The 72,089-nt window shown below is 42.5% G+C and overlaps 2 protein-coding genes across 2 annotated transcripts; both read left to right on the plus strand.

Moving 5' to 3' along the window:
• Positions 1-10,810: 10,810 nt before the first annotated feature.
• On the plus strand, positions 10,811-49,303 carry LOC135524530 (synaptic vesicle glycoprotein 2B-like). The gene is made up of 13 exons (XM_064952136.1): positions 10,811-10,998; positions 28,159-28,907; positions 36,395-36,575; positions 37,234-37,385; positions 38,559-38,692; positions 39,002-39,091; positions 39,211-39,324; positions 39,432-39,520; positions 45,130-45,294; positions 45,566-45,699; positions 46,023-46,223; positions 46,561-46,720; positions 47,153-49,303. Exons 2-13 carry the CDS (start codon positions 28,445-28,447, stop codon positions 47,334-47,336), a joined length of 2,067 nt encoding a protein of 688 aa, XP_064808208.1. The 5' UTR covers positions 10,811-10,998; positions 28,159-28,444; the 3' UTR covers positions 47,337-49,303.
• Positions 49,304-56,547: 7,244 nt separating this feature from the next.
• LOC135525027 (mesoderm posterior protein 2-like) lies at positions 56,548-57,636 on the plus strand. The gene is made up of 2 exons (XM_064952803.1): positions 56,548-57,342; positions 57,583-57,636. The coding sequence occupies exons 1-2, from the start codon at positions 56,548-56,550 to the stop codon at positions 57,634-57,636; spliced, it is 849 nt and encodes a 282-aa protein (XP_064808875.1).
• The last annotated feature ends 14,453 nt before the right edge of the window (positions 57,637-72,089 follow it).

A 72,089-nucleotide genomic window follows, 5' to 3' on the forward strand; every position in this document is an offset into this window, starting at 1 on the left:
ATTGGTGAAGTATGAAATATTCTGCTAACATAAGAGCCAACTGGTGGAGGGCCTGCGTGCCATACCTTTCTTGATGTGAAAACATTAAACCACTGCTGGATCTACGCAAATCAAATTTGGTGGAAGCTGAGTTTAGTGTTGCCCACTAGTTTTTGCAGTTTGACATTTTCGGCTCTGGCTCCAATGAGGACAAATGGACCCCACTTGATATCCTGCAACTATTCTCTGGGCTTTTCTCTGCTATGCTGACTGTGCTTACCGCACTGAAACATGTATTGACTTTTGGTGCGTCCACAGCTACATCCAAGAACTCGTTTTTCACTTTGACAAACGTAATCAGTCAGCACAGAAGGAGTATGCTACACCTGAGGAAAGCTCAACTAATACAATTGGCATTTGAGGGGGATCTTAAAACGAACAATGGAATGATCGATTAATCGGGAAGTTCTACAGAGCTTCAAGGAGGCTGCAACTCTTCTGTAAAGGTAAGAAACAATCTAGCTGGTTGTTTTTTAAATCAAAATCTTGGTGTTTTCAGCAAAAACATAGGGTATGGAATGGTAAAAGGACTTCATTAGACAGCCTTGGTTTTCAACAGCATTGCTTTAGTGTGTGTCAATGGTGCTGGTAGAGCGCAGCGGAGATGTCACGCCAACCTGTTCCTTCTTGTGTAAAAGCACTCAATGGTCTAGGCATTTTACCTTTTCTGTTTATTTTGGTATAGCATGATATACAGTTGAAGTCGGAAGTTTACATATACTTACGTTGGAGTAATTGAAACTAGTTTTCAACCACTCCACAAATTTCTTGTTAAACAAACTATAGTTTTGGGAAGTTGGCTTGGACATCTACTTTGTGCATGACACAAGTCATTTTTCCAACAATTGTTTACAGACAGATTATTTTACTTATAATTCACTGTATTACAATTCCACTGGGTCAGACGTTTACATACACTATGTTGACTGTGCATTTAAACAGCTTGGAAAATTCCAGAAAATTATCTCATGGCTTTAGAAGCTTCTGATAGGCCAATAGACATGATGTGAGTCAATTGGAGATGTACCTGTACCTTTCAAGGCCCACCTTCAAACTTAGTGCCTCTTTGCTTGACATCGTGGGAAAATCAAAAGAAATCAGCCAAGACCTCAGAAAAAAAATTGGAGGCCTCCATAAGTCTGGTTCATCCTTGGGAGCAATTTCCAAATGGCTGAAGATACCACGTTCATCTGTACAAACTATAGTACGCAAGTATAAACGCCATGGGACCACGCAGCCGTCATTACCGCTCAGGAAGGAGACACATTCTGACTCCTAGAGAATAACATACTTTGGTGCGAAAAGTGCAAATCAATCCCAGAACAACAGCGAAATACCTTGTGAAGATGCTGGAGGCAACATGTACAAAAGTATATATATCCACAGTAAAACGAGTCCTATATCGACATACCTGAAAGGCCGCTCAGCAAGGAAGATGCCACTGCTCCAAAACTGCCATAAAAAAACAGACTACGGTTTGCAACTGCACATGGGGACAAAGATTGTACTTTTTGGAGAAATGTCCTCTGGTCTGATGAAAGAAAAATAGAACTGTTTGGTCATAATGACCATCGTTATGTTTGGCGGAAAATGGGGGAGGCTTGCAACCCGAAGAACACCATTCCAACCGTGAAGCTCGGGGGTGGCAGCATCATGTTGTGGGGGTGCTTTGGTGCACTTCACAAAATAGATGGCATCATGAGGCAGTAAAATTATGTGGATATATTGAAGCAACATCTCAAGACATCAGTCAGGAAGTTAAAGCTTGGTCACAAATGGGTCTTCCAAATGGATAATGACCCCAGGCATACTTCCAAAGTTGTGGCAAAATGGCTTAAAACGTCTTAAGGCTAGGGATGTGGTATTTTCACATCCGGATGAATAGCGTGCCCAAAGTAAACTGCCTGCTACTCAGGCCCAGAAGCTAGGATATGCATATTATTAGTGGATAGTATTATTGGATAGTAAACACACTAAATTTTCTAAAACATTTTGAAGGATGTCTTTGAGTATAACAGAACTTATTTGGCAGGCAAAACCCAGAGGACAAACCATCCAGGAATTTTATTTTGGAGGTCACTCTCTTTTCAATGAGTTTTCATTGGGAATCTAGAATTCTAAGGCAGTTGCTTGCAGTTTCTATCGCTTCCACTGGATGTCAACAGTCTTTAGAAATTGCTTGATGTTTTTCCTTTGTGTAATGAAGAAGTAGGGCTGTCCAGAATGAAGATCGAGTGAAGTGTTTGATAGAGGCAAGTGACCTATCCGGTATTGAACACAGTTTATCCCGTCTTAAATTTGTATTGATTATTTACGTAAAAAAATACCCAAAGTTGTATTATAAAAGTTGTTTGAAATGTTTGGACAAAGATTACAGGTATGATATTTTGTAGTCATGTTTTTGCCAGTTGGAACCGGTATTTATCTGGATCAAAAGCGCCAAATAAATGGACATGTTGTATATATAACAACAGAATTAATCGAACAAAAGGACCATTTGTGATGTTTATGGGACATATTGGAGTGCCATCAGAAGAAGCTCTTCAAAGTTAAGGCATGAATTATATCTTTATTTCAGAGTTTTGTGTCACGCCTGGCAGTTTGAATTATGATTGTCTGTCTTTGTTTGATGGGGTGCTGTCCTCAGATAATAGCATGGTTTACTTTCACCGTAAAGCCTTTTTGAAATTTGACACGTTGGCTGGATTAACAAGAAGTGTAGCTTTAACTTGGTATATTGCATGTGTGATTTCATGAAAGTTTAATATTTATAGTAATTTAATTTGAATTTGGCGCTCTGCCATTTCACCGAATGTTGTCAAATCGATCCCGCCAAAGGGATTTGATCCATAAGAAGTTTTTAAGGACAACAAAGTCAAGGTATTGGAGTGACCATCACAAATCCCTGACTTCAATCCTACAGAGCAATTGTGGCAAGGAGGCCTACAAACCTGACTCAGGTACACCAGCTCTGTCAGGAGGAATGAGACAAAATTCACCCAACGTATTGTGGGAAGCTTGAGGAAGGCTACCCACAATGTATGACCCAAGTTAAACAATTAAAGGAAATGCTAACAAATACTAATTGAGTGTATGTAAACTTCTGACCCACTAGGAATGTGATGAAATAAATAAAAGCTGAAATAAATCATTCTCTCTACCATTATTCTGACATTTCACATTCTTACAATAAAGTAGTGATCCTAACTGACCTAAAACAGGGAATTTTTACTATGATTAAATGTCAGAAATTGTGAAAAACTGAGTTTAAATACTGTATATTTGATTAAGGTGTATGTAAACTTCCGACTTCAAATGTAAGCAGAATTCAATATAACGTAGCAATCCGTATTATCAGCATATTCAACAGCATTTAAAAAATATAAAATATATTTCCTTCAATAATGTTATTTTGTGATCAAGCCATCAATGTTTTGTGATTATTTGTGTCGTAAAAAGGTTAGCTAATGGGTTACAATTAGCATGTTTGACATTTCAGTGGAAATACTACTACTATCAGCTTTTTGATAAGTGGTTTAGCAAAGAAATACATCCTGTATTATCGACATATGGTCCCCAGTTATTGGCCACCTTACTATTTTGGTCAATTACAAGATATATCAGTTTCATTTTGTTCAAAAAGAGACACCGACTTCGTAAGCGAAGTGTTTACTAGATAGTTGACTAGCCGTCCAGTAAAATATATATATTTTTTAAACGGACCTGACAACTTTTCAATTCGTAGCCCGGTCCGATGTGAGGGGAAAATGTGCTAATTTCAATGCAAATGACGCCCCTGCATATAGCTACATATCAGTATGTTTCACCATAGAAATAGATAACTATAATAGACTTTCTTGGTAGCCTACTGGTTTTCGTGGTTATAAATGGAACTGTACGAATTGGAAATGTGTTTATGGTAGGCTGGCATTGCTTAATTGATTATGTGGGTTGAATTTGATCCACAGAAGTGTATCGTGTCGTATTACAACTCATGATTTCCATGTTTGAAGCGACCTATAGGTCTATGTATTTGACAGGACAGCTGTGGATGGCTGCATCTCACTGTAGTAGGCTGTAGGGTATGTTTTGTTTATTTGGATCTCCATTCACTTTTTGTTTACCATGTTTGTTGACTATTAATGTAAAATATAAATTGTGTCATGCCTTTATTGATCTGATATTGTGTTTTCTAGGCCTACTTGGTACCTCTGTTTTGTTCTGTTTACATTCATTCCTTTGCATTCGCAGTTGTCGGTATTCTAAGCCAAACTGCTATTCAGTGTTTTTGTTTGCATGCATGAACAAATAGGCTACTACTTTCAACATTTAAATTGCATTATTTTGGTAAGACAGCAGTGTGTATGGCTGCATTCACATAGGGTAATTAATCTATTACAAACAGTCTATCTTGTAGCCTGTATTCATTACCATAATGGCCTTGCTTTTGTGTGTAGGGCGCTGTCCATTGTGCTGATACAGCGCAGCGGAGAAAGGCTACAGATTCCTTGGCAATCTGTCACTTCTATCACTTCAAAAGCATTTTGCTAAACCCACAATAATATCTGCTAACATGTGTATGTGACCAATAAAATTTGATTTTGATGTGATATATAAATTCTTTAGCATGGGGGTGGTGGTGGTGGTGATGGTGGTGGTGGTGGTGCTGGTATGTGATGTGGAATGCCCGTCCACGCTGCATACAATATGAAGGATGACTGCTGCTAGCTGTACTCTGCAATAATGTATGACAGACGCCAGCCTAACCCTGCAGCAGCCAGTGTGTAATGTCACGTTGATATTGATACATTATTTAGCTGTGAACTGCATGCAATCAGAGACCCTGGGTTTCTGGAGTTGGTGATACAACAAATACAGTATATAATATAAATGCATTTTTTGTTGAAAATATAAGTTCTTAATTTGATTCTATTTGTTCCCATAGAGAGTGTACTTTTCCTGTAGGATACCTGGCTCTACCTGCCATACAGGTACATACAACCCTTGTTACAGTATGAGCAATCAGTCAAGAGTTAGATGCAGGCTGGCAGTGGGTCTATGGTCTGATCCAGCCAGTGGATAGTGCTGACTGGGCAGGATTCTGGTTGTGAATGGGTGTTACAGGGATATATATGGAGGGGGTCTGCTCTGCACTCCTCCACTCATGGGGAAAGGCCTCCACTATCTGATTAGCATTCAGCTAGTGCCCAGACTGCATCAAGAAACTCCGCTGCTCTAATACTCCACACTCCTTCCTCCCTCCCTTTCACCTCTCTCGCTCTCTCTGCATCATTCTGCTGGACCGGGAGGACCCTCCAATACAAAGTGAATGCCGTGCAGGGGTCTTCCAATCTCAGGGATGAAGGTAAACAAAATTCCATATTCTCTTGCTTTTACAAAAAATAAACAGCACTCAACTTGGCTGAACTCAGAGATTATTGTAGTTTTTTTTAAAGTAAATCAATACTTGTTGGGCTCACTGGGTGTACAGTAAGTTCTGCATGATGATTTTACAGAGGTTCCTCATTACATGACTGCTGTGGGAATATCAGTGTACTTATGGAAAACATACTGCAGCATAATCCGATGTCTTTGAAGCATTCCCTCTTGACTCATTACTCTATTATCACTACTGATTACAATTCTGACTCCGTAGAAAGATCAATCGATAAATTGATACATGAACAGGTTTTCATATACAATTGTAATTTATTGTTGGTTTTTACTGTAAGGCAGACTTTATAATGTTGCATAAAGACCACGCTGTTGCAGTTGGTCAGGAGATTTGCTTGCCCAGTCCCAGGGTGGGGATTCACCTGTAGCTTATTGCAACTTTGATTTGCTAATATTCTCCATTTGTGTTCTAATTCTATTTGTGAATATTCAGATTTTTATCTTTCAGTCTGGAAGAACTCTGGGTTTTGTTGTGGTGTTGGTTGTGCTCTGATGCAGTAGGGTTGGGGTTGCAGCATCACTGCATTTCATGAATCTTGATCACATTGTTTATTTGAATTCCCTTCGTAACATTAACATCCCATGATTGTGAAAATGGTTAGATTAAAACGGAGTGAAATGTCTTCATGTTTCTCGAAACATAATGAGATGGGCTACCTGAAAGGATAAAGAGTATTGAGAGAACTGATATAGCCTTGAGACAGGTACTGATGTTTCTGATTCAAGCCTTCATTTCCTCAGTGCATCCAGCAATATCCCAGTTATTCAAAGGAAAATGTATGAGAACACATTATTCCATCCACAGTCCACTATCCTAACAAAGGCTGTGGATTGATGGGTATCACTTGGATGTACAAAACTAATACAAATAGACAATCTATTGATTCTCAAGCCGTTTGTTTTGCTGGAGTTAATTGGGAGGTGAGTTATCCACTTATCCCAAACGATTCATGAAAACAAACATTGTTTGTTGCACGTAATATCTGAGCAGGGGAACACAACCCTTCTGGGCATAACGTGGAGCGGCAGGGCATTAAAGCATCTAACGACCCACTTAGCTTTTCTACAAGTGGTCTGAGGCAGTTGGTAAATATCGAAAGGCTTCAAGTGCAATTTTAGTAACAATGGTTTTAGGAAACAGATTTAACGATGCACCTACAAAGGTTCTAAAGATGAGCTTAGCCTTAAGATGCTTTTGTGAAACCGGCCCAGATATTTAGCCAATTATTGGGCAAAACATAGGAATTGGGCTGCCTGTGTAAACGCAGCCTCGGTACCAGGAAATTAATCATAGAAATTAGGTCTGAGGGCTAAGATGGGAACACAGAGGCCATTGACACTACAGGGGAGCTAACGGAAATATGCAGTCCAGCATTATCATCGTTTTCATTCAGCTCACACACACCCAAACATAATTATAGGGATTACCAATCAACAGGTCAAGAGCTGTTGGAGCTGGTGTTACATCCCTACATCCCATTTGTGATGAAGGGCTATGCTCTCAGGATATTTGAATATACCAGATATATAACAGTTCATATATCAGAGTAATCCTTTAACAAGATCATAGTGATATGGGCACCATTCAAAATATATATTTTAAGTGGTTTTGATATGGTATGGATAGGAGCGTTTCATGTTTATCCTAACATGTTCCAGCAGTACACGTTTATATCATACTAGGAGTATTTGACAAGCATAACATAATACAGTATTAGAAAGAGCTGTCATTGTACTTTATCAAATATGGCTTATTCATTACTTACATAATATAGTTATTGAAGGGAAATGACCACAGGTGGCCCTTGGTGTCCCTACTAACATACTGTGTAGCCAGGGCAGCGCTAGTGCAGTGGGTGTCGTCATTCATTCACCTGCCCTAGTGCCTTTCAGCTGTGTAAAGAGCAGGAGAATAGACACTCCGCCCCCACACCTCGTCACCTGGCCTCTCTCATGGGCATCGTTGTCAGGCAGGTAGCGCTCTCTGTTCCCTTTTAGTGCTTTTAAGTATCTCCCTCTTTTCCCTGGGCTAGATCAATGGGAGGCAGACATTACAAGGCCTGATCATTATTTATGTGGCGTTCAGAAGGGGTTATAAACCAGAGAAATAAATAAATATATAAAGTTAGGTAAGGTAATTGTGTATCTAGGATATCTACAGTTGGTCTGATTGGGGGGAGTCATTGTTTATTTCTGGATAATAATTAGGAATGAACTTGTGTTATTTACTGGTAAATGCTCATTGGGTGTTAATTACCCTGTTTTGAGGGGTTGATGCCAAATGGGCCTGTCTTGTCTGGTCACTGCCATCTGTTTGTAGATAATTACCTGTTGGGAGGGAGGTAAAGTGGTAGTAAACATACATTATCCCTGTTTAACGGCGCTTGATCCAGGAGAGATGATAGCCTCCGCAAAAGAATAGAGAGAGATGCTCATCTGGGTCCACGCTGATTTATGAGAGAGAAAGGGAGGGAGAGATGGAGTGAGGGAAAGGGAGAGTCAGAGGGAGGGGGGACTCACTGGATGCCCCACTGGATTGTAATGATGATTTGTGTCAGGGCCTGTAGAGTGGCAGGCAGCATAGTATGAAGGATAGACAGCTCAATGATTAATGTTGGGGCCCTGCTGCACCAATCTGTTCAGAGGGATTTGATGATGCTGGTGTGGGTTTAAACACCCGCCCCATTCCTCCAGGACCCACCCCCTACAGGCTGATATATATATTTGCTCTCTCTCTCGCTCTCTCTCTCTCTTGCTCTCTCTCGCTCTCTCGCTCTCCCTCGCTCTCTCTCTCTCTCCCTCCCTCCCTACCTACCAGTGAACCAGTCACTGATACCATCTCTCAAGCAATGTAGCATTTTGTCATCTGCATATAAACGAATTCTATGGCAGAATATTTTGAGGCGGCAAGCATAGTGATCCCTATGAGGTTTAATGAAATGCAGCCACACTGATATAATCCAAGTGGTTATGCATACAAAGGATGATGGATGACCACTGGAGAAATTTAAACCAGCCAGGAATTATGAATTGAACTCAACTCATTCAAACCACTGAAAATAATAAAATGTGATTTATACCCCTAGTGTATACCCAGCATAATCCCTATATCTACCTCAGAGAGCCTCCTGCCTGAAAAGCAAACAGATACACGGGGTCAGTTGGAATCAAAGCTTATTGATCCTGTGTTGACGACTACAACAACTGGGCGTGTCGGTTTGCTCTCAGGGTGGAGAGTAAATTGCCCCGGATGGCGTAGTTATTTTAAGTCAGACCGGTAAGTATGAGGTTGGTGAATGGATAAATGTTAAATATTTTTTTATGTACTATACTGTAGTAAAGTAATTGTCAATAATGAAGACAGATTGTCTATTAAATATATTTAGTGGATGGTTCTTCCTCCTGACTGACTATCTGTTGGAATTAATCCTCTCTCGAGCAGAATTATATGGCAAGGGGATTAGGGATCTTTCCCCCCTATGCTGTGTTGGCCATCTACTCTCCATAATGATGTCCTAGTAGACAGCAGCAGGACAAACCAACTGGACCTCTCCAGGGGTGGGCCCTCCTGCCTGCCTGTATGCCTGGCTGCCTGGCTGCCTGGCTACAGGGAGGGGCTTAGGGGGAATCACCCACATCACAGCTGTGCAGTTAGGACAGAACTCCATTTTAGGAAGCGTGTACAGTACATACATCATCGTAGACCGTTATTATTATTATTATTATACAAGGGATGGGTGTGGAATGCTGATATTTAAATTATTGATGACCAATCTGAGGATAGTCTGAGGATAGGAAGTACCAAAAGTTTTCTTCCCGTTCTGTGCTTTTCATGGCTCATCAGAGACAGAGAATGTAATTCTTTCTATTTGGTTATTCCTGCAAATGTTCAGTTGAATGTCACTGGTAATAGGAGAAATTAACTGTGTTTTAGACAGACTGGCTATTTCATCTGACAGATGCCATTTCCAGTCAAACTATTTTTATTGAACGTTATGTACATTATGTAGTTGGAATTTGTCAGACAACTTGACATCCTGAATGACAATCTTATGGACTCACCAAATTATTAAGTGAAGACAACTTTCTGAATCTTAGAAGACAATTACCTTTATTCAGTACAGTATAGGTCTTCTGGCAGAGTAAACAGCAGCCACAGCATCTGTCTGTGAAAGTCAAGGACCAGGCCAAGCCTTTTAATGAGCACAGTGGGTACTGCTCCATATGGACTGCCCTTGGTGCTTTACACTCCCCCCCCCCCCACACACACACACACACACACACACACACACACACTCATCCACAGTTAGGCAGACAGAAAGGTGAGAATAGAGGGCCTGCTGATCTGGATCAGGTAGACAGCCCTGGACAGAAATCTGTGGGCCAGTGTGGCTGTTAATCTAATCCTGACAGCGAGCTTTTATTCCAGTATAATAGCTGGTTATTTATCACTGTACAATTCTACCCAAGGAACTCTCACATCAATTAAGATGAATGAGAAATATGACAGGGTAGCTTCAATTCCCTGCCACGCTAAAATATGTTTTTTTTAAGCACTATTGTAAAACATTCAAGGTGTGGAAGCCTACAGTTGTATTTGACAGTATGCTGCCAGCCGCATCCTCCTGTGTGTAACATCACTCCATCTTAGAGAGGAGCCAGAGCAGCATACTGTAGACGGCCTGCAGTAATTCACCTGTCCTGTGTGACACTGCTGAACTCCTCCTGAAAACCCATCTGAAAGTGTCACAAGACAAACAGCAGCTCTGAGCTGAGCTGCCTCTCCTCCCACTGTCTATTGTAGGAGTACAGCAAGATCATCCATTTCCACTTTAACCTAAGCCAACACGAGGCAGCAGATAAGCTGTTAAGAGTATTGGGCCAGTAACCAAAAGGTTGCTGGTTCGTATACCTGGGGGGAAATGAACACGACAGTTAACCCCCCAACAACACCGGCTCCCCAGGTGCCGATGACATGGACATTGATTAAGGCAGCCCCCCGCACATCTTTGATTCAGAAGAGCTGCGTTAAGTGCGGAAGACACATTTTGGTTGAATGCAGTCAGTTGTGCAACTGACTAGGTATCACCAGCCACCCATCTGCCAGCCTCAATCCCTCCTCCACATCTCTGCTCTCCTCTCATTTTCAATCTCCCTCCATCACACACACACACGCACGCACACACACACAATTCAGCGCAGTAGTGTGTCTCTCCTTCCTGCCGGGGAAGAGGTGTGAGCTTGTTGTTGCAGAGAGGTTGGGTGGACTCTACCATTGTGAGTGTGATGGGGTGGGCGTGATCAGGGATAGGGAGCTCCTCCTTTGATGAGTGGGGCGGATAGCTGGCGCAGACCCTAATCTGTTCCTGAGTTGTACACTGAAGCTAGAGGAGGGTATCCTCTGTTACTTTACTACCATAGGCCCCAGTCCTGGATTTGCACCTCTTTTAAGGGATGTTTTGGTCTTTATCTAAAGGAGGAATTACTGTTTTGATGCCAACACTGGTAAGATGACACCTTTTGGTTTGTTTGTTGATGTTTTTATTTCAAATGCATTATTTTCTCTTGATTTTAGATTAGATTCTGATAGAATATTTGCTGGTGTTTTTAACCTGGAAAAAAGGCTGGAGGCAAAGGCTGAGGATGCGATCTCAAAAAGCCCTGCACTTTTCAGCACTTTTTTCACATCTTAAAACAGAAATCATTGCAGGGTAGTTTTGGGAAAACCTTACAGATAAGCAAATGCAGTAAACACTGTCTTCAATTAAATGAGGAGGACACTAAGGAAGGAACTCCAATTTCAGCAAGATAGATCATGGGTGATATTGCACAATCAATAGATATATTTCAGATACACTTTTCCCTGAAGTCATTAATGTAGCATTGCCAATGAAAATGTATTTGATACTTACATTTTTGTATTATTCATTTATTTAACCAGGAAACCACTGTTAGGGTAAGAAATCATGACCAGAATAGCAAGGATGTGAAAACAAATGCAAAAAAAAAAGTTTAAATCATAGAAAATTTGATTTCACATGCTTCGTTAACAACAGGTTTAGACTAACAGTGAAATGCACATTTTGACATTTTATGTTTGTTTCCAATATACTGTAATATCGTGAAGATACTCATGAAAGCGATTGCCACAGATTCCAGCGCTATTCATTTCTACTGTAGTGTGCAGTAAAAGTTGCTACGGATGAGAGAATGTTGTTTAAATTATGAATATACCAAGAGTTTGTTGCTGTGCTATACGATTTTTATTTGGATCCTCTGTTGAAGAAGCAGCAGCTATTCTTCCTGGGGTCCACACAAAACAGAACACTAATGGACAGGAACAGCATAGTACATAGATCACAGAGTTGATGTGATGCTGCAGCTAAATTAGTGTCGGTTCTATTGCTCTACTTAGCTGGGCTTTGCTGAGGGTGTGTGTGTGTGAGGGGACAGGCTGCTTCCTGCAGTGGAAAGGAACATATGCATTATTTATCAATAATAATCTTGCCTATGCAAGCAGAAGCAAAGCACGGCGGTGCATTACTGTCTTTAGATCACATAACCAGAGCTGGCCTGTTAGCACGTTATTCTCCTACTAAGAAGACAACAGCCAGAACAAGCCCACTTACACTCTCTCTTAACCTGCTGTCACATGCAAAGTGTGGACAGATGGGAGGGTGGAATGGGACTCCCATAAGCACCCTCCATACCAGGACACAGAGGCCAGTGGGCCCAGAGAGGTCCCTGGGTATTTCAGTCACGTTTTATCTGTATTCCACATTCATCTTAACCACGATCAGGAAGAAGATCGTATGTGTATAAGAGCTAAATCAAATGCTCCAGAGCAAAATATCCAACATTTAGAAGTTGACAGGATAACTTAGACGATTAGATCTCTGAGATGTCTGGTGTGCTTTGAGATAGGGCTGGTATGGTGTGCACCAATACAGTGTTGCCGGTAAAATGTGTGTTTAATCAAAAAAGACAGGTTGAGGGGAGACTCGATATTAAACAACGGGACGAAACATCAATGCTTTGCTGCAACAGGTTCTGTAGCTAACTTAGATGCCCAAGGGAAAATAACACAAACGACGACAATAACAATCTCGACAATCTGACAGTTTGTCCCTGTTGAAAGGTCGAGAGAATGTTGTTTTCAATCCTGCATGTCTGATGATCTATACAGGGACAATATGTAGCTTCTAAAAAGTGAAAACACCAGGACTATGTTAAAACCAGGTAGCAATACTTCATGCGTGAAGTAAAACCCCAAAACAAATCTAACTAAATAGATTCATTCAAAATATTTAAAGGTAATTTAATTTGATGTTCATTTGGAGAAATGTTATAAAACAAATACATGAATCAAATGCCAAATACTTACTCAATGCTCTTTGTACGTACCAGGGACATTATGTGGTCAGTTCAATTGACTGTGGGTTGAGAGCCAGGACCAGTGGTTTGGTTTTATACTGGGCCCTCCACTATCGAGTGAGGAAATTGACTGACCGGCCTTTTCTCAATTAGATTTGCTCAACTCCTGCATCCTCACTCCTCCAACCTCTCTCGCCTCCTTTTAAAAAAGGTCAAAGGTAATCGAGGAGAGGTGGCGAGGAATATGAATGGAGATGAAAATGCTCTTGTTTGAAATAAGCTCCTTTTCCACTCGCTCGTCATCGGGCAAATGATGTTTACAAGAGTGGATATCAAAAGAACCTTTAGTACCACATCGTTTTTAAATGTCTGCATGCTCTTCTCCTGCGACAATACAACAGCTGATTCAAAGGGTGTTTGGCAGATATCAAAACTCTTCTGCGGTAAGGTACACTTGTGCTTCTTCGCCAAAAGGAGGCTATAGAAGGGAGGACCGTTTGCCTGTTAACGAATTGGCACTCCTCGACCACTCTGCCACTTATCGGTTTCTGGGTCACAGAGAGAGGAAGGAAGATGGACTTTTGCCCAAACGAGAAAAAGCCATAGAATATGCTAATGCTTGTACACATACAAAATAATTGCCTGCAATCTACGCAGATCATTGCATTTGTGGCAAGAAAATATGAATTTTAAATAAAAAAGACAACTTCAGTAATGTTACATTCATGATACTATACATTAGAAGCTCTATCCGGTGAATCATCAAGACTCTTCAAACATGGTTGAACGTATTCCTTCTAATGCTAACTGCTTAAGAGTCTATTGATGCTATTTAGCTGTACAGCTGAGGGCTTTGGGGGCTGAAAATAATGTGGTACAGACTGTCCCTGAATATGAATCTTTAATATGCTGCACTTTAAAGCATCTCTCTCTTTCTCTCCCCCATTCTCTCTCTTTCCCTTGTTCTCTCTTCCTTTTCATGACCCTCCTTCTCTCCGTGGCCTCTTTGAACACCTTCATGTGTGTTTTGAAGCTTTGTTCTTTTATTTTATCTGCTGACGCCATTCATAATGTTGAATTTTACCGCTACAGAACGTCCCTGGACATTACATAATTACAACAAAATGGTCTTCCAGAACAATACCAGTAATGAAAATAGCATAGCAATGTCCTTCCTGAGACCCATCTCAGAGAAAGCCTCTCTTTCTGGCTCTAGGATGGACGGTTGTAGGAGGCAGTAAATAGAATGTGCAGTCAGACGCCAGTGGATTCTTTAATATTTAACCATGAGTTACAGCAGCATAGAGGCACTTCTCCTAACGACACAGAAGATCCTCCACTTCATCTTAAACCCACGGTTCGGCTATCATCACTGAACCTCTTCCAGTGGACCCTTTGTTCTCCCCTCAGGTCACAAAGGCTGTTCAGACCCATGCCATCATATTTCATTTAACACATGTCAAGCAGCTTTGGGCTTCCCAACTGATTCCCTGACTTTGTCATTGTGACCAGTCCTTTTGAAGTGAGTGATAGCTGCCCAGGGATATTGGTCATAGGAGACATGTCCTCTGTGTGCCTGAACATTGGACCCTGTTGGTGCACACAGTGAGTAGTCGCTCCCCACAGCCACTGTAGTGAGAATACACAGTGTCAGTCATTGGGAGCTCGTCAATAACATCATGATGAGTTCTAGTCCGAGGTTATTTTCTCAGTTCTGTCTTTGGTGATCAGTAAAGCTACAATAGATGGTATGGCTACCTCATGATGACACACTGCCAGCAAAGGAGGTACCATTGGCGATATTATGTCATTAGCAATCTTCAATTGCTACCTGGGCATGACGATCATTGATGACCAATGGTTTACTCCTAACAATATATCCAATCTCCTGTGCTGAATCATTGGTCACACAGCAATGTCATTAGGACACTTGTTGAATGACACTGATGAGACTGGCCGGAAATGAACAGTGGGTTCAATTAACAAGAGGCTATGAGAATGATCCAGTAAATTCCATTTTATCCGTAGAACGGGCCCCATAGCAATCTGGAATCTCTCTGTCCATTGGTAGTATTCTTAAAGAACTGAGGGCCAGAAAGTGAATCAATAACAAATTATTGAAACTAATGTGTGCTCTGTTCTATGTGCCTTGAAGCATAACGGTACACACTGGAGGGCCGAGTAATAGACATCAGCCTCCCCCTCTCTGTTTAATGGACCTCTCACTTTTATTTCTCCCTTTTTATTTGCGGGGTAGACGACAGCATGAGACCAGCACACTGCCACCCCTCAGCCTGGTCCCTGACTGGCACACCAGGCCTTATAACATATATTTTATTCCCCCACCCAGGGATGGCTTGGTTTATATCTCACACCCAAAATTGGGATGTATCAGAACATATCTATCTTATTTGTATGTGAGATGTTGATGAAATACATCGCAATGGAGAGGTAGTGATAGTGGTGAAGATAAACAATAATACTGCCAGAGCAGAACCATGAAATTAGCCTATGTGTCAGCACTTTCATTTGCTGAGACTACAATGTCTTGCTCGGTTTCTTGAGCAGATGTAAAATGATTAGGTTTTGGCTTCAGTTCTGTTTTGGACTAAACTATGAGTCATTGCCTTTATGCGCAAAAAGCTCCAGCAAACTTTAATGACGTAACAACACCAAACACTAGGTACAGTATTCTTCCCTTTATAACAAGATTCACTCAAGCATCAGATCTGAATCTGATACACCAGATGCTTAAAAGAAACCTCTTTTGTTTTAGCACTAATTGAGATAGAAATACAGACATATGTAGCTCTAACGGAGATATACAAATACAAGCAATGGAATCCTCACATCACATCAATTAGTGGGAAGAGGGGATGAGATGGGATGACAGGACAGCACATTTATTTAAACATTTTCTTTTTTTACCCCTTTTTCGTGATATCCAGATGGTAGTTACAGTCTTGTCCCATCACTGCAACTCCCGTACGGACTCAGGAGAGGCAAAGGTCTCTCCTAAGTCAGCATGCATGTGCCCGGCCGCCACATGGCATTGCTAGAGCAAGATGGGACAAGGACATCCCAGCCGGCCAAACCCTCCCCTAACCCGGACGACGTTGGGACAATTTTGCGCCGCCTCATGTGTCACCCGGTTGCAGCCGGCTACGAACCCAGATCTGTAGTGATGCGTCTCGTACTGCGATGCAGTGCCTTAGACCGCTGCGACACTCAGGAGGCCAGTTACAAACACTGATGTGAAGAGAACTCTTTTAAATGAGCAAGGCAGCATCATTAGCTATGTTTCCATTAACTTGTCCAGTGATTTTTCTGTCAACATTTAGAAAGTTTGCATAGAAAATAGATGCAACAATTACCTGCTAGGGTGCGTTTCCATGGAACTTTGAAAACAGCTTGACGTAATGACGTCACACCTAAAAACTATATATCTCAAAAACCTATTTGAATGAAAATATTGTGGTTGAAGGGTTGCCATTACCCATTTAGGCAAATTGCGCATTAATATATTGGCGGCAGCTTGTATGCTCTCCCACCTATCTGTATCATGTCTCAGGTAGCCCGTGAAAGCCAACATGGATAGAATGAAATAATTGACTAATATTTGCATATTGTAATAATTCTCATGTGCCAACGTATCGCCTCGGTTGATGACATGGTGAAACGTGCACTCATGTAGATCTGAAGTAATTAGATGGTGAAATGTGCACTCCTGTAGATCTGAAGTAATTAGATGGTGAAATGTGCACTCCTGTAGATCTGAAGTAATTAGATGGTGAAACGTGCACTCCTGTAGATCTGAAGTAATTAGATGGTGAAACGTGCACTCCTGTAGATCTGAAGTAATTAGATGGTGAAACGTGCACTCCTGTAGATCTGAAGTAATTAGATGGTGAAACGTGCACTCCTGTAGATCTGAAGTAATTAGATGGTGAAACTTGCCAACCAACCAGAAAAGTAAGATGAAGAAGTTCAGGTATTCTTGAAAGTAAAGACAATCCATTTCCTTCAAAGAAACATAATTTTTATAGTTGAAAATTGATTTTGCAAGACGTAGGCATTTACAATTCATTTTGGGGTGGAGCTTTATAGTTATGCGGTGACATCACGTGCCCGTAGGCTACCTTCATTATTATTTGCCAATCATAATTTATTTGAAAAAAAGTTTCCATCATCATTTGTCTTAATAAAGAAAGTTCTTCTACAGATTTTTCTACAGAAGAAAAATCCACCCATGTCGAACAGATAGAAATGTGGTCGATCTTTAGAAAATGTATCCTATATCTGCTGTTTCCATTACACATGTCGCAATGATTTTTTTTGCGACGTTGCGTTTGTCGAATAAACCTGGGTCAATGGAAACCTGCCTAGTAACAGTTTAGCAAGATGTTTTAAATCAACTTCCGAAGCATTCTATAAAGTACTGTATTTTTCCAACCAAACAAACCTCATAGTCCTATAGTGTCCTCTATATTATTCTAATGGCCTTGGAGATATACATTGATACATGATAGAGAAAGCCATAGATGGAGTCAAAGCCAGGTGGAGTCAAAGCCAAATAGATGGAGTCAAAGCCAGGTAGACAGACTCAAAGCCAAGTAGATGGAGTCGAAACCAGATAGACGGAGTCACAGACGCCATAGATAGCTTTTATGGTTCTGGATAGAGTACCTACCCAACTGAAAGGCACAAGCTAGTGTTATGAAACTCCCAGCTGGGCATGGCGTCAGCAAAGAGAGAACCACGGCAGGATGGGCAAGGCGGGGCAGTAACCTGAAACACTCTGGATCATGGGAGAAGTGTTGTCCTCTGACTAGAGAGAGCGAGAGCGAGGATGGTCACATGAGACAGAGTTTATGTTGTTTGTTTTCAGACCGAGACAATGAAAACTGGTGAAAATTGACAACCTGGTTTGAGATGAGTTACGAATGGCCTCATATGCCACTTTTCAGGGTAAATTTCACATTTCCCAGACTACAACAACTAATGTCGAGATTAGATCCAGTCAAGGAATAGAGATGTCAACGTGCTCTAATAAAACCAGCCTACTCGTGTGTAGAAAGACACCAATGAAAGGGAGGGATTGTTTTTTCATTCAGCCAGACATTAATTTCCTTCTCATACGCAGCAATAAAAGCCGTGTCTCCTCCTGCCATTTTTCACTCCTGACTTTATCAGTTCAGTGTTGACATCGAAGCATGGAGTGCTGCATCTTTTATGTTTGGCCCTGTGTTTCTGCTGCTGGAACAATAATCTAAAGCTTTCGGAGCAGCGCTGGACATAATTACATTTCTGCAGTCTTCAGCAAGATTCAATTGCGGGGCAGCCGATCTCAATGTCTGATTTCTCTCTGTCCCTTTCACACACGCTTTCTCTCTCTTTCTCTCTCCCTCTCTCTCTCTGCATTAGCGTAAGGGTGGGTTAGAGAGAGAAAGAGCTGGACACAGATCGGGGGGGGGGGGTCAGTCCAGTCACTGAGAATAAGTGGGCTGGCTGAGGTTTAATCTCAATGCGGGGGATTACAGATTGTGCGCTGTGTTAGTTCCAGCCAACCACCAGTCTCATTGGTCAACATGTATATTCCATCCGGCCATGCCAATAATTACCGTGACACACACCCTATAAAGACTTCTTACTTTGTTAAATATGGAGATTTTGGGTAAGCGTTGCATGCCTGCCAATTAGTGAAAGTTGTTACACATACAAACTGAGAATTATATCTATACCTGTTCAGATATCATCAATATGTCATGTATGGCATTTGGCTTCCCATGGTTCATGTTGGCTGACTAACCTTTTCCTCAAACCTTGATGTGGCCTGATTAGTCAGGGGGCAGACACAGAGGTTGTTAGAGAAGGTTGCTACTGTATTATTAAGGTTGCCACAATCATGTGTGCAGACCTGATGCAGCACCCAAGTGCTCTCTGCTGTGCTGTGGCTGTAGCTCCACACTGGTTCTCATGTGCCTTTCTACTTGATTATCTGCATTACGCCCATTTCTGGTCCTTTGATCCCTGAGGCAGTAATGATGTACTACTGCCCAGGAAAAAACCTCATCACACTTATAGTTGATTTGAACATGTTGCGATGAAATGCTAATATCGGTCCCATAATTTGAATGGGATTTGTGCCACACATGCTAAAATGTTAGCATTAGCAAACGGTGCCAGCCACTGCCAGGGAAACTAAACCAAAGCATGGATTGCTGTAATACCTTGTACATAGACAGCTTACAGGGTAAGGAGACCAATGTGTCACTTTGTAATTTGGGTGAACTTTCCCTTAAAGAACAACACCAGGAACATAAAATATAAAATTGAGGATCAGGTCACCCCTGTCCATGTCATTTTATTCATGGTGTCATCTAAAAGGAAAAACTGATCCTAGATCACATTCCTACGCAGACACTTGATAGATATGCTGCTCCTTACATAAAGTCAGGAGAAACCATAGAATCCTGACCATGGAAACAGAGACCATTTGTATGTACCAGGTTGACACAGATTCATGCCTGCAAACCGCCTGCAGTTTCCCTCAGATGTAGCCAACGTGGGCAGCAGGTACCAAGGGAGTGGCCGTCCGTAGCCTAGATAGGGAGTTTTGCTTGCTCTCTGGGGTTTTAGGCTGGGTTTCTGTATAAGCACTTTGTGATCACTGCTGATGTAAAAAGGGCTTTATAAATACTTTTGATTGCAATAGATTTGTTATATGTTTGGAGGAGTCATCCCCTTAGACATGCAGAGAAAGGTCAAACCTCATGGATGCAAATGTATATGATGCAGGCTGAAATCATCAATTCATCTCATAACGTGATTTAATAATGAGAGGGCAGAACAAATAGTATATTATGAATATACCAGCATATCAGAATCACTGCTCATCCACTGGACAAGCCCTGGTTGAATCAACATTGTTTCCACGTCATTTCAAGGAAATTACATTGAATCAACGTAGAATAGACGTTGATTTGACGTCTGTGCCCAGTGGGCAGGGCATAACCTGGTGAGTCAGCTATTATAGCATTATAGTGTTATAATGTTATAGACCCCAAACAAAATGTAGCTCTTGCCACAGAGTCTATTTATGCAATAAGGGTGTGGTATATGGCCAATATACCATGGCTAAGGGCAGTTCTTATGCACGACACAACGTAGCACGTAGCACGGCTGTCAGCCAATCAGCATTCAGGGCTTGAACCACCCAGTTTATAATGGTATAATTCTCTGGCATCTGGAGTGGAAGTTGTGACTCGTGCCTATCCTGTGCCAGAATGTCTCGCTCAGGATGTCTATACCTGGTGTTGTCGTGGTGGTGCTCAGTGTCAGGAAACAGAGACTGTCCTCTCTGGTGAGACTACACTGGGAGGGAGGCTGGCACAAACTCAGCTCACAGACAATAAAATGGTGGTGCAAGGAAAGCATCACTGTACTGTGGTGGTAATCAGCTCCAGGTCGGTTCTAGTAAACTACCTACACACCACTGTCTGGTGTAGAAATACTGGAGTTTACTTGATCTGTTTGTTTGTGTCAGATTCATCCAATGTTCATGTGTTAAATATTTTTTTTAAATTCTGAAGAGGAAGAAATATAGAATGAGTGTACAAAACATTAGGAACACCTTCCTAATATTGAGTTGCACCTCCTTTTGCCCTCAGAACAGCCTCAATTCGTCAGGGCATGGATTCTACAAGGTGTCAAACGTATTCCACAGGGATGCTGGCCCATGTTGACTCCATTGTTTCCCACAGTTGTATCAAGTTGGCTGGATGTCCTTTGGGTAGTGGACCATTTTTGATACACACAGAAACTGTCGAGTGTGAAAAACCCAACAGCGTTGCAGTTCTTGACACACTCAAACCGATACGCCTGACACCTACAACCACTGAAACATTTTGTCTCGCCCATTCACCCTCTGAATGGCACACATGCACAATCCATGTCTCAATTGTCTCAAGGCTTAACAAGTGACATCAATAAGGATCATAGCTTTCACCTGGTCAGTCTGTCATTGAAAGTGTTCCAAATGTTTTGTACACGCAGTGAATGAGCAGTCTGTATGTAGCCTAGGGAGTGTCTGCCTCAATCACTTAAAACGATATCAATACTTAAACCTCATATTCACTCTGCCATTCTGCCTCTGGAAAATGTAGATGAGCATAAACAAAAATATACATGTAGATGGATATTCCAATATGATTTAAGGGAGCTCCTTATTTCCCTTTCCATTGTCTATAAAATACACAAGCACCGTTCTTGTTTTGTTGTCATTACTGAAGCAGAAACAGACAGCCAATACCACAATACACAGTAATCATCCTCAAGTAATGGCCCTTCATTTACCAAGCTCACTTCAGACATCCACCATGATATCCTTCACCATAGAATGGCCTTTTCACTCAATGTCTGGAAGGAGGCTTAGTGTGCATGAAATGGTGTCTGTGTAAAGAAACTGTTGTTTCTCATGTCATGCTCCACTCAAAATAATGTGCTTTAGATGTTTTCATAGCAAATGGTAGAGAGATCAGTTTGATATATATCCTTTTAAACTAAATACCACAGCACTGGATGGGCTCAGCTGATTATCACATAACCTTTATTTGCAATTTATGACACAGTCTGAGTAACATCATGAAAGAGCACTTGATCGCACCACAAAATATGATTTCCCTACCAACACATTCAAAGGGCTATAGATTCTAAATCATCCACTCCATGCTGTCACTTCACACTGTGGATAAAAGCCTACCTCCCCTGATACCTGCTGGTGATTTGGCAGGGAAAACTGCAAACTATCATATAAAACTGAAATGTTTAGTGAACTATAAACGCAAATGTTCTTAGACACACTCTAGTAACCTCAGCTCTATAATAGCGTAGAAGATTTTGTTATAGTGTCTGTATGCCTCAAAGCAAACTCCATTCAGGGGTCAATTCCTGGGCAGTTGAAAGCACATATTATATTGGACTGGCACAAGTAACACAGTAAAATATGCCACTCTGTGCTTTAATAATCACCTACTATTCTGCATTTTGTTGATATTTCTAATGTTGCTGCTTCCCACATAAAGTCAAATATTGTTCAGACATTGGTGAGAAGGAATCGCTGTTTGGAAAGCACATCTCTCGGCTACCTGCAAAGTGTTCTACCTTGCTCAAGGATGATTCGATTCCCATAGACAGCCTCCTGTGTCAAGCATCCTGTGTCACTTTATGACACTATCGTTATTGACAGTCTATTGCTTATTCAATGAGTTGTTCAAATCTTTGATTCCCTGCTGCTGGTTCCCTCCAGAGGTCTGTGCCCTCTCCTGGTGTTAGACTGCCTTCCGTTCATCATGTCATCACAAGAGAACAGAATAATTCATTCAAACGTAATGTAGCTATGTAGTAAGATTCCTGCAAGCCTGAAATTTAAGCTGTCTTTACATGGTGCTCCCTGCATAATATAAATGAAATAGACTAAAACATATTATTTTAAACCAAAACAAGAAACTGCCGTTATCTACAGCAGTGTTTCCCCCAACAGCACACATTGTTGTTGTAGCCCCAGACAAGCACACCTGATTCAACTTGTCAACTAATCATCAAGTCCTCAATGATTTGAATCAGGTGTTTTGTCAGCGGCTAAAACAAAAAAGTGTGCTGTTGAGGTTACTGGAGGACCGGAGTTGGGAAACGCTGACTCGTACACACCTCAAACTCAACCCTGGACATCGAAGCCAGTTCCATTAAATTGAAAAAGTCTCTGATCCACCTCTACGCAGACGACACCATTCTGTATACTTCTGGCCCTTCTTTGGACACTGTGTTAACAACCCTCCTGGCAAGCTTCAATGCCATACAACTCTCCTTCCGTGACCTCCAACTGCTCTTAAATACAAGTAAAACTAAATGCATGCTCTTCAACCGATCGCTACCTGCACCTGCCCGCCTGTCCAACATCACTACTCTGGACAGCTCTGACTTAGAATACGTGGACAACTACAAATACTTAGGTGTCTGGTTAGACTGTAAACTCTCCTTCCAGACCCATATCAAACATCTCCAATCCAAAGTTAAATCTAGAATTGGCTTCCTATTTCGCAACAAAGCATCCTTCACTCATGCTGCCAAACATACCCTTGTAAAACTGACCATCCTACCAATCCTTGACTTTGGCGATGTCATTTACAAAATAGCCTCCAATACCCTACTCAACAAATTGGATGCAGTCTATCACAGTGCAATCCGTTTTGTCACCAAAGCCCCATATACTACCCACCATTGCGACCTGTATGCTCTCGTTGGCTGGCCCCCACTTCATACTCGTCGCCAAACCTACTGGCTCCATATCATCTACAAGAACCTGCTAGGTAAAGTCCCCCCTTATCTCAGCTCGCTGGTCACCATAGCATCTCCCACCTGTAGCACACGCTCCAGCAGGTATATCTCTCTAGTCACCCCCAAAACCAATTCTTTCTTTGGCCGCCTCTTTTTCCAGTTCTCTGCTGCCAATGACTGGAACGAACTACAAAAATCTCTGAAACTGGAAACACATCTCCCTCACTAGCTTTAAGCACCAACTGCCAGAGCAGCTCACAGATTACTGCACCTGTACATAGCCCACCTATAATTTAGCCCAAACAACTATCTCTTTCCCTACTGTATTTAATTAATTTATTTATTTTTCTCCTTTGCACCCCATTATTTTTATTTCTACTTTGCACATTCTTCCATTGCAAATCTACCATTCCAGTGTTTAACTTGCTATATTGTATTTACTTTGTCACCATGGCCTTTTTTTGCCTTTACCTCCCTTATCTCACCTCATTTGCTCACATCGTATATAGACTTGTTTATACTGTATTATTGACTGTATGTTTGTTTTACTCCATGTGTAACTGTGTCGTTGTATGTGTCGAACTGCTTTGCTTTATCTTGGCCAGGTCGCAATTGTAAATGAGAACTTGTTCTCAACTTGCCTACCTGGTTAAATAAAGGTGAAATAAAATAAATAAATAAAAATGTTTTCAGGGACTGATTTAGACCTGGGACACCAGGTGTGTGCAATTAATAATCAGGTAGAACAGCAGGCTCCGAACCTCATAGGGTAAGAGTTAAGTAACCCTGTCCTACACGGTTCTCACATGCCATACATTTGTGTTTGATCAAATGTTTTACTGGCCTGTCCTGCAGTCTTTATCCGACAGTGAATTCAACCATTTACACCTCATTGTATTGTACTCTGCTACCAGTACTTTTCGAACAGAGCATGGGTTAGCTACTGATCTTTTTCCCTCTCTCTGTCCAATACCTGTTCTGTCTCAGAAAGGAACTGCTCATCTCTCTGGGATCTCAGAATACAGGGTATCAGGTAGAGTTGGCAACCGTGCTGAAAGTGATTCCCTCCCTGAGCCAAGTCCATATGGGCATCGTGACCTTCACTTGTCTTAGTCAACAAACAAGGAAGTGGCACTAGAGTAGGTTCAGCAGTATAGAGGCAGGGCCAAGACTTTCAGTATGCATTTTCACACTTTATGAAGAGAAATAGAAGAAGGGAAATATATATCCTACATCAGTGTTATTCAAATCCAGGTCTCAAGCTGCTGCTGGCTTCATGGTCTTGCCACTGCAATATTAAACAAAATACACTACACGACCAAAAGTATGTGGAAAAAGCTCTCTAATTCATAGACAGAGGTTTGGATGCAAGAGATCAAAATTATAGTTTTAACTATGCTTTGAGGCTATACAGTGTTTGTTTACATTTACATTGTTTACAAACCTTGGAGTAAACCAATCTTATTTTGGGTTCTGATGGGTACAACAGTTAAATTAACTCATGAGGCATTTAAGAATAAATGGGTATATATAATTAATTTATGAGTCCAAAAATGTATGTAGCAACTAAGGATTCCAGATTCAAACTAAACACAGATGGACAAACAATATCATTCCAACAGCTATGGAATTGGGCAGGGGGAACAGCTGCTGCAAAATGTATTATAAATTGATTTTACTCAGACAACCCTTTTCAAACTAGTGGGAACAATGCCTTGGGGAGCTCTCGTCCCATGCATTACTAATGATACTATACCACATGGCATAAGCAGTCTTCTTTTCCTGAACCCCTATTCTATGCATGCAGTATGATTGTATCATACAGGACAACCCTCCAATCTGTCACAGATATTGCTTTGTGCCTCTTTGCTCTCTGTTCTCATCCAATTTGCCATTCATTTCCTCTTTGTAGAGAGAAGGGCCTTGGTGCATGAGTGCTGTTGCTGTATTGCTGAAGGCAGCCAGGCTGGGTGGGTGGGTGGGTGGGTGGGTGGGTGGGTGGCTGGGTGGGTGGCTGGCTGGGTGGGTGTGTGGGTAGGTGGGTGGCTGGGTGTGTGGGTGTGTGGGTGTGTGGGTGGGTGGGTGGGTGTGTGGCTGGGTGGGTGTGGGTGTGGGTGGCTGGGTGGCTGGGTGTGTGGGTGGCTGGGTGGGTGGGTGGGTGGGTGTGTGGGTGGCTGGCTGGGTGGGTGGGTGGGTGGCTGGGTGGCTGGATGGCTGGCTGGGTGTGTGGGTGGCTGGGTGGGTGGGTGTGAAGGAGGATGGGAAGTGTTGATTAGATGTCAGAGAGGAAGACATGCACTATATACATATATATACAAAAGTGTGACCCCTTAAAATTAGTGGATTTGGCTATTTCAGCCACACCTGTTGCTGACAGGTGTATAAAATCGAGCACACAGCTATGCACTCTCCATAGACAAACCTTGGCAGTAGAATGGCCTTACTGAAGAGCTGTTATTGTGAAGTGGAAACGTCTAAGAGCAAAAACAGCTCAGCTGTGAAGTGGTAGGCCACACAAGTTCACAGAATGTGACCGCCGAGTGCTGTAGCGCTTAAAAATCATCTGTCCTCGTTTGCAACACTCACTACCGAGTTCCAAACTGCCTCTGGAAGCAACGTCAGGACAAGCACTGTTCATCGGGAGCTTCATAACATGGGTTTCCATGGCCGAGCAGATACACACAAGCCTAAGATCATAATGCACAATGCGAAGCATCTGTTGGAGTTGTGTAAAGCTCGGCGCCATTGGACTCAGTTGAAACGCATTCTCTGGAGTGACGAATCATGCTTCACCATCTGGTAGTCCGACAGACGAATCTGGGTTTGGTGGGTGACAGGAGAACACTACCTGACCCAATGCATAGTGCCATCTGTAAAGTTTGGTGGAGAGGAATAATGGTCTGGGGCTGTTTGTCATGGCTCAGGCTAGTCCCCTTAGTTCCAGTGAATGGAAATATTAACACTTCAGCATCCAATAACATTCTAGATGATTCTGCTCTTCAAACATTGAGGAAAAAGTTTGGGGAAGGCCCTTTCCTGTTTCAGCATGACAATGCCCCCATGCACAAAGCAAGGTCCATTCAGAAATGGTTTGTCGAGATCGTTGTGGAAGAACTTGACTGGCCTGCACAGAGCCCTTACCTCTACCCCATCAAACACATTTGGGATGAATTGGAACGCCGACTGCGAGCCAGGCCTAATCGCCCAACATCAGTGCCCGACTAATGCTCTTGTGGCTGAATGGAAGCAAGTCCCCGCAGCAATGTTCCACATCTAGTGGAAAGCCTTCCCAGAAGAGTATAGGCTGTTATAGCAGCAAAGGGGGGACCAACTCCATATTAATTCCCATGATTTTGGAATGAGATGGTTGACCAGCAAGTGTCCACATACATTTGGTCATGTAGTGTAGATCCAGGGAATCATCATCACACACGCACAAACACACACACGCAGTTCCTGGCTTGGCCTCCTGGGACTCCTTATCCGTTTAATGAATCCAAGAAGATGCCCATGTACCTTCCGGTGTCCCTCATTACACCATGATTAAAATGGAGAAACAAATTAATCCTATTCTCATTGACTACCACTAAAAAATAGGCTATTAAATACTCAAAGGTTGGCTGATATAGAATATTTAGTGGGGTAGATTCACAAAACTTCTAAAAGATTCAAAAAGTAGAGATAATTCTCAGTGAGTCACATTTGCCTCATTCCTACCAGATGAATGATTTGACTCTGATGCCCATGTGGCAACACTTCCTCGACAGCAGCCATAGTGTCATCTCAGTGTAGTGACATGGTGGGAACAAGTGATAGAGAGGAGGGGGAAGTTGGAGTGGAGGCATCCTATCCAGAGAGCCAGTTGAGACTACTGACAGCCAGCCAGCGTCGCCCAGGGCGAGACGAATCTCATTTGTAGCATTACCAGGCTCTTTGGTGTGTGAGAGGGCTGAAGAAAAGGCCTGCTTGTGACTGTGACAGTGTGGCTTCACTCCCTCACTTCTCTCTGGCTATAGAGATTTAAAGAGCACTGTTATGGGGTGGATTAGTGGGGGAGATTTGTTACGGTTCCGCAGATCTCAATATCAGAATGAATGTTCAGAGGTTTAACAAGAATCTAGATTCCAATCTGCACCATATGAGACTTTAGAATAATTTACAATTATAAAACAGGTTGTTTGGATCCAGGATGCTGATTGGTTGATAGCAGGGAGAAATAGCACCACAATCCTCGCATTCTCCGGGTAATGCATGTTAACAGTTCCATTAGAATTATCAATGCGCATCCACTGTCCCACAACCCAGCCAGTTAATGTATTAACTGTACAGAGAAATTGTGATATATATAATTACACAATTATAAGGCTCATCAGGTATGGGGTGCCTGATTATTGTTGTCTTTGTTGTGTTTAAGTGTTAGCTGAATGGTCTGAGAGGTTATTACATTATACATCTAGTCTACGACCTGAGGTAACTTATTGTTAGTAAATACATGTATAAGTAGGAATTCTCACATATTGAAATTGATCATGTTAAGGCAATATTTGATCATGCCAGTGAACAAATTAACCCCCTGAGGCATATTCGTTCAATTTGAAACAGTATTGAGTGCATTAGAACAGCAGAAATGGTTTCATTATAAGCCTTTTGTGTGGAAACAAATTAGATTGAAAACTAAAGTGCAGGATAACTGTTTTATTTATTCTGTTTTAAGAGAGAAGAGGAGGCAGATATCAGGGCTGTCGCTGAGACCCAATAGATAGATACAGTCAATAGGCCATATGCAGTAGATCCCAATAATATACAGTATGTCTGAGTTCTAGTGTCAGCTCCCAGTCAAATCTATTCAAAATGAAGAAACATTCCCATGTTTTCGGAGTAAATCAACAGAGTATTGATTTTGTTATCAATCATAAGAAATATGGATGGCATAACTGAATAAACTTCCTCTTTCAGGTTCAGCATGAGGCCTTGTGAAGAACTGAACAGTCAAAGGTAGTTATTCGAAAACAATCATTATTGTTCCAGTCCAAGTATTGTTCAAAAGATTACTTGAACAACACCCTCCTCAGATTAGCAGAACAGGAACAAGAAACAGCTACAGCATAGCACCTGGAATACCAGAACACATACGGAGCAGAACACTGGACCAAGGTGTCCAGAATTATGCCAATCTAGTCAGAATTACCTGAAGGATCTTACTGCAACAGTGCTGACTTGGCTGTAACGTCTCAGCGATAGCATGGCTGACCCTTACCAGAACAATGTGTACCACCAAGGAGGAGGTGACCCCTACGGCACCTACGGAGAGGGAGGAGACCAGGAGGGCTACGGTTACCAGGGCGAGTCCTACCCTCAGGAGGAGGATGCAGCCAGCGATGCCACGGAGGGCCATGATGACGAGGACCAGATGTACGAGGGGGAGTACCAGGGGATCCCCCACCCTGACGAGGTGAAGGCGGCCCAGAGGGCAGCGAGGGCCAGGGCCAGGCAGGCTCAGGCAGGGGCCACAGAGCTGGAGGAGCTGGCTGAGCAGTATGAGGACATCATGGAGGACTGTGGGCATGGACGGTTCCAGTGGACCCTGTTTATAGTGCTGGGCCTAGCCCTCATGGCTGACGGGGTGGAGTGCTTTGTGGTGGGGTTCGTGCTGCCCAGCGCAGAGAAGGACATGTGCTTATCCAATGGAGAGAAAGGCATGCTAGGTGAGTCATGGCTAAATGCCAACACTTGTTGGAAGACATACAACCCATATTACGTAAAACTTGTCTTGTATAATGTCTTGGTCAATTCATTCTGGGAAAAGGGAATAAGAGGCTGAATTAAGATGCTGAATTAAGAGTCTGAATTGTAATGGGAAAATAATAATGTTATATCTTCAAAAAGCCTTACTTAAAGTTCTGATACCAAAGGAAAGAATTTATCAGAGGACACAATTCAGTCCCTGCACGACATTCTGTGGATATCAGTGCAAACTGTGTAGAATCAAAGCTAATTTGTGGATTGTCTTGGGGACGGTTCCAGCCAATAGCAGCCTTGCAGTCAATACTAGCCGGCAGGTACTTAAGTGCTCCGTAAATTAGAAAAGTTCTCAAATAAGCTAATGGCACAGTTGATTTCAAGATGAATCTGGATGCTTTTTATGCTCTACTTTACTTCAATATATTCCTGCTTAGTGAAGCAGGGGAAAAATTGATTATCCGTTTCTCCACAGCAAATAACACGAGTTTGGCAACCGGAACGATCTGCGGCATGCCACCAATCACACTGATTGAGACTATGCAGTATTTTGTAGGCCCATGTCTGAGGGAGATGTGGTTCTCTCTCCATTCCACCCTAACATAAGCAGCTAGCTATATGCAAATGTTGCTCTCAGAGACTGCCGTAGAATATTGCAACACAAAAAGGGGATTCCAAATGTTGAAAGTTTTCTACTCAAAGGCTAGATGAAAGTTTACATATCTATAAGAACTGACAGAGATATATCAAACTAGACTTGAGAAAATGGGGTTGAGAATAGGACTTCTTTGAAGAGTTGGACACATTGTTCTAGTGCAGTGTTGGATTTGAAATTCAGAGTCAGACACCACATTGAAACCTTTGAAACCTGTGGGTGGAAGCTGTCCAAGGAGACAAGTATCTGGGATGAGAGGGCACTTTTTTCTCCCTCTCCACAGCCTTCCCAGCCTCAGCGGCCCAGCAGCCCATCAGGCTGTACTGGTTGATAGTACTGAGTCAGCAGGTGGCTGAGGAGATGAGATCAATAGCCACTCTACTGACCTTGTGTATAGGATACATACTGTTCGCCTGCTGCTTCACTTCCCTTTGGCTAACTACACTCTGTCAATCACAATCACGAGCAACTTTTATTCACTGCACTGTATATTCTGTAGCCCTCAGATCTCAGACTGACTCACATAGACAAAGTAATTGCCCTTCTGGGATAATTAAAAAATATATATTATTGAATGAAATTGAATAAATAGGGTGGAGTCATGTAACCTTTAGGAACTCAGAGGATACAGGATAAGCTGGATCATACACTAAACAATAATATAAAAGAAACATGTAAAGTGTTGGTCCCATGTTTCATGAACTGAAAAAAAAGATCCCAGAAATTTACCATATGATTTACCATATGCACAAAAATCTTATTTCCATCCAATTTTGTGCACAAATTTGTTTACATCCATGTCAGTGAGCATTTCTCCTTTGCCAAGATAACCCATCCAACTGTCAGGTGTGGCATATCAATAAGATGATTAAACAGCATGAGCATTACACAGGTGCACCTTGTGCTGGGAACAATAAAATACCACTCTAAAATGTGCAGTTTTGTCATACTGTTGTGTGACAAAACTGCACATTTTAGAGTAGTATTTTATTGTCCCCAGTACAAGGTGCACCTGTGTAATGATCATGCTGTTTAATCATCTAATGTGTAATGATCAACACAATGCTACAGATGTCTCAAGTTTTGAGGGAGTGTGCAATTGGCATGCTGACTGCAGGAATGTCCACCAGAGCTGTTGCCAGAAAAAGTAATGCAAATTTCTCTACCATAAACCTCCTCCAATGGCATTTGAGAGAATTTGGCGGTATGTCCAAATCAAATTTTATTGGTCACATCCATATGGTTAACAGACAGCTTATGCTTCTAGATCCGACATCCTAACAGGTAATATCTAACAATTCCACAACAAAGCCTAATATTGAACAAATTCCACAACAAAACCTAATACACACAATCTAGTAAAGGATTGGGATACGAATATATTGGTATAAAATATATAGATGAGCAGTGACAGAGCGGCTAAGATGCAATAGATATTAAATAATAGATAGTGTAGGATACAGTATACAGTATATACAGATGAGATGAGTAATGCAAGATATGTAAACATTCTTAAAGTGGCATTATTAAAGTGACCAGTGTTCCATTTATTAAAGTGGCCAGTGATATCAAGGCTGTAGGTAGGCAGCTGCCTCTCTGTGCTAGTGGTGGCTGTTTAACAATCTGATGGCCTTGAAATAGAAGCTATTGATCAATCTCTCTGTCCCAGTTTTGATGCACCTGGACTGACTTCGCCTTCTGGATAGAAGCAGGGTGAACAGGCAGTGGCTTGGTTATTTTTGCCTTCCTGTGACATCGGGTGTTGTAGGTGTCCTGGAGGGCAGGTAGTTTGCCCCCCGATGATGCGTTGTGCAGACCGCACCACCTCTGAAGAGCCCTGCAGTTGTGGGTGGTGCAGCTGCTGTACCAGACGGTGATAAATTGTGCACGTATAAAAGTTTAGTGAGGGTTTTCAGTGACAAGACACATTTTTTCAGCCTCCTGAGGTTGAAGAGGTTTTGTTTCGCACTGTCCATTTCAGTTTGTCGGTGATATATACACCAAGGAACTTAAAACTTTCCACCTCTCCACTGCTGTCCCGTCAATGTGAATAGAGGGGTGCTCCCTTTCCTGTTTCCTGAAGTCCACAACCATCTCTTTTGTTTTACTGACATTGAGTGAGAGGTTATTTTCCTGACACCACACTCCGAGGGCCCTCATCTCCTCCCTGTAGTCTGTCTTGTTGTTGGGAATCAAGCCTACCACTGTTGTGTCATCTGCAATCTTGATGATTGAGTTGGAGGCGTGCATGGCCACGCAGTCGTGGGTGAACAGGGAGTACAGGAGGGGGCTGAGAACGCACCCTTGTGGGGACCCAGTGTTGAGGATCAGCGGAGTGGAGATGTTGTTTCGTAGCTTCACCACCTGGGGGGCGGCCCGTCAGGAAGTCCAGGACCCAGTTGCACAGGGTGGTGTCGAGACCCAGGGTCTTACAAGCCTTACAAGTCTTACATAGGTATTCCTCTTGTCTAGATGGGATAGGGCAGTGTGCAGTGTGATGGCGATTGCATCGTCTGTGGACCTATTGGGGTGGTAAGCAAATTGGAGTTGTTCTAGGGTGACAGGTAGGGTGGAGGTGATATGGTCCTTGACTAGTCTCTCAAAGAACTTCATGGTGACAGAAGTGAGTGCTACGGGGCGGTAGTCATTTAGCTCAGTTACCTTAGCTTTCTTAGGAGCAGGAACAATGGTGGCCATCTTGAAGCATGTGGGGACAGCAGACTGGGATAGGGATTGATTGAATGTGTCCGTAAACACACCAGCCAGCTGGTCTACGCATGCTCTGAGGACACAGCTATGCCGTCTGGGCTGGCAGCCTTGTGAGGATTAACACATTTAAATGATTTTACTCACGTCAACAATGGAGAAGGAGAGCCCTCAATCTTTGTTTGGGTGCCGCGTCGGTGGCACCTTATTGTCCCCAAAGCACGCAAAGAAGTTGTTTAATTTGTCTGTGGGCAAGACGTCGATGTCCGCGACGGGGCTGGTTTTCTTTTTGTAATCCGGGATTGTCTGTAGAACCTGTTTGAACCGTTTAATTTCAACTCCACTTTGTCTCTAAAAGGAGCGCAGGCCTCACATCCGGCCTCACAACCGCAGACCATGTGTATGGAGTTGTGTGGGTAAGCGGTTTGCTGATGTCAACGTTGTGAATAGAGTGCCCCATTGTGGCGGTGGGGTTATGATATGGGCAGGCATGAGCTTCGGACAATGAACACAATTGTACTTTATCGATGGCAGTTTGAAGGCAGATGATGAGATCCTGAGGCCCTTTGTCGTGACATTCATCCGCCGCCATCACCTCATGTTTCAGCATGATAATGCATGCTCCCATGTCGCAAGGATCTGTACACAATTCCTGGGAGCTGAAAATATCTTAGTTCTTCCATGGCCTGCATACTCACCATGTACGACAGGTGTTCCAGCAACATCACACAGCCTTTGAAGAGGATTGAGACAACATTCCATAGGCCACAATCAACAGACTGATCAACTCTATGCGAAAGAGTTGAGTCGCGCTGCATGAGGTAAATGGTGGCAACACCAGATACTGACTGGTTTTCTGATCCACTCCCCTACCTTTTTATTAAGGTATCTGTGACCAACAGATGCATATCTGTATTCCCAGTCATGTGAAATCCATTGAATAGGACCTAATTTATTTATTTCAATTGACTGATTTCCTTATATGAACTGTAACTCAGTGAAATCTTTGAAACTGTTCCATGTTACGTTTATATTTTGTTTGGTATAATTATCTTGTGTAACATCTAGATTTAAAAAGAACAAGTTAGCAGCTTTTCTGTTTAATTGTGGCATGATTACAAATTCAGTCAGGTATCCTATTAGTTATTCACTATCTCATCTTGCCCTAAATGTTGCTCTTTACAGTAATTTAATCTACAGTTTATCCAATGCCCCTCAACATTTTTCATTCCAAATGTACAGAATACACTACAGTTTACTTCAATGGTTTAGATTTTGACTTCCTAACCATAATCAATCAGCCTCAATTGGTCTACTAAAATATGAGATGCCTCTAATTCACACTTTCACTGTGATCACTGCAAACATTCTGACTCAATGGATGTAAACTGTCCAATCAGAAGGCAGAGTGGCAGCACTGTCACTGTTCTACAGGGAGAGGAGGTTGGGGGATTGATCCTCATCTCCATATGTTTATCCGTTGACAGCAGGCCCGAGTCTTCGCTCTCAAACCAGTCATCACCCACACCCCCCATGGCATTGCCATCTGCAGTGACATCATGCCACCATGCTAGGCGCTGGCACTTGGCACAGGCTGCTGGTGGTAAAATGTGTTCTTTTTGGAGATTCTTCCCCAGTGATAGGGTTAGGTTGATAGGCTACAGGTAAGCTGAGTAATGGTTTAGATGTACATACACTTAGGTTGGAGTCATTAACTCGTTTTCAACAACTACACAAATTTCTTGTTTCTTATTTTGGCAAGTCGGTTAGGACATCTACTTTGTGCATGACACAAGTAATTTTTCCAACAATTGTTTACAGACAGATTATTTCACTTATAATTTTCTGTATCACAATTAAAGTGGGTCAGAAGTTTACATACACTAAGTTTACTGTGCCTTTAAACAGCTTGGAAAATTCCAGAAAATTATGTCATGGCTTTAGAAGCTTCTGATAGGCTAATTGACATCATTTCAGTCAATTGGAGGTGTACCTGTGGGTGTATTTCAAGGCCTCCCTTCAAACTCAGTGCCTCTTTGCTTGACATCATGTGAAAATCAAAAGAAATCAGTCAAGACTTCAGAAAGAAAATTGTAGACCTCCACAAGTCTGGTTCATCATTGGGAGCAATTTCCAAATGCCTGAACGTACCATGTTCATCTGCACAAACAATAGCACGCAAGTATAAACACCATGGGACCATGCAGCCGTCATATCGCTCGGGAAGGAGACACGTTCTGTCTCCTAGAGATGAACGTACTTTGGTGTGAAAAGTGCAAATCAATCCCAGGACAACATCAGTGGACCTTGTGAAGATGCTGGAGGAAACAAGTACAAAAGTATTTATATCCACAGTAAAACAAGTCCTATATCGACATAACCTGAAAGGCCGCTCAGCAAGGAAGAAGCCACTGCTCCAAAAAGCCAGACTGCGGTTTGCAACTGTACATGGGGACAAAGATCGTACTTTTTGGAGAAATGTCCTCTGGTCCTGATGAAACAAAAATGGAACTGTTTGGTCATAATGAGGGAAAAGGGGGCTTGCAATCTGAAGAACACCATCCCAACTGTGAAGCACGGGGGTGGCAGCATCGTGTTGTGGGGGTGCGTTGCTGCAGGAGGGACTGGTGCCCTTCACAAAATAGATAGAATCATGAGGATGGAAAATTATGTGGATATATTGAAGCAACATCTCAAGACATCAGTCAGGAATTTAAAGATTGGGTGCAAATGGGTCTTCCAAATGGACAATGACCCCAAGCATACTTCCAAAGTTGTGGCAAAATGGCTTAAGGACGACAAAGTCAAGGTATTGGAGTGGCCATCGCAAAGCCCTGACCTCAATCCCATAGAAAATTGGTGGGCAGAACTGAAAGTGTGTGCGAGCAAAGAGGCCTACAAACCTGACTCAGTTACACCAGCTCTGCCAAAATTCACCCAACTTATTGTGGGAAGCTTGTGGAAACCCAAAACTTTTGACCCAAGTTAAACAATTTAAAGGCAATGCTACCAAATAATAATTGAGTGTATGTAAACTTCTGACCCACTGGGAATGTGATGAAAGAAATAAAAACTGAAATAAATTATTCTCTCTAATATTATTCTGACATTTCACAGGATTAAATATCAGGAATTGTGAAAAACTGAGTTTAAATGTATTGGCTAAGGTGTATGTAAACTTCCGACTTCAACTGTACTTATCTGGGGCTTAAATTAATAGGCTTTATTACCTAAGGTTAGAAAACACTGTACTTTCTGAGGCAGAAACACATACACCTTCATGATTATATCAAATGTCAGCGTTTAGCGTACATAAACAAAAACTTTTTTTTAATGCAAGCATTCTTTTTTTATGCAAGCATTCATTATATGCTAAAAATAGGTGTTCCAGTCAAGCTTTGAGAGATGGACAAATGCACACATTAAATACTGTTATATTTCTTTTGAGACAGGTTAAAGTCCTAAAAGTGGTATGACATAGAAATATGATACCTGTAAACTTAAGGCTTCACAAAATACCATTCAAGGCTATTCAATTTGACCAAAAATAAATGTTGTCTGTCGTTACCTTAGAAACGCGATTTTACCTCTCTGACCTATCCTTGAGAATGAGTCAGAATGCAAAGTACAAAAATATATAAAAAATATAACTCCCCCCCCCAAAAAAAAAAAAAAATGTTTTTGGGGTATTTTCAGTTAAAATATATTGTATTACACCGAGAGATTTCTCAATACTGCCCTCCACTGTCTGTCTGTCAGGAGGGATGTACAAGCCTGTCTCCTGGTGGACAACTTCAAAGTGGCACCAATGTCCAGATATCCAGTTTCAGCATTGCTGCCGAGGCTGTGGTAGTTGTTGAGCATTCAAAAACAACTCTGTATACTGTATGTCATCAAAGGTGTCCCTAAAATACTGTTCTGTGATCCATAAAAGCACACCGCATCACCAGAATGTATGGTCACCTCAAGTGTGCTGAGTGGAATCTACCTTCCCCTTTATTCACTGAGTTCAAATCACTAGATACATGTCTGCTAGTGAACTGTACCTGTGCTGGCTACTGACTGTGTCTTGCCTTTCTCTCTCTCCTGAAGGTTTGATAGTGTTCCTGGGCATGATGGTTGGGGCGTTCATCTGGGGAGGCATGGCAGACAAACTGGGCCGTCGGAAGTGTCTGATCTGGGCACTCACCATCAACTGTGTCTTCGCCTTCCTCTCCTCCTTCGCCCAGGGATATGGCTTCTTTCTCTTCTTTAGGCTCATCTCCGGCATCGGGTAAGAAAGACCCCATCTATTGAGAGAGGGGAAACAAGAGATGAGTTTCTACTTGAAGGAATTAGGGTTGTGACTGGGATGCTAAAGGACAAGTGAACATGATCCTTTCGACCTGATAAAATAGACTTTGAACAACGTAACGGTTACAAAGCCACAGCCTCTGAAGAAGCTACATGAAAGAGGCAGTAGTTACTGTAGGACTCGTGCTAGATTACACTTCCTCCCATGTTCAGCACATTCAGAGCTACTCTCCTCCTCCACCTACAACAATGCAGCATTGTGCTATCTCAGAATAGTGTTGTTCCACAGGGATGTAAGCAAGCTTTGCTTACTGACTCCAGAATCAGGTCAAAGCGTATGCAAAAACATTGTGTAAACAGAAGACCTCAGCTGGAGGAGCATGGTGTATTAGACTATTGTGTATCTATGTATGGTTGGATATTAGTGGAAGCTCAAACTACTTACCTTAAACTACTGACCTTTCGGAAACTTAACTGATTACAAAAATACTGAAGTCTGTTCTTCCTCGAAAAATAGATGATTCATTGAGGGATTTCCTGGATTCATAATGGTGAAATAAAAAAGCAAATCTCTTGTGTAATCTACAATCATAATCTGTCAGTAAATTCCTACACTAATCCTCTGTATCTCCCTTCAGTATTGGAGGTTCCGTCCCCATCGTCTACTCCTACTTCTCAGAGTTCCTTCAGATGGATAAGAGGGGGGAACACCTGAGCTGGCTGTGTATGTTCTGGATGGTGGGAGGCATCTATGCCTCCTTCACAGCCTGGGGCATCATCCCTCACTATGGTACAGTACAATACTGCATACTAAACACTCAACAGACAACCCTTACTATAGCGGCCATGACCTGGGATTAATATCATCCTCCTTGCTGACATAAGCAAGTTCACCCAAGTTCAGCTACAGCAGTCCCTGCATTGGATGTTATGGAAACGGAACACGACTAAGCCACAGGAGGTTGGCGACACCTTAATTGGGGAGAATGTGCTTGTGGTAACGGCTGGAGTGGAATAAGTGGAATGGTGTGCCATTCCAGTCGCTACGTTCTAGCCGTTATTATGAGCCGTCCTCACCTCGGCAGTCTCCACCGGACTACGCATATGTGTTGGGTTAATTAACCGGCTGATAGATTTGTAATCCTAATATTAGTCTGTAAACACACCTATAGACCCAGGGAGGGATTTGGCTTGTGCTGTGTTCCAGGCTGGGGCTCTAGACCGAGATAATGACTGAGGTTGTGTGTTGTGTTCCAGGCTGGGGCTCTAGACCAATATAATGACTGAGGTTGTATGTTGTGTGTTGTGTTCCAGGCTGGGGCTCTAGACCAAGATAATGACTGAGGTTGTATGTTGTGTGTTGTGTTCCAGGCTGGGGCTCTAGACCGAGATAATGACTGAGGTTGTGTGTTGTGTTCCAGGCTGGGGCTCTAGACCAAGATAATGACTGAGGTTGTATGTTGTGTGTTGTGTTCCAGGCTGGGGCTCTAGACCGAGATAATGACTGAGGTTGTGTGTTGTGTTCCAGGCTGGGGCTCTAGACCAAGATAATGACTGAGGTTGTATGTTGTGTGTTGTGTTCCAGGCTGGGGCTCTAGACCGAGGTAATGACTGAGGTTGTATGTTGTGTGTTGTGTTCCAGGCTGGGGCTCTAGACCGAGGTAATGACTGAGGTTGTATGTTGTGTGTTGTGTTCCAGGCTGGGGCTCTAGACCGAGATAATGACTGAGGTTGTGTGTTGTGTTCCAGGCTGGGGCTCTAGACCGAGATAATGACTGAGGTTGTGTGCTGTGTTCCAGGCTGGGGCTCTAGACCGAGATAATGACTGAGGTTGTATGTTGTGTGTTGTGTTCCAGGCTGGGGCTCTAGACCGAGATAATGACTGAGGTTGTATGTTGTGTGTTGTGTTCCAGGCTGGGGCTCTAGACCGAGATAATGACTGAGGTTGTATGTTGTGTTCCAGGCTGGGGCTTCAGCATGGGGACAGAGTTCCAGTTCCACAGCTGGAGGGTGTTTGTGCTGGTCTGTGCCCTGCCTGCCATCACCTCCCTGGTGGGGCTCATGTTCATGCCTGAGAGCCCCAGGTTCCTCCTGGAGGTAAGATCTATTTTCTTAAGATTAAGATGAACAGTACAGGAATGTAATACTCAGGACCTTTAACATATTGTGTTGATCATACAATATGTTCATACAAAACCCCAAACTGAGTTTGCAGATGTATTTGGCTTAAAAACACACACAACTGAAATGTGTGGACGATAGGGGGGTTTTGACTTACAGTGTAACGATGTGCGCTGAGAGTCAGGAAGCAAGTTCAGGGAGTGAGTGTTAACAAATAAAAGCAACATAATACGAAACATGAACAACGCACAGACATGAAATACAGTATGTGGCTGTCTTTGTCAGAATGCCAAACATGACGAGGCCTGGATGATCCTGAAGAATGTCCATGACACCAACTGGAGGGCAAAGGGCCAGCCTGAGAAGGTCTTCCAGGTGTGTAGAGACAACATCACAGATGACCACTAAATAACACTTGCTTGAAGGACTGCTTTGGCATTTTCAGCTTCACAGAATATAATGAAACAAAGTGAACATCATTTCATTCCCCTCAGGTGACACACATCAAGGCTCCTAAGACCCAGGAGGATGAGTTCATTGAGATCCAGAGTGCCACAGGGACGGCTATGCAGCGTTGGGCCGTCCGGACCCTCACTCTGTGCAAACTGGTAGGACCAAAAATGTTCTGAAATCAAACACATTACTAATGAGACCAACGTTAACACCAACAGGCTATTAGTATGTGATGTGTCACTACGCTGTGTTTTCATTGCAGGTGCTGAAGAACGTTGCTTCTCTCTTGGGACCTGAGCTGAGACTGAGTACACTGTTCATGGCCATCATCTGGTTCACCATGGCCTTCAGGTAAATACAGTGCCTTCCACATTGTGTTACGTTACAGCCTTATTCAAAAATGTATTACATTGTTTTTATTCCTCATCAATCTACACACAATACCCCATAATGACAAAGCTAAAACAGTTTTTCTGAAAATGTTGCTAATTTATTAAAAAGAAAAAACTGAAATATCACATTTACTTAAGTATTTAGACCGTTTACTCAGTAATTTGTTGAAGCACCTTTGGAAGCGCCAAATACAACAAGTGTAGACCTTACCGTGAAACGCTTACTTACAAGCCCTTAACCGACAATGCAGTTCAAGAAATGTAGATAAGAAAAGATTTACTAAATAAACTAAAGTAAAATTATTGAATCAAATCAAAAAGTAACACAAGAAAATGACATAACAATAATGAGACTATATACACGGGGTACTGGTACCAAGTCAATATGCGGGGGTACAGGTTAGTCGAGGTAATTTGTAAAGTGACTATGCATAGGTAATAAACAGCGAGTAGCAGCTTTCAATGTAAATAGTCCGGGTGGCCATTTGATTAATTGTTCAGCCGTCTTATGGCTTGGGGGTAGAAGCTGTTAAGGAGCCTTTTGATCCTAGACTTGGCATAGCTTGCCGTGCGGTAGTAGAGAGAACACTCTATGACTTAGGTGACTGGAGTCTTTGACAATTCTTTGGCATTCCACTGACACCGCCTAGTATATAGGTCCTGGATGTCAGGAAGCTTGGCCCCAGTGATTTAGTGAGCCGTACGGATTACCCTCTGTACCATCTTACCGTCAGATGCCGAGCAGTTGCTATACCAGACGGTGATGCAACTGGTCAGGATTCTCTCGATGGTGCAGCTGTATAACTTCTTTTCATTCTCCTGAGGGGCAAAAGTTGTTGTCGTGCCCTCTTCACAACTGTCTTGTTGTGTTTGGACCATGATCTTTAGTTGGTGATGTGGACACCAAGGACCTTGAAACACTCGACCTGCTCCACTACAGCCCTGTCGATGTTAATAGTGGCCTGTTTACCCCTTATTTTCCTGTTGTCCACAATCAGTTCCTTTGTCTTGCTCACATTGAGGAAGAGGTTGTTGTCCTGGCACCACACTGCCAGGTCTCTGACCTCCTCCCTATCGTCTGTCTCATCATTGTCGGTGATCAGACCTACCACTGTTGTGTCGTCAGCAAACCTAAGGATGCCGTTGGAGTCATGCTTGGCCATGCAGTCGTGGCTGAACAGGGAGAACAGGATGGGACTAAGCACTCACCCTTGATGGCAGATGTGTTGTTGCCTACCCTTACAACCTCGGGGCAGCCCGTCAGGAAGTCCAGAATCCAGTTTCAGAGGGAGGTGTTTAGTCCCAGGGTCCTTAGCTCAGTGAAGAGCTTTGTGGGCACTATGCTTTGAACGCTGAGCTGTAGTCAATGAACACCTTTCTCGCATAGGTGTTAATTTTGTCCAGGTGGGAAAGTGCAGTGTGGAGTGCGATTGAGATTGCGTCATCTGTGGATCTTTTGAGGTGGTATGCGAATTGGAGTTGGTCTATGGTTTCCGGCATGGGGCTGTTGATGTGAGCCATGACCAGCCTTTCAAAGCACTTCATGGCTAAAGACGTGAGCGCTATGGGGTGGTAATCATTTAGGCAGGTTACCTTCGCTTCTTGGGCACAGGGACTATGGTGGTCTGTCTGAAATATGTAGGTATTACAGACTCGGTCACCGAGAGTTTGAAAATATCAGTGAAGACACTTGTCAGTTGGTCTGTGCATGCTTTGAGTACATATCCTGGTAATCTGTCTGGCCCTGCAGCTTTGTGAATGTTGACCTGTTTGAAGTTCTCACATCGGCTACGGAGAGTGTGATCACACAGTTATCCGGAACAGCTGGTGCTCTCATGCATGATTTAGTGTAGCTTGCCTCGAAGGGAGCATAAATGGCATTTAGCTCATCTAGTAGGCTTCCGTAACTAGGCAGCTCGTGGCTGGGTTTCCCTTTGTAGTCCGTAATATTTTTCAAGCCTTGCCACATCCGACAAGCGTCAGAGTCGGTGTAGTAGGATTCAATCTTAGTCCTGTATTGATGCTTTGCCTCTTTGATGATTCATTTGACGGCATAGCGGGATTTCTTATAAGCATCCAGATTAGTGTCCCGCTCCTTGAAAGCGGCAGCTCTAGCCTTTAGCTCGGTGCGGATGTGGCTTGTAATCCATGGCTTCTAGTTGGGAAATGTAAATACGGTCACTCGATGCACTTATTGATAAAGCCGGTGACCGAGGTGATATACTCCTCAATGCCATTGGATGAATCTCGGAACATATTCCAGTCTTTGTTAGAAAAACAGTCCTGTGCGAGTCACTGGTACCTCTTGTTTTAGTTTTTGCCTGTAAGCAGGAATCAGGCGAATAGAATTATGGTCTGATTTGCCAAATGGAGGGCAAGGGAGAGCTTTGTATGCGTCTCCGTGTGTGGGGTAAAAATGGTCCAGAGTTGTTTCCATCTGGTTGCACATGTGATGTGCTGGTAGAAATTAGGTAAAATGGATTTAACTTTGCCTGCATTAAGTCACCGGCCACTAGGAGCACCGCTTCTGGATGAGCATTTTCTTGTCCTTATACAGCTCATTGAGTGCAGTCTTAGTTCCAGCATCAGTTTGTGGTGGTAAATAGACGGCTATGAATAATATAGATGACAACTCTCTTGGTAGATAGTGTGGTCTACAGCTTATCATGTGGAATTCTACCTCAGGCGAGCAATACCTCGAGACTTCTTTAATATTAGACATCGCTCACCAGCAGTTAGTGACAAAGAGACGCGCCCCTCGTCTTACCAGATGTAGCTGCTCTGTCCTTCTGATGCACAGAGAAGCCAGCCAGCTCTATATTATTCGTGTCGTCATTTAGCCATGTCTCAGGGAAACACAAGATATTAAACTTTTTTATGTCCCGTTGGTAGGATAGCCTTAATCGTACATCGTCCAGTTTGTTTTAACCTCTTGTGACGAGCAATCCCGTATCCGGGAGCGTAATTATAGCCTCAAGCTCATTAGCATAACGCAACGTTAACTATTTTTGAAAATCGCAAATGAAATTAAATAAATATATTGGCTCACATGCTTAGCCTTTTGTTAACAACACTGTCATCTCAGATTTTCAAAATATGCTTTTCAACCATAGCTACACAAGCATTTGTGTAAGAGTATTGATAGCTGGCATAGCATTAAGCCTAGCATTCAGCAGGCAACATTTTCACAAAAACAAGAAAAGCATTCAAATAAAATCATTTACCTTTGAAGAACTTCGGATGTTTTCAATGAGGAGACTCTCAGTTAGATAGCAAATGTTCAGTTTTTCCAAAAATATTATTTGTGTAGGAGAAATCGCTCAGTTTTGTTCATCACGTTTGGCTAAGAAAAAAAAACATTCAGTCATTACAACGCCTAACTTTTTTCCAAATTAACTCCATAATATCGACAGAAACATGGCAAACGTTGTTTAGAATCAATCCTCAAGGTGTTTTTCACATATCTATTCGATGGTAAATCATTCATGGCAGTTGCCTTTCTCTTCTGAACCAAATGGAAACGTGCATGCAGCTGGAGATTACGCAATAATTTCGACGGAGGACACCAGGCGGACACCTGGTAAATGTAGTCTCTTATGGTCAATCTTCCAATGATATGCCTACAAATACGTCACAATGCTGCAGACACCTTGGGGAAACGACAGAAAGTGTAGGCTCATTCCTTGCGCATTCACAGCCATATAAGGAGACATTGGAACACAGCGCATTCAAAATCTGGGGCATTTCCTGTTTGAAATTTCATCTTGGTTTCGCCTGTAGCATCAGTTCTGTGGCACTCACAGATAATATCTTTGCAGTTTTGGAAACGTCAGAGTGTTTTCTATCCAAAGCTGTCAATTATATGCATAGTCGAGCATCTTTTCATGACAAAATATCTTGTTTAAAACGGGAACGTTTTTCATCCAAAAATGAAATACTGCCCCCAGAGGTTCAAGAGGTTATTAAATGATTGCATGTTCTTGGGGACCTTCTTAACCTACTCCTCATCTAATTCTTACAAGGCACCCCGTCCTCCTCCCCCTTTTTTCTGTCTTTCTTCACACTTATGACTGGGATTTGGGCCTTGTCTTGACAGAGCAGTATATCCTTTGAGTCGCACTCGACAAAAAAATCTTTGTCCAGTAATTGCTGTTCTGATGTCCCGAAGCTCTTCCAGTCATAAGAGACAGTAACAGCAACATTACGTACAAAATGAGTTACAAACAATGTGAAAAAACAAAACAAAATAGCACAGTTGGTTAGGAGCCTGTAAAATGGCAGCCATCCCCTCCGGCACACCTGTATTTGGGGAGTTACTTCCATTCTTCTCTGCAGATCCTCTCAAGCTCTGTCAGGTTGGATGGGAAGCGTTGCTGCACAGCTATTTTCAGGTCTCTCTAGAGCTGTTCGATCGGGTTCATGTCCGGGCTCTGGCTGGGCCACTCAAGGACATTCAGAGACTTGTCCCGAAGCCACTCCTACGTTGTCTTGGCTGTGTGCTTAGTGTCATTGTCCTGTTGGAAGGTGAACCTTCACCCCAGTCTGAGGTCCTGAGCAGGTTTTCATCAAGGATCTCTCTGCCCTTTGCTCCATTCATCTTTGCCTCGATCCTGACAAGTCTCCCAGTCTCTGCCGTTGAAAAACATCCCCACAGCATGATGCTGCCACCACCATGCTTCACCATAGGGATGGTTCCAGGTTTTCTCCAGACGTGACGGTTGTCATTCAGACCAAAGAGTTCAATCTTGGTTTCATCAGTCCAGAGATCTTGTTTATCATGGTCTGAGAGTCTTTTGGTGCCTTTTGGGAAACTCCAAGCGGGCTGTCATGTGCCTTTTTATTGAGGACTGGCTTCCATCTCGCCACTCTATCATAAAGGCCTGATTGGTGGAGTGCTGCAGAGAAGCTTGTCCTCCTTGAAGGTTCTCCCATCTCCACAGAGGAACTCTAGAGTTCTGTCAGAGTGACCATCGGGTTTTTGGTTACCTCCCTGACCAAGGCCCTCCTCCCCCGATTGCTCAGTTTGGCCGGGCGGCCAGCTCTAGGAAGAGTCTTGGGGGTTCCAAACTTCTTCTGTTTAAGAATGATGGAGGCCACTGTGTTCTTGGGGAGCTTCAATGCTGCTGAAATGTTTTGGTAGCCTTCCCCAGATATGTGACTTGATACAATAATCTCTCGGAGCTCTATGGACAATTCCTTCGACCTTTTTGCTCTGAGCAAAGAGTTTGCATACTTATGTAATAAGGAATTTCTGTTTTTTTTGTTTTATAAATTTGTTAATTTCTAAAACCTGTTTTCGCTTTGTCATTATGGGGTATTGTGTGTAGATTGCTGACAATGTTATTTTTTTAAAGTCCATTTTGAATAAGGCTGTAACGTAACAAAACGTGAAAATATTCAAGGGGTCTGAATACTTTCCGAAGGCATTGTATATGTACAATTCCTCCCATGGGCCCTGGTCAAAAGCAGTGTACTATATAGGGAATAGGGTGCCATTTAGGATGCTAAAATACTGTATTTTAATGTTGTCTACTGTGGTCCAATAACGCTGATACCATCGTATTTCAGTTACTATGGACTGGGTGTGTGGTTCCCTGACATGATCAAATACCTTCAGCAAGAGGAGTATGAGTCCAAAGTCAAGGTGTTCCACAGAGAGAGAGTAGAACGCTTCCACTTCAACTTCTCCCTGGAGAATCAGATCCACAGAGAGGGAGAATACATCAATGACAAGTATGTAATATCCATGCTCCACCTTCTGGCCCTTCTAAGTACTACACCCCAGCAACACCTAGTAATGCTGTATTACAACAATTTATCATGGTCATGTCTCTTGATAGTATCACAATCTAACATATCATTCTATGTAAGTACGGCACGTATTATTTATTTCACAATGATACAGACAATATTGAGGAAGGACTGTGCTGTCTGTCTTTCTAGCATGTAATGTGCCAAGTCATCAAAAATTCAGGAATCATGCTTTTGTGTTCCATCCCTTTAGGTTCATCAACATACAGATGAAGTCTGTTAAGTTTGAGGATTCACTGTTTGAAGATTGTTACTTTGAGGACATCGAGTCCACTGAAACAATATTTGAGAACTGTACCATCAGATCCACCGTCTTCTATAACACAGGTGGGACCACTGGAGGTGTTACAGTAGGCCAACCAATGCACCACATTGTCTACAAGTTTAACCCTTTGGAATGTTTCCAAAATGAAAAAAGGTTCAACAGAGATTGAACTTTTGCAAGAATCAAGTCCTGCTCAATATGAATGAATGATGTATAATGACAATGCAAGTATGTAATGCATTTCAAAATCATCAATTACCGTTGCTATATTTCACTGAAAACAGACAGTACATATTGACCAGTGGACTGAGAATTGCAAAGCCATTAATGTTTCTCCAAGTACACTATTTATGTTATATCGTTGGCATTGTCACGTTTCCTCCAGATCTGTATGAGGAAAGGTTCATAGACTGTAGGCTGGAGAACACCACATTCCTCCATAATAAGAAGGGTTGTCACTTGGACATCGACGAGGAGAACGATGTGCTCATCTACCTGGTCAGCTTCCTGGGGTCCCTGGCTGTTCTACCCGGCAACATCATATCAGCTCTGTTCATGGAGAAGATAGGCAGGGTTAAAATCATAGGTGAGTTGGTCTGTATTGGACAAAGTATAATGGTAATAGGTTTCTATGATTTTACCTGTATTGGTTCTTACAATGGACAGGTAGGACAGGTGTAGATTAAGTGTATAGCAGCAGCTCAGCTATTGTTCTGGCATTCTGCTCTTCAATTGGCAGATGAGAAAAGTATGAGCATTGAGTTTTATAAGGGTGTGAGCCTTGATATATGATCAAGGAACAGCGAAGTGTGATTGATTCTTACCGCACACCTCACGGCTCCATCTCCCTCTGCACATGATGTGCCAGTGCCACTGAGCTCACTGCTTCCTACTATGATCCCAATCTGCTCCTCCCTTTGCAGGCCTCTCCATGCTGATCTCAGCCGGCTGCACCTTGTTCCTGTTCCTGAGCTTCAGTCAGGCGGCCATCATAGCCTGGCAGTGTCTGTTCTGTGGGGTCAGCGTGGCAGCGTGGAACGGCATTGAGGTCATCACAGTGGAACTTTACCCAGCCTCCAAAAGGTACAGTACAGCATTCTGGAAATCAGACATGAATGTATTAGCTAGGCCCATCTAATTTATTATATTGTGCCTATTGGAAATAGATTGTTGATATGATATTGTATGATTTGCTTCATACTGTTAAAAGTATGTCAACCCATTATCATCAGTTACTGAATAAAATGGATGTAAAATGGTACATTTAAATTCAATCTTTATTTAACTAGGCAAGTCAGTTAAGAACAAATTCTTATTTACAATGATGGCCTACGCCGGCTGCGCCAATTGTGCACAGCCCTATGGGACTCCCAATCACAGCCAGATGTGATACAGCCTGGATTCGAACCAGGGACTGTAGTGACACCTCTTGCACTGAGATGCAGTGCCTTAGACAGCTGCACCACTGTGTCCCCTGTGGTGTATTTAACCGATGTCCCTAACCTCCTCGCACAGAGCCACGGCGTTTGGGGTGTTGAATGCTCTCTGTAAGCTGGCGGCCATCCTGGGCACCTCCATTTTTGCCTCCTTTGTGGGGGTCACCAAAGTTGTCCCCATCCTCCTCTCCTGTACTGCTCTGGTGTGTGGAGGTCTGGTGGCCCTCAAGCTACCTGAGACCCGGGAGAAGATCCTCCAATGAGGAGGTCATACTGGCTAAAGGTCACAGGAGCAAGGAGCCACCTTTACAGGCAGAGCTCCTCTGGAAGACACACAGGCATTATGCAAGATTGGTTGTAACCACCTGGAGCTGACAAGAGTTTGTTCCATCAACATAGAGATCCTTTAATTACATGCTAACTAACAGTGTTCTTCATTGTCTGTTCTGTCTCACTAGTTATGATGTGTTTGGAGTGAAATGCTTTAAAATCAACTCCAAAAATCTAAATTATTATTGGGATTAAGTGGGAATATTTCTCTAATTCCTTATCTATTGGTCTAAAAACCATAGTTTGCCCCATTAATGTACGATATTGTCGACACAAGATAAGAATGGGAAAATATGTAAACCTCTTGATGGAGACTGGTAACCAGAAACAGATTTCTGGTCAAGGGAATCTTTCTCCAATGCCATTTTGAATTCAGGTACTGTTTTGTTTTGCTAAAATTATGTTGTTTTAATCTTGGCCCTGCCTTAATGAATACTTATCAACTCAAACACTACCTTCTCTCCAAAATGTAAACTATATTGACTGTAGTATAGCATTATTCTCGTCTTGTGTTTCAATCAACCCACAGTATGTAGTGGGAGGACAGCAAATATCCTTCACCACATCTATACTGTATTTTTGAATCATTACCTTTAGTTGAGTGTTTGAGGTTATAGTCTATTAACAAGGGGTATATTCAGTAGGTCGCCATTTAGGGAACAGCATACAACTGCTATTTACTGCAGTATTCTCCATCAAATTGAGGAGATAACGTATTTGGCCGTTCCATTCTAATCTTATTTTCAGAAAAGCTCTGAAAATGTAATCCTGCTGAATATACACCTGCAATCAAACCAAAAAAATTGCATTCCAATTTTCCAATTGAATCTAACTTGCAACTTCATTCAGCAAACTGTTTGGTCCTAATGTGTGTTTGTGTGCTTGATGTAAATGTTCTCAGTTTCTCACTTGGGCTGTGGTTTATTTGTGTTGTCTATGCAACGACATCTTTAGTTTTTCTGTGGAAGTGGTACCACATAGGAATACGGGGGGGAAAATGAGTTTTAAAATATGTGGGGGAAATGTTCTTATTGGTGATAGGAGATTCACTGAAGCACACAGTGCTGTTACTGCTAACTGTTGACTGAGTCGCATGTGTGTGTTAGTAATGTTTCTGTGTCTTTCATGTGTTGTTCAAAAAGTAATGAATGATGATTGCTGTCTGTGTGTCACTGTAAATAGCTGACTGGATTGTAGCCTGTACCGGCTTGAATTAACAATCACTTTAGTTAGTTGTTTCTTGTCAAGTATTGTGGAGCCAATTGCATTTCTTTCCAATACAAAACAAGACTTTTGCCAATTATTTCTGTCATACTAACACAAACTGAGGCTTTGCTGTTGAAACACTATTTTGCATTTGACTATCCTTATTGTATCTACACTATATTCACACAATAACATATTTCAAAATAGAGAAAGCTACAAAACAAGAATAAAGGTGATGTTGTATTATCCTTTTTCAAAGTGTAGGTTTGGTTTCCTTTAGTCAATAGAACATCTGTACCATTATATGAAGGTATACACAATTATTTCCTATACATTGTGTAATACCTGTTATCAATTGAGCTGCAGGAAGAAATCAGCCTTAACTGAATGCAAGGATTCTGTCGAGCTGTAAGTTGTGTTTTCAATAAAACCTTGTTTCTTTCTCAAGCATCTTTTTGAGCAGCAGCATCACTGTTATAAAGGGATTGGCTTATGGATACACTTATTGGGTGCATTCATGTTTGTGTCTGCATCTTTGTAAAACAGAAAGCCATACTTTGTTCTTTGTTTTTATATTTTTATCTCAAAATATTGTCTGTTGTGGAAAAAAATATTTTGCATACAGTTTTTGTTTTGGGGTTTTGTGACTGTGAAAAGATGAAACAAATCAAATAAATCTATCAGTGTACTGTGAGCGATGGTTGGTTTGTTCTTCTTGGCATTAAGTCTGTAATAGGCCACAGAGTGGTAGACAGACCTGGTTGATTCAGGTTTCTACAGTGATATGACAGTTGTAAAATAGGAACATGAGGAACTGCACACCAGTCATTCATTCTGAATTAGAAACATGCTCTCTTACGCTTGGTTGAGATGTTTTGAGTCAGACATAGAACCCATTCAGGGGTCCCATCATTTCACCTATTTTGAGTGGGGGGGGTACCTCTCTACACAGAGCATTGGAGGGGGGGGGGGTGTGGGTGGTGCTGTTTACTCTACCAGAGGTGTGAAACAACTTACTTCACCAGGCAGTTCCTCATGGACACCAGGTCCAAAAGCAGAGTAAAAATGGGAGCTGTGGATATTTATAGGTAAAGTGGGACAGAATGCTAACAATGAATAAATCGTATTTCTCCGTTTGCATATTGTATGAAGAATTGTTAACAATTATAACGGACATCTATATAAAGGCAGGTAACCTAGTGGTTAGAGCGTTGGGCCAGTAATTGAAAGGTTGGTGGATCGAGTCCCCGAGCTGACAAGGTAAAACTCTGTTGTTCTACCCCTGAACAAGGTAGTTTACCCAATGTTCCTAGGCTGTCATTGTAAATAAGAAATTGTTCTTAACTGACTTGCCTAGTTAAATAAAGGTTAAGATTTTTTTATTTTATCTTGTGATCCTGTTCTGCCTGTGGCTATGGAACCTGCTGCACTGGACGTGCTATCTTGGTTCCTCTCTAGGTTTATTCTTAGGTTCCTGCCTTTCTAGGGAGTTTTTACTAGCCACTTGCTTCTATATTTGCATTGCTTGCTCTTTGGGGTTTTCGGCTGGGTTTCTGTATAGCACTTTGTGACTCCTGCTGATGTAAAAATGGCTTCATAAAATACATTTGATTGACTGACATAATAGAAGTCAACTGCTACAAATATGAATCTAGAGAACATCCATCACAGCTCTTCTCTAAAACCCCAAACAGGGCTTTAATGGCGAAAACTAGACTCACGGCTTTAGACAACTCTGGACAGCTCTGGAGAACTAGTGAGTGCTGATTGTGCACCCCTGGGAAGGCTCAGGCCATGTCAAGCTGGCGGAAGGTTTTGGGGGCATGGGGAGGGGACAGGACAGGTGCTAGCTCGGGCTCCAGCTTTCACTATGAGGTGCTAATGGCCACTGCCTCTACCCCACAGGCCACTCCCACATAGCTGTGGGAAATAGTTTGGGCCCGCGCTGCAGATGGCTATATCAGTCCGCTAATACAGGACTATTAAAGGCCCAGTACTTTCACTACTTTTGTGAATTTAAAATATAAAAAAATTCTCTCTCTCTCTATATATATATATATATATATATATATATATAGAGAGAGAGAGAGAGAGCGAGAGAGAGAGAGAGAGAGAGAGAGAGCGAGAGAGAGAGAGAAAATAATAATAATCATTCACAAAAGTAGTGAAAATAGTGAAAGTACTGGGCCTTTAATAGTCCTGTATTAGAGGACTGATATTGCCATCTGCAGTACCTGTCAAAAGTTTGGACACACTGGCTCATTTAAGGGTTTTTCTTTTTTTTTTCTATTTAATAATATAATAATAATAAGTGAAAACATCAAACCTATGAAATAACACATATGGAATCATGTAGTAACCAGTAACTTGCCATTCTCTCAACCAGCTTCATGAGGTAGTCACCTGGAAGGAATTTCAATTAACAGGTGTGCCTTGTTAAAAGTTTGAGACAATAAGTTGTATTGTGAAAAGGTATTTTATTTTATTTTATTTAACCTTTATTTAACTAGGCAAGTTAGTTAAGAACAAATTCTTATTTACAATGACGGCCTACCAAAAGGCCTCCTGCAGGGACGGGTGCTGGGATTAAAAATTAAAAAGTATAAATATAGAACAAAACATACATCACGAGAGAGACAACACAACACTACATAAAGAGAGACCCAAGACAACAACAAAGCAAGGCAGTAACACATGACAGCACAGCATGGTAGCAACACAACATGACAACAGCATGGTAGCAACATAACATGGTAGCAGCACAAAACATGGTACAAACATTATTGGGCACAGACAATAGCACAAGGTAGAGACAACAATACATCATGCAAAGCAACCACAACTGTCAGTAAGAGTGTCCGTGATTGAGTCTTTGAATGAAGAGCTTGAAATAAAACTGTCCAGTTTGAGTGTTTGTTGCAGCTCGTTCCAGTCACTAGCTGCAGTGAACTGAAAAGAGGAGCGACCCAGGGATGGGGACCTTTAACAGAATATGACTGGCAGAACGGGTGTTGTATGTGGAGGATGAGGGCTGCAGTAGATATCTCAGATAGGAGGGAGTGAGGCCAGGGTTTTATAAATAAGCATCAATAAGCATCAATCAGTGGATCTTACGACGGGTGAACAGAGATGACTAGTTTACAGAAGTATAGACTACAGTGATGTGTCCTATAAGGAACATTGGTGGCAAATGTGATGGCCGAATGGTAAAGGACATCTAGCCGCTCGAGAGCACCCTTACCCGCCGATCTATAAATTATGTCTCCAAAATCTAGCATGGGTAGTAGGATGTTCTTCTGAATCAGGGTTAGTTTGGCGGCTGGGGTGAAAGAGGAGCAATTATGATAGAGGAAACCAAGTCTAGATTTAAATTTAGCCTGCAGCTTTGATATGTTCTGAGAGAAGGACAGTGTACCGTCTGGCCACACTCACAAGTACTCCCAAGTACTCCCAAGCTCTAAACCCTCAGAGGTAGTTATCAAACCTGTGGGGAGAGGGGCATTCTTCTTACCAAACCACATGACCTTTGTTTTGGAGGTGTTCAGAACAAGGCTCAGGGTAGAGAAAACATGTTGGACACTAAGAAAGCTTTGATGTAGAGCAGGTAGGGGGTATACAGAAGAAAGCCCTATTTGATAAAATACCAAGTCCATGTTATGGCAAGAACAGCTCAAATAAGCAAAGAGAAACGACAGTCCATCATTATTTTTATTCCGATTTTTCAGGGTGTGCTGCAGCACCCGATGCACCCCTACTTCCCACGGCAATGTTCTCCCCCAAAGGGCCCTCTAACCCCCACCAGAGTCTAGGGTCACACAGGGCTAGGGCAGCTGGGGAGAGACACCACACAGGGGTTTCATTATACAATGTACACGACAATGACATACTGTTATAGAGAGACACTACTTGGGCCACTTAGCAATTGTGTAAAACTGTGATACTTGAAATGTGACAAACATTTTCAAGTCTTTGATATCTCTTCTCTCAAAAGTGCCTCATAAATTGTAGTTAGTTATATTGAGATATATGGTCACATATAACTGAAAATGGTTGCTTACAGCGTGCATTAGACATTATTTATCTAGATATTCCATCCACACACTGAAACTTTACATGTACTTGAGAGGGAATTGAGTGATATTGACATGTTCACCAAGGGTCAATATGGGTTGTGTATGAGTTAACAGTCCCAGTGCATGAGGTGGGCAACTCATTGGTTATTTAACTCATCATATAAAATCACAATCTATTTTGAAATTCCTCATATTGTTCATTTTTTAAATATATGGGTTAGTAGGGGATTCAAGACTGGTCCTTCAAAGTGAAAATATCCAAATATTAAATAAAGATAACATTAATAAAATATAACGACTGTTGCATACTATTCACTAAGTCTGTTATACTATCTCATAGTGTCAGCAAACTGTAGCATGTTTCTCAATCACAGCAAACTATGAAAGGCCTTAATTGTGTTTGACCATCTCTTTAGTCCCAGTTACACGTGGGGTGTGACTTTCCATTACTGGTTCACACAGTCCAGAGAACAGTGGCTGTGTCTTTAGCTGAGCTTATTACAGGTGCCAAGTGACACCTTGGCTGTGAGAGAGTTACCACTGCTCTAAACTGACCACCCGTGTACACACTACGATCTGGTGGCTCTTTGTATTGTGGTCTTAAACTGCCAGGCTGTAGGCGATATGTGTAGTGCCTTCAGAAATTATTAATACCGCTTGAATTCAAAATGGATTAAATATAGATATTTTTCACCCATCTACATACAGAACTCTATAATGACAGGTTCTGACCAGAGTCAAGCACGCGTACATGGAACTGTAATTTATAACTTCATAAGATCTATAGAGAATGAGTAATCCATTTGGAGAAGGGGATTGTAAATACACATTTTATACACACAATAAACAAATACACACAGTACACATTTTCCTTATGATCTCTGGAGACGAATGTGAAACCAGCCATATGGAAGCAAACTGAAAATCATATCAACATGACATGCATTGCGGTCCCTTTTCCACAGTGAAACAGTCTATAAATATACGTGTTATGTTATTTAGATTTCTAATTGTGGGCCCTCGTAATTTGTGTGGATGAAATTTGGAGACCAAGCTAGAGTTATAGGATTATTGTTTAACCCCTATTGTACACTTTTCCCACCTTTCAATATTTCAATATGACAACTTTCAGGATTAATAAAACCACTGTATTTTGTTATTCATCAATAGACATTATTTTGTGGGTAAAGGCTCTCCAAACCTTTAAAAAATATATATATACAGCTGAAGTCGGAAGTTAACATACACCTTAGCCAAATAAATTTAAACTCACTTTTTCACAATTCCTGACATTTAATCCTAGTAAAAATTCCCTGTCTTAGGTCAGTAAGGATAACCACTTTATTTTAAGAATGTGAAATGTCAGAATAATAGTAGAGGGAATTATTTATTTCAGCTTTTATATCTTTCATCACATTCCCAAGTGGGTCAAAAGTTTACATACACTCAATTAGTATTTGGTAGCATTGCCTTTAAAATGTTTAACTTAACCTGACAGAGCTGGTGTAACTGAGTCAGGTTTGTAGGTCTCCTTGCTCACACATGCTTTTTCAGTTTTTTCTGGGCTTTGTGATGGCCACTCCAATACATTTACTTTGTTGTTCTTAAGCCATTTTGCCACAAATTTGGAAGTATGCTTGGGGTCATTGTCCATTTGGAAGACCCATTTGCGACCAAGCTTTAACTTCCTGACTGATGTCTTGAGATGTTGCTTCAATATATCCACATTATTTTCCTACCTCGTGATGCCATCTATTTTGTGAAGTGCACCAGTCCCTCCTTCAGCAAACCACCCCCACAACATGATACTGCCACCCCTTTGCTTCACTGATGGGATGGTATTCTTTGTCTTGCAAGCCTCCCCCTTTTTCCTCCAAACATAATGATGGTCATTATGGTCAAACAGTTCCATTTTTGTTTCATCAGACCAGAGGACATTTCTCCAAAAAGTACGATCTCTGTCCCCATGTCCAGTTGCAAACCGTTGTCTGTTTTTTTATGGCGGTTTTGGAGCAGTGGCTTCTTCCTTGCTGAGTGACAGGTTATGTTGATATAGGACTCGTTTTACTGTGAATATAGATACCTTTGTACCCGTTTCCTCCAGCATCTGCACAAGGTCCTTTGCTGTTGTTCTGGGATTGATTTGCACTTTTCGCACCAAAGTACATTCATCTCTAGGAGACAGAGTGCTTCTCCTTCCTGAGCAGTATGACGGCTGCGTGGTCCCAACGTTTTCCTCTAGGATTTTTCCTGTGTTTAGCTCCATTCCATAAATTTTTTATCCTGAAAAACTCCCCAGTCCTTAACGATTACAAGCCAATCCATAACATGATGCAGCCATCACTATGCTTGAAAATATGGAGAGTGGTACTCAGTAATGTGTTGTATTGGATTTGGCCCAAACGTAACAGTTTGTATACAGGAAAAAAAGTGAATTGCTTTGCCACATTTTCTGCAGTATTATTTTAGTGCCTTGTTGCAAACAGGATGCATGTTTTGGAATATTTAAATTCTGTACAGGCTTCCTTCTTTTCTCTCTATCAATTAGGTTAGTTTTGTGGTGTAACGACAATGTTGTTGATCCCATCCTCATTTTTGTCCTATCACAGCCATTAAACTCTGTAACAATTTTAAAGTCACTATTGGCCTCATGGTGAAATCCCTGAGCGGTCTCCTTCCTCTCCGGCAACTGAGTTAGGAAGGACACCTGTGTCTTTATAGTGACTGGGTGTATTGATACAGCATCTAAAGTGTAATTAATAACTTCACCATGCTCAAACAGATATTTAATGTCCGTTTTTTTTACCCATCTACCAATAGCTTCCCTTCTTTTTGAGGCATTGGAAAACCTCCCTGGTCTTTGTAGTTGAATCTGTGTTTTAAATTCATTGCTCGACTGAGGAACCTTGCATATACTGTAAATGTATGTGTGGGGTACAGAGTAGTAGTCATTACAAAATAATGTTAATCACTATTATTGCCCATAGAGTGAGTCCATTCAAGTTATTATGTGAGTTGTTAAGCACATGTTTACTCCTGAACTTATTTAGGCTTGCCATAACAAAGAGGTTGAATACTTATTGACTCAAGACATTTCAGCTTTAAATTTGTACTTAATTAGACAATGTTTTCAAAAAACATAATTACACTTTGAAATCATAGTGTTGGGTGTAGGCCAGCGACAAAATAAATAATTATTTAATTAATTTTAAATTCAGGCTGTAACACAACTAAAATTTGGAAAAGTCAAGGGGTGTGAATACTTTCTGAAGGCACTGTACCTATATTAAACAATTAATACAAATTTTAATTATAATTTTATATTTTATTTAATTGTAGTCTATTTAATCATTTGTCTTTACGCACACAAATGGATATCGTTTTCAAAATGCGTTTGGAGGTATAAAATGTGTTTGAAGGAAATATTTCCCACGTCATGAAAAATGAAAGCAGTCAATCAGAATATTCAGCCTCTGAACCACTACAGTCTGAATGAAAGAATATTAACAGTGGCCTTATTCAAATCATTAGCTGATGTATCTCATGAGGGACAAAGACAGATGACTATGGAGGCCACAATGGTAAAAACATTATAAGAGAGAAATTGTTTATTGTTTTGGTGAGGGGTCAAATTTGACACGTCACTCTCTGAGCAGCAGTAGTTGTATTTTTTCCCAGCAGAGGACTGCTGGTGGCTACTCTCTCTGTCCAGGAGCTCTGGGGGGCCATGATGATGGTCTGAGAGGGTCTGTGGAGGTGTCACTTCACACCTCAGACTTCTGCATAAAACCAAGGCTCTCCGAATGACCAGCCCACAGGCCAAGCTCTTCAGTTCAGTCCTACTGTTCAACATACAGGACACAGCATGGATATCTCTGCTCCTCTACTCAGCAACTATGGTGTTGGTGTGCAGTACCACTGGAGTTATCCCAGTTCAGACTCTGAGTTCTATAACCTCTCTTCTCCAGAGACCTGTATCATCTCACCGACCTCCTGCATGGACTTCTCCCTCTCCTGGCTACCTCAGGGGACCGCCACAGGACCTCACACACCAACATACTCTGGGGGAGCAAAGGCATCCGCTTCCCCATCCTCCAGCGACGAAGGAAGACTCTCTAGAGGGAGGATTAGAAAGAACTGCTCCAAGAACCCCAGCAAGCAGAGACAGAGTGCCAGCGAGAAAGAGAAGCTGAGGATGAGAGACCTGACCAAAGCCCTCCACCACCTCAGGACCTACCTGCCCCCCTCTGTGGCTCCTCCTGAACAGACTCTGAGCAAGATCGAGACGCTGCACCTCACCATCAGCTACATCTCCCACCTGTCTGCCCAGCTGGGACTCAGCGAGGAGGCTCTGTGCCAGAGGAAGGAGCTGAACCTCAACACATCAGGACACCACATATCACCTCAACAAGAGGTGTGCCAGTTCAACCCCTCCTCATCGGGGAACTGTTGGGGAGAGGAGGCAGAGATAGGGAGATGTGCAGGGCAGCACCAGACCCTCCACCACACAGCCACGTCCACGTACCCACTCCACAATACGACTGGGCTGGAGAGACACCCGATCAGCAGTGAGATGTGTGCTTACAATGACGTTATCAACTCAAGTATGGATTCTCTGTTGGAATCGCCGGTGTATGCAGAGACTGCACAATCAAGTCAGGTATGTACACTGATTATTCATCCACTACACATTTCAATAAAGCACAGATTCAATGTACTTGTAAGTTACAACTAAGTGTTTAAATAATTGTCAAGTTATATGGTGAGTGATACAGTGGATTGTGTCTCTGTACTACCAGTGATTATTCACTGCAGTGTTCCAGTTTGATGAAGTCCCATATTCAATGGAATTAGACATCCTATTTGAACCAGTCAACTAATTACACATTTCTTTCTTTAGGTATTCAGCAAAGATGACCATTATCAAAACTTTGCTCAAGACTTCTGGATGTAACAGATGTCCTCATCAAGAGAATCTACTGTCCAGTCAATTCACTTTTACTTTGATTTACAGAGTCATTATATGTTAATATAACTCGTTTATTTTACTTTCAAATTCTATATTTCATACAACGATCATTGTAAATACAAAACATATTCTAATATTTATAATAAAATATTAACTAACTACTTAACTGTGTCTTTGGTTGTTCCTGACCTGTATTTAAAGTAAAGTAATATTGTTTGCAAGTAAAGTACCAAGTAATAATATTGAAATATTAATGATGTATACTGTACTATTCTGTCTAGACAATTTTGCGTCAATCATGTAAGTCAGTTCACACCGCCCATATGCTTTTTGTGATTATGAAACACAGTCATTCTTGAGCATGTCAGTATTATAAGTCCATTCTAAGAATAAATGCAAACACAGTCAGGCTGCCAGACAACATTTACACAGTAAGATCAAGTCAATAAAAGAGAAACCTCTGTTGGTCAATATTAAAACGAGTATTATATGAAATACAGGAAGTCTACAGTCAGACGTATCAGTAAACACATAGAGAAAAGATTCACACACAACTTAGCATGACTATGAAACACAGGGCATGAACCAGAGCACAAACATGTCTGTTGTACACAACCACAAAATCTTCTTAACTTGACAGCACAGTTACGTTTTGACAGAGAAGCTATACACCAGACTCCACACTCCTCTCTGACATTAACATTCTAATGACCCCTCTTATCCTCGTCCTGATAAAGGGTTTAGCACCTCCATGCTAATATGAGAATGAGACGACCCTGATGAGAGCCCTGGTGAGAGACAGAAAAAACAAGCTTTTATTTCACATGGAACATAAATCACACTCATGGAGAGGAATGAGGTCAAGGTGAAACCTTAACTTTGACTGAAACCATAGCTGCCAGAAACCTGTTAAAATAACTGATTGTAATATTGGAGAACTAAAGAGAAAGTTAGATATAGTTCTCTATCGTGATCAGTATGTCTGTTGTCTGTTCATACTGACAGAATGTAATGTCCACAGAATGTAATATCTTGTGTTTTTCTTGTCTGTTCTGTACTTTATTATGCATTTGGATTTGTTATGTGGATTCCAGGAAGATTAGTAGGTAATGGGGATCTTAATGCACTAAACTAAACACACACACTGCAGTATCAGCATACGTATCAACTATCTATCAGCTATGTATAAACTATCTATCAGCTATGTATCAACTATTTATCAGCTATGTATAAACTATCTATCAGCTATGTATACACTATCTATCAGCTATGTATCAACTATCTATCAGCTATGTATCAACTATCTATCAGCTATGTATCAACTATCTATCAGCTATGTATAAACTATCTATCAGCTGTGTATCAACTATCTATCAGCTATGTATCAACTATCTATCAGCTATGTATCAACTATCTATCAGCTATATATAAACTATCTATCAGCTATGTATAAACTATCTATCAGCTATGTATCAACTATTTATCAGCTATGTATAAACTATCTATCAGCTATGTATACACTATCTATCAGCTATGTATCAACTATCTATCAGCTATGTATCAACTATCTATCAGCTATGTATAAACTATCTATCAGCTATGTATCAACTATCTATCAGCTATGTATAAACTATCTATCAGCTATGTATCTACTATCTATCAGCTATGTATAAACTATCTATCAGCTATGTATCAACTATCTATCAGCCTCTGTATCAACTATCTATCAGCTATGTATCAACTATCTATCAGCTATGTATACACTATCTATCAGCTATGTATAAACTATCTATCAGCCTCTGTATCAACTATCTATCAGCTATGTATCAACTATCTATCAGCTATGTATCAACTATCTATCAGCTATGTATAAACTATCTATCAGCTATGTATAAACTATCTATCAGCTATGTATACACTATCTATCAGCTATGTATCAACTATATATCAGCTATGTATCAACTATCTATCAGCTATGTATAAACTATCTATCAGCCTCTGTATCAACTATCTATCAGCTATGTATCAACTATCTATCAGCTATGTATCAACTATCTATCAGCTATGTATACACTATCTATCAGCTATGTATCAACTATCTATCAGCTATGTATCAACTATCTATCAGCTATGTATACACTATCTATCAGCTATGTATCAACTATCTATCAGCTATGTATCAACTATCTATCAGCTATGTATCAACTATCTATCAGCTATGTATACACTATCTATCAGCTATGTATCAATTAACTATCAGCTATGTATCAACCGTCCATCAGCTATGTATCAACCATCTATCAGCTATGTATCAACTATCTATCAGCTATGTATCAACTATCTATCAGCTATGTATCAACTATCAGCCTATGTATCAACTATCTATCAGCTATGTATCAACTATCTATCAGCTATGTATAAACTATCTATCAGCTATGTATCAATTAACTATCAGCTATGTATCAACCGTCTATCAGCTATGTATCAACCATCTATCAGCTATGTATCAACTATCTATCAGCCTCTGTATCAACTATCTATCAGCTATGTATCAACTATCTATCAGCTATGTATACACTATCTATCAGCTATGTATCAACTATCTATCAGCTATGTATACACTATCTATCAGCTATGTATACACTATCTATCAGCTATGTATCAACTATCTATCAGCTATGTATCAACTATCTATCAGCTATGTATCAACTATCTATCAGCTATGTATCAACTATCTATCAGCTATGTATCAACTATCTATCAGCTATGTATACACTATCTATCAGCTATGTATCAACTATCTATCAGCTATGTATCAACTATCTATCAGCTATGTATCAACTATCTATCAGCTATGTATACACTATCTATCAGCTATTTATCAACTATCTATCAGCTATGTATCAACTATCTATCAGCTATGTATACACTATCTATCAGCTATGTATGCACTATCTATCAGCTATGTATCAACTATCTATCAGCTATGTATACACTATCTATCAGCTATGTATCAACTATCTATCAGCTATGTATCAACTATCCATCAGCTATGTATCAACTATCTATCAGCTATGTATCAACTATCTATCAGCTATGTATACACTATATATCAGCTATGTATCTACTATGTATCAACTATCTATCAGGTATGTATCAACTGTGTATCAACTATCTATCAGCTATGTATCACCTGTGTATCAACTATCTATCAGCTATGTATCTACTATGTATCAACTGTGTATCAACTGTGGTTCAACTATATTTCAGCTATGTATCAACTATGTATCAACTATCTATCAGCTATGTATCTACTATGTATCAACTGTGTATCAACTGTGGTTCAACTATCTATCAGCTATGTATCAACTATCTATCAGCTATGTATCTACTATGTATCAACTATCTATCAGGTATGTATCAACTGTGCATCAACTATCAGCTATGTATCTACTATGTATCAACTGTGTATCAACTGTGGTTCAAATATATATCAGCTATGTATCAACTATGTATCAACTGTGTATCAACTGTGGTTCAACTATATTTCAGCTATGTATCAACTATGTATCAACTATCTATCAGCTATGTGTCTACTATGTATCAACTGTGTATCAACTGTGGTTCAACTATCTATCAGCTATGTATCAACTATCTATCAGCTATGTATCTACTATGTATCAACTGTGTATCAACTGTGGTTCAACTATATTTCAGCTATGTATCAACTATGTATCAACTATCTATCAGCTATGTATCTACTATGTATCAACTGTGTATCAACTGTGGTTCAACTATCTATCAGCTATGTATCAACTATCTATCAGCTATGTATCTACTATGTATCAACTATCTATCAGGTATGTATCAACTGTGCATCAACTATCAGCTATGTATCTACTATGTATCAACTGTGTATCAACTATCTATCAGCTATGTATCTACTATGTATCAACTATGTATCAACTATCTATCAGCTATGTATCTACTATGTATCAACTATGTATCAACTATCTATCAGCTATGTATCTACTATGTATCAACTATCTATCAGCTATGTATAAACTGTGTATCAACTATGTATCGGCTATGTACCAACTATGTATCTACTATGTATCAACTATCTATCAGCTATGTATCAACTATGTATCAACTATGTATCAGCTATGTACCAACTATGTATCAACTATCTATCAACTATCTATCAACTATCTATCAGCTATGTATCTACTGTGTATCAACTGTGTTTCAACTATATATCAACTATCTATCAGCTATGTATCTACTATGTATCAACTATCTATCAGCTATGTATCAACTATCTATCAGCTATGTATCAACTATGTATCAACTATCTATCAGCTATGTATCTACTATGTATCAACTGTGTATCAACTATGTATCAACTATGTATCAACTATCTATCAACCATGTATCAGCTATGTATCAACTATCTATCAGCTATGAATAAGAATTTGTTCTTAACTGACTTGCCTAGTTAAATAAAGGTTAAATAAAAAATAAAAAAGCAATGTATCATTTATCTATCTGTAACGGTTTTCATGCGGTGAAGGAGAGTCGGACCAAAATGCAGCGTGTAGATTGCGATCCATGTTTAATGAAAAAACGTAAAACACAAATCAATACAAATACTACAAAACAAAAAGAACGTAACGAAAACCGAAACAGCCTATACTAGTGTAAACTAACATAGAGACAGTAACAAGGACACTAAGGACAATCACCCACGAAACACACAAAGAATATGGCTGCCTAAATATGGTTCCCAATCAGAGACAACGATAATCACCTGACTCTGATTGAGAACCGCCTCAGGCAGCCAAACCTATGCAACATCCCTACTCAGCCGCAATCCCAATAACTACAAAACCCCAATACGAAATACAATAACATAAACCCATGTCACACCCTGGCCTGACCAACTAATTAACTAAAACACAAAATACTAAGACCAAGGCGTGACAGAACCCCCCCCCTAAGGTGCGGACTCCCAGACGCACCTCAAAACCATAGGGAGGGTCCGGGTGGGCGTCTGACCATGGTGGCGGTTCCGGCTCGGGACGTGGACCCCACTCCATAAATGTCATAGTTCCTCCCCTTCGCGTCCTGGGATAATCCACCCTCGCCGCCGACCATGGCCTAATAGTCCTCACCCAGAACCCCACTGAACTGAGGAGCAGCTCGTGACTGAGGGGCAGCTCGGGACTGAAGCAGCTCGGGACTGAGGGGAAGCTCGGGACTGAGGGGAAGCTCGGAACTGAGGGGAAGCTCGGAACTGAGGGGAAGCTCGGAACTGAGGGGAAGCTCAGTACTGAGGGGCAGCTCGGGACTAAGGGGCAGCTCGGAACTGAGGGGTAGCCCAGCACTGAGAGAAAGCCCAGTACTGAGAGGAAGCCCAGTACTGAGAGGAAGCCCAGTACTGAGATGAAGCTCAGGCAGGTAGTAGGCTCCGGTAGAACCTGGCTGGCTGGAGGATCTGGAAGATTCTGGTTGACTAGCAGATCTGGAAGATTCTGGTTGACTGGCAGATCTGGAAGAGACTGGTTGACTGGCAGATCTGGAAGAGTCTGGTTGACTAGCAGATCTGGAAGAGTCTGGCTGACTGGCAGATCTGGAAGAGTCTGGCTGACTGGCGCATCCTGGCAGACTGACGGCTCTGGCTGCTTCATGCTGACTGACGGCTCTGGCTGCTCCATGCTGACTGGCGGCTCTGGCTGCTCCATGCAGATTGACAGCTCTGGCGGCTTCTTGCAGACTGACAGCTCTGACTGTTCCATGCAGACTAACAGCTTTGGCAGCTCCTTGCAGACTGGCAGCTCCTTGCAGACTGGCAGCTCCTTGCAGACTGGCAGCTCCTTGCAGACTGGCAGCTCCTTGCAGACTGGCAGCTCCATGCAGACTGGCAGCTCCATGCAGACTGGCAGCTCTGGCTGCTCCAAGCAGACTGACACCTCTGGACGCTCCATGCAGACTGGCAGCTCTGGCTGCTCCATGCAGACTGACAGCTCTGACAGTGCTAGACATCCCACAAAACCCCAAGACAAAAACACACCACAATAATCCATGTCACACCCTGGCCTGACCGAATAAATGAAGAATAAACATAATATATTTCGACCAGGGCGTGACACTATCAACTATCTATCAACTGTGTATCAACTGTGTATTAACTGTGTATCAAGCCCCAGAGAGATAAACAGATCCAGGTCATTACTGATCCTCTGTGTTGGCACCTCTCAGTCTGGAGAGAAGGTATGATCCCTGGTTTAAACCAACCTTAACTATGCCCTAATGTGAGAGAGCAGGAGTTAGGATATGTGTGTCACTGGGGAGGTGAGGTGTTGGATATCTGGGGAAATAAAAAATATGAAACTGTTTCATCAGCTTACCAATGGCATTTGATGTGTTAATGGAAAGCTCAATACACCAATACACACAGGCAAAAGCAAAGATTTAGACTTCAGTTGTAAATAAACAATCCAGCATGCAGCCTAGGAATGAAACTAGTTCATTTTAATTTGCGAATCAACCTTTGATCCTAAAGACTGCAATATTTCCTTATCCTTATCCCTTATTCTGGTTTAAGGGACATTAATCACATATGTTAAAAATCTCCTTTAGAGTTGAGAAGAGTAGAATATACAAAGCAAGAGTTATGACACAGTTAGAAATAGTAACCAACAAAATACTACATGATAAAAAGTCATGACAAAGGATTATGGCTCATATTTTGTGTTCATTAACATCATTGAACTACCCAGTAGCTAAACACAGATAAGAATAATTTTTGAATACATTCAGAGGGGTCAGATTCTGAGGTCAGGCCGATTTTAGGAGAAGACATGGAAATGTTACCTTCTGACCTGTCCATCCCTGCATATGTCAGTTCTGTCAGTGCCACAGCGATGTCTCCTCACACACCACGTCTCTTTAAGAAAACCCAGAGGCAAATCAGTTAGTAGACACTCAACTAATTCATTCTGTCCATACTCCTTACTTTCAACAAATGTGACTCTACATTAAGAACACCTGCTCTTTCCATAACATAGAATGACCAGATGAATCCAGGTGAAAGCTATGATCCCTTATTGATGTCACCTGTTAAATGCACTTTAATCAATGTAGATGAAGGGGAGGAGACAGGATAAAGAATAATTTTTAAGCCTTGAGGCAATTGAGACAAATCAAATCAAATTGTATTTGTCACATACACATGGTTAGCAGATGTTAATGCGAGTGTAGGGAAATGCTTGTGCTTCTAGTTCCGACAATGCAGTAATAACCAAGGAATGTGTATCTGTGCAATTCAGAGGGTGAATGGGCAAGACAAAAGATTTAAGTGCTGTCAGGATTTGGCCAGGGTTGTTCCGGGTTTTGGTCACTAGATGCCCCCATTGTGCTTTTTGACCTTATGTTTTTTCCCTTGTTCCCCATTATTATTTGCACCTGTGCCTCGTTTTCCCCTGATTGTATTTAAACCCTTAGTTTCCCTCAGTTCTGGGCTCTGTGTTTGTATGTTAGCACCCAGCCCTAGTGTTCTGTGTTTTCTTGTCGATTCCGGTGGATGCTCTTGTGGAATTCTGTTTTTGTTTTTGAGTATCTCTTGAGGCTTTTTTGTGCTATTCCTACCACCTTTTGGATTTGCCATTTTTGTATTGAAGGACTTCTCCTTTTACTTTATTAAATACACCGTCTTAAGTACTGCTGTGTCTGCCTCATCTTCTGGGTTCTGCTGACTATTCGTGGCTCAGTTGGTTAAGTGACTGTTTCTCACTCCGGAGACCCAGGTTCGTAACCGGGTCCTGACAGAAACACAGAGCCAAAAATGAACCCAGAGGCAGCCAGTTCCCAGGACCTTTTGCCATGCTGTCCCACCACCAGGAGACTGTCCAACGCCACGAAGCCGCCCTGGTTCAGCAAGAGGCCTTAATGGCTAGACATTCTCATCTTCTGTCGGAGATGCTGACTTCCATTAAGCAAATATCTGATCGTCTTACCCCGGCAACAGTTCCCGTCCCAGTACCTCAGATTCACGTACCCATGGCAGTTAACCCCCTGGCTGAACCTCGTCTTCCACCTCCCCAACGGTTCTCAGGTGATCCAAGTGCTTGTAAAGGGTTTCTCACCCAATGTTCTCTCTCCTTTGAGCTACAACCCTCGTCGTTTCCCACCGACCGGTCTAAGATCGCTTATATCATCACCCTGCTGTCGGAAAAGCCCTGGCCTGGGCTACTGCTGTGTGGGATGCCCATAGTTCCTGCTGTGCCAGCTACTCTGCCTTTGCTGAGGAATTCAAACGAGTGTTTCAAGGCCCAAGCAGTGGTTCTGACTCAGCCAAACAGCTCCTGACTCTCCACCAAGGTTGGCGCAGCGTGACGGACTATGCCATCCAGTTCCGCACGGTGGCAGCAGCAAGTGGCTGGAACAACGAGGCGCTCACGGTGTGCTTTCTGAAAGGCCTTTCCGACACTATCCAAGATGAACTGGCCACTCGGGAACCACCGGACAATCTCGAGTCTCTGATCAAGTTGGCCTCACGCATTGACCAGCGTCTGAGAGAGAGAACTCAACCGTAGACCTCTAGCCCCTATCAGTCCCAGCTCCGAGTCCCCACCTTTATCCTCGCTGGCTCCATCGGAACCCATGCAGATTGGACGCATCTTCCAGGCTGAGAGAGACCGCCGGATGAGGGAGCGACGCTGTCTATATTGCGGCAAACCGGGCCATTTCCGTTCCACGTGTCCCGGGCTCCAGGGAAACGCTCTGTCCCGTACAGACCGGGGGGAACTGTAACGGGAAACATAACCTCCTCCCATCCGTCCAACTCCCGTCTGCTCATTCCAGTCACCCTCTCCTGGGACAACCACAAGCTTCACCTTCAAGCCTTGGTAGACTCTGGAGCCGCAGGTAACTTCATGGATGGTGTCTGGGCGAAGGAGAATGGCGTTCCTCTGAACCTCTAAGTGAACCCATGAGGGTCACTACATTGGATGGAAGCCCTTTGGGATCTGGACTTGTCACTCATGTCACTACCTCCTTGCGACTTTCAGTTTCACAACACCAGGAATTGATGAACTTTCATTTGATCTCCTGTTCCGAGTTCCCTCTCGTCCTTGGATACCCCTGGCTTCACAGCCATAACCCTCACATCGACTGGTCTGTGGGCACTATCAAGCAGTGGGGTCCTACGTGCCAAGCTACTTGTATTTTCCAGAATTCCCCGAGTTCTACTCCCGAGTCTTTAGAATCCATCGACCTGACCCGAGTTCCCGAGTGTTACCATGACCTCAAACTGGTGTTTAGCAAACAGAGGGCCACCATGCTACCACCCCATAGACCTTACGATTGCCCCATCGACCTGTTTCCGGGCACTTGCCCCCCAGGGGTCGGATCTTTTCCCTATCTCCACCCGAACGAGCTGCTATGGATACCTACATCAAGGACGCTCTGGAAGCAGGCCTCATGCGTCCATCCACCTCCCCGGCGGGAGCAGGGTTTTTCTTTGTGGCCAAGAAAGACGGTGGATTACGTCCTTGCATCGACTACCGGGGACTCAATGCCATAACCGTCCGTAACCGTACCCGCTACCCCTTATGGCCACAGCCTTCGAGCTGCTCCAGGAAGCAGTTGTTTTCACTAAGCTTGACCTGCGGAACGCATACCATCTTGTGCGGATCAGACCTGGTAACGAGTGGAAGACCGCTTCAACACGCCTACTGGTCACTATGAATACTTGGTGATGCCCTTCGGCCTGACCAACGCCCCAGCGGTGTTCCAAGCGCTCATAAACGATGTGCTTAGGGATATGCTTAACATATTTGTGTTCGTTTACTTGGATGACATCCTCATCTTTTCGAGCTCCCTTCAAGAACACACTAAGCATGTCAGACAAGTACTCAAACGCCTCCTGGACAGCCATCTGTACGTTAAGCCGGAAAAATGTGAATTCCATTCATCCCGAGTACAATTCCTGGGATTTGTAGTGGAACCCGGTCGAGTCCAAATGGACCCCAGGAAGGTAGGGGCGGTAGCGGATTGGCCCACCCCCAAATCCGTTAAGGAAGTTCAGCGTTTCCTGGGCTTCACAAACTTTTACCGCAAGTTCATCAAGAACTTCAGCTTGGTGGCAGCCCTCTCTCAGCCTTAACCAAGGGTGGCAATGCAAGGTTTTTGTGGGGAAGAGAAGCTGAGACGGCCTTCCAAGGACTCAAGCAGCGCGTTCTCTCTGCTCCCATCCTGATACTACCGACTACGGATGAACCATTTGTGGTGGAGGTAGACGCATCAGAGGTTGGTGTTGGAGCTGTCCTGTCTCAGAGGGGTGAAGACAAGAAGCTTCATCCGTGCGCTTTCTTCTCACACCGGCTTACCCCGACTGAGAGGAACTACGATGTGGGGGATCGTGAACTCCTAGCGGTTAAGATGGCATTGAAGGAATGGAGACACTGGCTCGAGGGGGCTTCTCACCCGTTTCAAGTGCTTACGGACCACAAAAATCTGGAGTATATCCAGCAGGCGAAGCGGTTGAACTCTAGACAAGCTAGATGGTCTCTTTTCTTCAATCGATTCCAGTTTATCCTCACCTATCGGCCCGGGTCGAAGAATCTCAAACCGGATGCCCTGTCCCGAGTCTACGCTCCTGCCATTCGAGATGACACGGACATGCCTGTCCTTCCTGCTGCTAAGATTGTGGCTCCGATCTCGTGGCAAGTTGAGGATACCGTGAGACGTGCTCAAGCTAGCGAACCGGACCCGAAAGGAGGTCCTGCCAATCGGTTGTTTGTCACCAAGGCAGTGAGGACTCAGGTCCTTCTGTGGGGGCACTCCTCTCGCCTCACCTGTCATCCGGGCGTAGGTCGCACCTTGGAGTTCATCCAGCGTAAGTTCTGGTGGCCTACCATAAGAGAAGACGTTGCCACTTTCGTCAATGCCTGTCCCGTGTGCTGCCAGGGCAAATCTTCTCACCTCCGCCCTCAAGGACTCCTTCACCCTTTACCTGTTCCCCACAGACCCTGGTCCCATATCTCATTGGACTTTATTACTGGACTTCCTCCATCCCATGGCAATACTACTATCCTAGTCATAATCGACAGGTTTTCAAAGGCGGCCAGGTTCGTCCCTCTGACTAAGTTACCTTCTGCCAAGGAAACGGCTGAGTTGGTAATTAATCATGTGTTCCGAGTCTTCGGCATTCCTCAAGATATGGTTTCTGACAGAGGTCCCCAGTTCGCCTCAAGGTTTTGGAAGGCCTTCTGCCAACTCATGGGGGCTTCTGCCAGTCTATCTTCAGGGTACCATCCGGAGTCCAACGGCCAAACAGAGAGGATGAATCAAGAGCTGGAAACCACCCTCCGATGTATGACTCGTGACAACCCGTCCACATGGTCATCCTTTATTGTTTGGGCCGAATACGCGCACAACACCTTGCGCTCCTCCTCCACTGGTATGTCCCCGCACGAGTGTCAGTTTGGCTATGCTCCTCCATTGTTCCCGGACCAGGAGGCAGAAGTCAGAGTGCCTTCAGCCTTGAAGTTCGTCAGACGCTGTCGGCTTATGTGGAGGAAGACCCGTCTTAATCTTATGCGTTCCTCACAGAGGTACCAACAACAAGCCAACAGACGTCGCCGTCCCGGGCCTACCCTGCGCCCCGGCCAGAGAGTCTGGCTCACCACAAGAGACTTACCTCTACGGGTGGAGTCTCGCAAGCTGTCCCAAAAATACATCGGTCCCTTCAAGGTTGCCAGGAGAGTTAACCCAGTTTCTTATCGCCTACACTTACCCAGATCCCTTAAGATTAATCCCACATTTCACATTTCATTGTTAAAACCTGTTGTTTTTTTCTCCCCTTGTCCCGGCAGACAGACCTCCCCTCCGCCTCGTGTCATTGGAGGCCAGCCGGCTTATACCGTCCATCGGATACTGGATTCCCGCCGGGTGCAGCGGTCCTGGCAGTATCTGGTGGACTGGGAAGGCTACGGTCCCGAGGAGCGCTCCTGGGTTCCTGCCAAAGACATCCTGGATCCTGACCTCATTCGTCAGTTCAGGGCCCTCCACCCTGAGAGAGCTGGTAGGAACGCCAGGAGCCGTTCCTAGGGGGGGGATTCTGTCAGGATTTGGCCAGGGTTGTTCCGGGTTTTGGTCACTAGATGCCCCCATTGTGCTTTTTGACCTTATGTTTTTTCCCTTGTTCCCCATTATTATTTGCACCTGTGCCTCTTTTTCCCTGATTGTATTTAAACCCTTAGTTTCCCTCAGTTCTGGGCTCTGTGTTTGTATGTTAGCACCCAGCCCTAGTGTTCTGTGTTTTCTTGTCGATTCCGGTGGATGCTCTTGTGGAATTCTGTTTTTGAGTATCTCTTGAGGCTTTTTTGTGCTATTCCTACCACCTTTTGGATTTGCCATTTTTGTATTGAAGGACTTCTCCTTTTTACTTTATTAAATACACCGTCTTAAGTACTGCTGTGTCTGCCTCATCTTCTGGGTTCTGCTGACTATTCGTGGCTCAGTTGGTTAAGTGACTGATTCTCACTCCGGAGACCCAGGTTCGTAACCGGGTCCTGACAAGTGCCTTTGAACGGGGTATGGTAGTAGGTGCCAGGAGCACCGGTTTTTGTCAAGAACTGTAACACTGCTGGGTTTTTCCATACTCAACCGTTTTCTGTGCGTGTCAAGTATGGTTGACCACCCAAAGGGCATCCATTCAATTTGACACAACTTGGGAAGCATTGGAGTCAACATGGGCCAGCATCCCTGTGGAACGCTTTGACACCTTGTAGAGTCCATGCCCTGACGAATTCAGACTGTTTTGAAGGCAAACGTTGGGGTGATGGGGGGGGGGGGGTGCAACCAGTGGCATGTATTCATGGATACCAAGGGAAGCCAGGCTTCCACAAAAGAGTGTGTCTTTCGTCTCTCTGTATTTAATGTCCTTCAATTCGCAACAGGTTGAATGTATCTCACCAGAGAAAGCATCTATCTGTTGCTGTCTGGTCAAAAAGAGCATGCCATTGTTGTCGCCTGTAGCATTGAATGCAAGGGAAACCAGAGAGCCTTTGGCCTCCCTTGATAAAAAATAATATAATAAGAGCAAATCAGCGTTGACCTGAACCGAGTGAGCTCAGCTGTGAATGGTCCTGGCTCATCAAAAAAAAAAGTGTCAAGGGAAGCCAGTTGGAATTTGGCTTCACACCAAACAAATCACATCAGAAGCCAAATGTCATTGACAGATAAAAACTAGAATAGTTTAATCTCATTGTGTTGTTGTCCTCTGGTGGCTAGCTAGCAAAAAAACATCCCTTTCCTAAATTAGCCATGGATAGAGATAGGGATTTGGACTTGTGGTTTTACTTAATTCTCCGTACTGGCCAATGATTATAATGGCGATTCTGATCTAATCATAACTTCATACATTATGCCCCTGGACTGAGAGGATGGAAGTTCAACATGTAGCTAGATGTAGTAGGCTAATGTTAACTAGCTGGCCTGGTGCATTGTTGCCTATGAAAGGATAGTAGGCTAGCGAGCAAGCATTTTAGCCAGGTAGCTTAGGAAAACAAAAACTCAAAGCGAGCTATGTATGCAGTGGCGACCCGTCACACATTTTTTTTGGGGGGGGGGGGGGGGTGGGTTGCCTGTTTTGCACGTTATTTTGGCATTAATATGTGTCACATATCAGTTTGCAAGCAGAAAATACGAAGCGTTGTGCCATGATTGGCTCAGTGTTCTGTCACTCATGGGGACACTACGTCACCACCAAGTCTAAGGGGAAAGCTAGAAAATTCTAGCCCCTTGTGTGCTGCCATAGAGTTACATTAGAAGTGCCGATCCATGAAGGCTCAAGGTCATTGGCCACAGATAAAATGACGTCAAATCACGTTTTATGTACAGTAGCTTTGATTGGACTGATCATGTCAAAATCATACTTTCAAAATCTTAAATAGCAGTCATCATCATGAATCACGTTGACAATCTACTGGCAAATTGTCACGCCCTGGTCGAAATATATTATGTTTATCTTCATTTATTTGGTCAGGCCAGGGTGTGACATGGGTTTTTGTGGTGTGTTTTGTCTTGGGGGTGTGTAGCATAGTCTATGGCTGCCTGAGGCGGTTCTCAATCAGAGTCAGGTGATTATCGTTGTCTCTGATTGGGAACCATATTTAGGCAGCCATATTCTTTGAGTATTTCGTGGGTGAGTGTTCCTGTCTCTGTGTTTATTGTCACCAGATAGGCTGTTTAGGTTTTCACGTTTCGTTTGTTGTTTTGTATGTCAAGTTATTTCATGTCGCGTTCAATTTCATTAAAGAACATGAGTAACCACCACGCTGCATTTAGTTCCGCTTCTCCTTCAACAGACGAACGTCGTTACACAAATCCTTTTTAATCCTTGTAATATGAAGAGAAATTAAGAGAAATTT

The sequence above is a fragment of the Oncorhynchus masou genome, chromosome 31 (genome assembly GCF_036934945.1).
Source record: "Oncorhynchus masou masou isolate Uvic2021 chromosome 31, UVic_Omas_1.1, whole genome shotgun sequence".
NCBI classification, from domain to species: Eukaryota; Metazoa; Chordata; class Actinopteri; order Salmoniformes; family Salmonidae; genus Oncorhynchus; species Oncorhynchus masou.

Bases quoted from the DNA above. Each gene is read 5' to 3' on its own strand.
- LOC135524530 (XM_064952136.1), top strand. From the start codon at position 28,445: ATGGCTGACCCTTACCAGAACAATGTGTACCACCAAGGAGGAGGTGAC. The intron at 39,521-45,129 runs GTAAATACAGTG...ATCGTATTTCAG, and splicing joins TGGTTCACCATGGCCTTCAG to TTACTATGGACTGGGTGTGT. The intron at 45,700-46,022 runs GTGGGACCACTG...CGTTTCCTCCAG, and splicing joins CACCGTCTTCTATAACACAG to ATCTGTATGAGGAAAGGTTC.
- LOC135525027 (XM_064952803.1), top strand. From the start codon at position 56,548: ATGGATATCTCTGCTCCTCTACTCAGCAACTATGGTGTTGGTGTGCAG. The intron at 57,343-57,582 runs GTATGTACACTG...TTCTTTCTTTAG, and splicing joins AGACTGCACAATCAAGTCAG to GTATTCAGCAAAGATGACCA.